The following is a 72089-nucleotide window of genomic DNA, read 5'->3' on the forward strand; positions in this document are numbered from 1 at the left end:
CGTTAAGCATCAGTCTTATCAGTTTTGGTTATCAGTTAGACAGTTAAACCTTTACATCACTAGTAGGGGGGGCATGTGGGGTAAAGTGCATCCCCAGATTGTCCTGCCAGGGGGAAGGGAGAGGGGCTCTGTCCTCCTGCTGCAGCTGTTCCCTGGCATGCTTGCCTCCTATTCCTGGCAGCTGGGCCTGGGCGGGGAGCAGAGGGGGTGGGACCAGGCGCTTCTCATGCCGGCTGCTCTGGGTCGCTGCTCCGTGCAGCACAGCAACTGCCTCCTCTTTTCCAAACCAAACATACCCAGTTCCTTCAGCCTTTGCTCATATGGCTTGCATTCCATCCCTTTTACTCGCCTCTGAATCTTTTCCATCTTTTCTGTACATAGATGACCAAAATTGGACACAGTACTCCAACTGAGGGCAAACCAGTGCCGAGTAGAGCAGTACTATTCCCTCCCATGACTTGCATCCTATGCCTCTGTTAATGCAACCTAAAACCGCATTTGCTTTTTTTGCAACAGCATCGCATTGCTGACTCATGTTGAGCTTGTGATCCACCACAACTCCCAGATCCTTCTCCAGTGCTGCTGCCAAGCAGTTTCCCCCCATTTTGTATTTGTGCGTTTGGTTTTTCTTCCCTAAGTGTAGCACCTTACATTTGTCTTTGTTAAATTTCATTTTGTTGTCTATAGCCCAGTTCTCCAATTTATCAAGATCCCATTGAATTTTAGCTCTATTTTCCAAAGGGTTGGCAACCCCCAACGCCCCAATCCAGCTTTGTGTCATCTGCAAGCTTGATCAGTACGCTCTCTATACCTACATCCAGGCCATTAATAAAGATGTTAAACAACACTGGACCCAGGACAGATCCCTGTGGAACCCCACTTGAGACCTCCCTCCAATCTGACATCATTCCATTAACGCTTACTCTTTGTTTGTGGTTGTTTAACCAATTATGTATCCACTTAACGGTAGTTCTGTCGAACCCACATTTCTCCAGCTTATTTATCAGAATGTCATGTGGGACTGTGTCAAAAGCCTTGCTGAAGTCTAAGAATATTAAATCTACCGCTTTCCCCGAATGCTACCTTTTTGATCTGGTAGCATTTCACACCCACTGCACTCATTTTGCATTGATGTAAAGGATGACACAGAGTGCAAGGCAAGAGAGATTTAGGCCCCAGTCTGCAAATAACCTTAACATATATTAAAATTGTTATTTAAGGAGGCACTGGCAAAATAGTGTAGTGTAAGTCATATTATATCTCCATTAACCTAAAAATAGCTCCACTCACCTAAACTCAGTTGTTGCTCCAGAGGTTTGTTTTGGACCCATTGTTATTTAGTTTGCATGTAACTGACTTGAGATGCCTTCATTTCCAGAAGTAACTCTTCTAGAACCTAGCCCATATTAGCAGAATGCTACAACGATTTGGAAAACAGGCCTGCAAACACAGCTGTAGCACAGTTACAAAATGGTTTTGTAAGCAAAACTGTCCCATCCAGTATTAAACTGTGCTGAGGTACTAACTTCCTGTGTGGTCAATGGTCTGCTCCACTGGACATTGATCCCCTTATTTTTGTTGCCTTTAGTGCTGCATATGATACTATCTGAAAGTATTTTTCTTGGCTGGCTAGCACATTTTTCCCCACTGTAATAAGAATGGGACTTTTCAGCTTGGAAAAGAGACGACTAAAGGGGGATATGATAGAGGTCTATAAAATCATGACTGGTGTGGAGAAAGTAAATAAGGAAGTATTATTTACTCCTTCTCATAACACAACAAGTAGGGTTCACCAAATGAAATTAATAGGTAGCAGGTTAAAACAAACAAAAGGAAATATTTCTTCACACAGTCGATCTGTGAAACTCTTTGCTAAAGACTATACCAAGGTTAAAAAAAGAACTAGATAAATTCATGGAGGATAGGTCCATCACTGGCTATTAGCCAGGATGAGCAGGGATGGTGTCCCTAGCCTGTTTGCCAGAAGCTGGGAATGGGCAACAGGGGATGGATAACTTGTATGATTACTTGTTCTGTTCATTCCCTCTGGGGCACCTGGCATTGACCACTGCTGGAAGACAGGATACTGAGGTGGATGGACCTTTGGTCTGACCCAGTATGGCCATTCTTACGTTCTTATCTCAGGTACCCTTTTCTCCACTTTTTGTTCCTACCTGTCCAAAATGTCTCTGCTATAACTAGCGCTAGTCACCTCCTCTTTATCCACAGGGTTCGGTAACTGGACTCTTCCTGTTTAACTCTACCTTTGTCCACCTCATTTTGAATTTAACCTTTGATAATGTCGTTGGAGACATTCACTGTAAACTCTTGACCATTCCTTTGGAACAGTCAAAGAATCTGCCCCCAAATGATCTTTCTAAGGTTCTTTTTTTGATGGCAGGTAGAAAGTAATATAACATAGGAAAGAAGAAGGTTACCCATTAAAATATTTGAAAGAAAAATACTGAAACCTAGCAAAGTCAGAGATGGGCTGTAAAAATTGGAACAACTTAGATATCTGGATAAAACCTATATGAGGAGCCCTAACCATGAGGGTCTTTTATAGCAATAACAACCTGTTCAATCAGCTGTACATTTAAATTGGAACCATCAGTAAAAATCTCTGGAATTTTTGATTCAGATTGCTCTTGGAACGTTATGTTCTGCACATTATGAACGCTTCCCACTTTCACCTAAAAAAGAAAGGCTAGACTCAGGATTTCTAGCTGTTGGCTGATTCTGAGAAACCCATGTTTTCTTCTCCTCCAGACTAAAATACTGTAATATGTTGCTTGTTAATCTGCCAAGCAGACTGATTACATCTTGCACAAAACTCTGCTGCCTGGATATCACAGAAAGAAGCATGAACATTTTATTGACAGGAATGTGTGGTTTCAGGAGTCTGACATTTCTGCACTGAGGGTGAAATTCACCCCAGTGCAGAGGACCAGCACAAGCCCCCCCGTGCACCCCTTAAATCCCTGTAACGATCTCAGCATTGGGCTTAAGTAATCCAAGTGAATATTTCATTATTGTTAACTGCCATTATAACCGGTCTGGTAAACGTCTGCTAGAAGGAACGGGAAACAGGCCCTAGAGGCCGCTGTGGTGGGTGCAAAGCACCGTACCGCGCTGCCAGCCCCGGCCCATACAGCGTGCGCGGCTGGCTGCAGCTTCAAGCAGCTCACCCCGCCTGCTGGCCCCCGCTCCAGCCCAGCCCACCTCGCCCCTTCCCCAAGCAGCCCCCTGGCCGCCTCGGCCATCCGACGCCTTCTGCCTTCCCGCGGATTGGAATCCTGCGGCACTTTTCATAGGTCAACGTTCCACAGGGTGATCTGCCCGCTGCCCATTGGCTCCCACAACGCCCGCGGCGCCTTGCGACCAATCAGAATCCTCCGTCGTGCTTACATGAGGGACGGGTTCGGTGCCGCGAAAGTTTGAAATTTCCGAGAGTAGGTCGGGCGGGCGGAGCCCAGCTGTCGGGCCGGGGAGCGCGGAGCAGCCGTTCGTCATGGCGCAGGGGGAGCCCGAGCCGCTGCTGGCGGTGCACGGGGAGGAGGAAGAGAAGGGGGGTGGGGAAGGGCCGCAGCTGGTCCCGGCGGCTGGCGGTGTCGGGCTGCAGGGGAACGTGCAGGGCCTGAAGCAAGGTACATTCCCCCTCCCCCGTTTATACTCCCCGGGAGCATATTTCCCCCTGGCTCCCCACACTCCCCCTCCTCTGTACTTCCCCCCGGAATGTGCACCCTGTGCTTTAATAATTCCTCGGTCCCCTCCCCCATACCTGCTCTTCCCCCCCCCCCCCCGGATCCGTGGAATTGTAGTTTCCTTGCATCCTGCCCCATGGCCCCTCCTAGTCTGCAATTTACTTTCTAGTCCTACGGTAGCAGCCTTCCACTGGCACCGGGCCCCTCGCTAACGTGCCCACTCCCCAGCAGCGCTGGGCCCCGAGTGTGTGAGGATGCACTGAATGCCCCCCTAGGCTCTGATTCCTTGAGACAGGGGTGAGGTTTCGCTCTTGCCTTTCTTTTCTGTCCCCACCCAGCTCTCCAGTTCGGTGACAAACGGTTGATGTCAGAGTGATAAATTGTAGGAAGATTGTTGACGTCTAAGGGACAGGATCAATGAGTGTATGCGGTGGTGGTGTAGCTTGTCGGGTCTAGGATATCAGAGGCAAGGTTGGTGAGGTATCTTTTACTGGACCAACTTCTGTTTGTGAGAGAGACAAGGTTTTGAGATTACACAAAAACAACGAGGAGTCCTGTAGCACTTTAAAGACTAACAGATTTATTTAGGCATAAGCTTTAGTGGGTAAAAAACCCACTTCTTCAGATGCAGATTACACAGAGCTCTTCCTCAGTATCAGTGGGTGTCTGCCTGAAACTATGCCCATCAAAACCTGGCGGGTGGTGGTAGGACCTTTGAGTTTTTGATCCTGGTGGGTAGGGAAAGGGGGGAATTTTCTTCTCCCACTTCCCCACCAAAGGCTGAAATGTTCCTTTCTGCTGTGTCCCTGGTATCTGTAGTTGCAGGTTGCTCATGGGCTGATTTAGCCAGGTATAGAAATGCTGCTCCTGGCTAGGAACGATGTGGTGTACAGTTGTGCAGTTTGGACCTGTCCTAGACTTTAAAGAGTAATTGTTTTACTGTTTATATGGCTCTGACATTAACGCATCATTGATGTGGGTGCAGTGCTGAGTGGGGGTAGCATTCTGGAAGGTCCTTAACAGGCTTGAGGCCACCAATGCAACTAGGAACCTTAAAGGGTATCTACACATGAAGTTGTTCCCCATTAAATCCACGTGTGTGGATAATCCACGTACAGAAGCTGTTTTTTTTTAAAGGTAAGTTTACAGAGGAAAGGGCAATGACATTTCTTCTGCTTTGTGATGTATAAAGGCCGGAAAGGTCTTTGTCAGTTTTTTGTGTTTTTTACATCAGAAGTTCAGATCTTCTCTACACTATAGAAATTTACTATGAATGTTTGGTCCCCATAGAACACTTGTAAAAGGTTTGTGTCCACACACAAGTGATCCAGCTGGGTTACATGTGTCTGCATCTAAAAGTTCTAATAGATTGGGGCCCCACTAAGCCAGGCACTGTACTAATACATGGGAAGCTGCAATACCTGCCCTCAAACTTACAGACAAAACAGGCCAGACAGAAAAAGAAGGGGAGGAGAAACACACACAGAGATGAAGTGATTGCCCAAGGTCACATCGCAGGTCAGCGGCCAAACTGGGGATGGAACCCTGGGCTCCTGACTCCCAGTCCAGTGCCTTATCCACTGTGCCTCATTGCTTATAGCAGAACGAGAACGTGTTCAGTCTGTGCTTGTGTGGATGGTACTAGCATGGTTCAGATAAGCCCAGTCCCACAGAGCACTGTAGCTTTTTCAAGTGTCAGAGAATCCGCTGTTTGTGGCAGGCTTGTGGGGACCTGTGGGCTCGCTGTCTAGAAGGCATTGCAGTTGAAATGGCTGAGCGGTGGAATTTGGACAAAACTGCACTGGCTCAGAAGTCCGCATCACTAGCATGGGCACACTGAACTATTTGTGCTTGAGTTGGTTGTTAGAAACTATTCTAGTCTCTAGTGTAGAAAGCCTGGGGTGACAGGTGAATTGGTGAAACTGACGTGCACTAGAGACTGAAAACTGAACTATTGAGGGGAATATATTTTTAGCTAGATTTGATTTTTTTGAATGTCTTGTTAAGGCTTATTCAGTGACTAATGAAGGCTTCAGGATGGGGTGGGCTCGACAGTCACATGTATTTAATTTAACATATCTGCCTTTCAGTTACAAAGTGGATTGCGCACCCTTTCAAGAGGTGGACCTTGCCCCAAGAGGTGGACTTTGCCCCAAGAGGTCATCCAGTCAAACCAGGCTTGCCAATCCTGATATTTCTAATGTAAAAAGTAGTTGGGGAAATCCATTCTATTAGCAAAAGCCTTTCAGACATTCTCTATACTACATTTAATGGAAAAAAAAGCATAATCTCAGTTATAAAAATCCTGTTTGGGCCTATATCCAACAGATAGGGAAACCCTGTTTTGGCAAGTGTGTGTATTCCTGAAAAATGGAAAAACTAATTTAGCTGTTTAACCACCACTCCAACGGTAAATTAACATATGGTCTAGAGAGGAGGCATGTGTGGATTTTGCACTTAGCCTGGGATAGGAATGAAAGAGTGAACAGTACTTGAGTTGAGGTTGTGACTTTTTTCCTTCAGAGTTGTTCCAAGAAGATGATGACTACAGCTGCAGTGACTATGGGAGTCGTGACAAATCAGGGACCATTTTAGGAAGGATTGTGCCAGACGGGAATGTGCTTTTCCCAGACACGTTCCAAACAAATCACCTTTTGTTTTATGAGCGATTTAAAGCCTATCAGGATTACATCTTGGGTGAGTGACATTTCTGCTTCCAAAATTCCCTCTTGTCATGATCTCTGTGGTGCTGCCTTTTCCTGGTGATTCAGTTTTAATCTGTATGTATTGGTCCTCCTTTTAAATTGCACCATCTTCCATCCATAGCATGGTAACTACAGAGGATCTAGACTAGTGGCACAGGTACAGGAGAGGTCAATTAATGATGGAGTTGAGACTCTATAAATATCTTTAACTTTTACATTAAAAATATCATGACATACTTTTAGCTGGAGGACTAGACCTTGTGGATTTTGACATCAGAAGAGACTGAAGTCTGAAGAATGGAAAGGGGGTGGGATTTTTGATAAGACTAGATAAAACAGTGCCCCCCCCCCGCTTATTTAACTCCAGTCACATAACTGAGATGAGAGACTTGGGTGGTCCGGTGGGCAGTTGCTCTTTTTGTGAAGTTTTTGGGGGGCCGAGAGTACGCTCTCCAGTCCTCTGGTCTGAGCTGTTTGGGGGTCGGGGCTGTCTTTCTGTTTGCTGTTTATTCAGCACCAAGCACCGCACGGTCCTGGTTTGTGATTAAGAATGCCAGGCACTACAACAATACAAATAATAAAAAGACTGAGCAGAACAAAGTTGAAGACAACTTCTGACATAATAAAGGAACCCTAAAACCCCATTATGTTCAGCTTCCCTTTAATTGCTCATGTGTGAACTTGATTCCTTTTGTCCTTTTATTGCATAAATACGTGTTGTAAGTGATTTTAATTTAATTTTAGCTGACTGCAAGGCCTCTGAGGTAAAAGAATTCACAGCTGAGTACTTAGAGAAGGTCCTTGAACCATCTGGATGGCAAGCAATCTGGCGCACTAATGTGTTTGAGGTGCTGGTCGAGGTAAATGTAATTCAGTTGCTAGACATTTGTCTCCAATTAACATCACTTTACTCCACTGTTAACAGGCAAATCACTTCTTTTTAATTAAAGCTGATCGAAAATAGCATATTTTTCACATCTAATTCTCAGTGTGGAGGATAGTACATTAGGCGAAAAGCTATTTAACTGCTTGCAGTGGCTTGAGTGGTGGTGTCTCTTGGACATGAAAATGCAGGAGCACAACTTGTGACATGTAGAAACTTATCATTGACAGTCACATGAAGTGCAGTTAATTGTTAGTCGTCATGATTGTAATGCATTTTGTGCAGATTGTAAGTTGTTTGGGGCCAGGACTGTCTTATTGTGTGTCCACTGTCTAGCACAATGGGGCCCTGATTGGGTCTGCTAGGCTGCTATACTACAAATAATAATTATCCACAGGACTGCCTCTCTTGCTCTATAGAGCTTCAGCTGTATGGGCTGCATTTTTATTTTACTGGCTGGGCCTTTGTGAAAACAATTTGCACTCTGGTTCTATGTCTCAGTTTTGCACCTAGTTCTATTGAACAAAAAACTGTTGAACCTATAAAAGCCTGAATTTAAATAGATTTCACCTCCTAGGCACTCTCTGCAGTTTCTAAGACAAGAAAAGATGGTGTCAACATGGAATTTTCCTTCTGTGTTCCCTTGGCCTTAGAAGTTGCTTATCTGTTTGAATGTTTCTTTTTATATTATACTAGTAAGGATGGTATTGACTTGAAATTTTTTTTCAAGTATTCTCTCATATAAACAAATCGTGGCATTGAGGTCTTTTGTAATGAGCTAGATCTGCTTCAATGATAGTATCAGTCCTTCAAGGATGTGACTTCAGGGCAGGGGTCGGCAACCTTCGGCACGCGACCCAATAGGGTAATCCGCTGGCGGGCCGTGAGACATTTTGTTTACGTTGACCATCTGCAGGCACGGCTGGCTGCAGCTCCCAGTGGCCACGGTTCACTGCTCCCGGCCAATAGGAGCTGCGGGAAGCGACAACCAGCACGTTCCTGCGGCCCGTGCCACTTCCCGCAGCTCCCATTGGCTGGGAGCAGCGAACCGCGGCTGCCGGGAGCTGTGGGGGGGGCCGTACCTGCGGATGGTCAATGTAAACAAAACATCTCGCGGCCCGCCAGCAAATTACCCTGCTGGGCTGTGTGCCAAAGGCTGCGGACCCCTGCTTTAGGGCCACGCAGACATTTGAACCACTGGAGGGATGCAGAGGTATGCAAAAGGGCTTGAGAGCACCAGCTGCTGTGTGCTGTCCATATGAGACTTTGTCATGATTTGTGTAGTTTAGGATTTGCTGATGTGGCACTTCACATTTTCTGGTCAGGAAATGGGTTTTTCTGGTGTTAGGGGCAGATGCCTAACAATGTGGTCCTCAGCTGGGTTTCTCCCAAGGTGCGTCAAGCAACTACCAGCCTTCCCAAATGACAATGTGGTCTTCTCTACACTGAGGTTAACTGGCAAAAATGTCCCACTGTTGCTAACCCCTTTGGAATACACTAGTGTTAAACAGTGTCTGGGTTACATGGAGGAGGGGGTTCGTGCAGAGAGGCAGGTAACTGAAGGACTGTAACTGGGTGACATGGAGCTGTAGTTTCTGCTCTAAGAATGGGGGCTCTTTTGGAGATCAGAGAAGGAAGCAAATCAAAAGATGTGGGACATCTAAGGGATGCTGCAGGGACAATGGGTGAAGTCCCAGAAGACTGGAGAAGGTCAAAATAGTACCTGTCTTCAAAAAAAGGGAAAAGGAGGACCTGGGGAATTGGAGACCAGTCACCCAACTTTGATGCCCAGAAAAATACTGAAACAAATTATTATACAATCAGTTTGTTCAAACTCAGGGGGATAAGAAATAGCCAACATGGTTTGGCGTGATTTGCTCTTGACAAATCCAATCTCATTTCCTTCTTTGATAGTGTCACTGGATAGGGTGGAAGGAGTAGATATGATGCATCTTGATTTTATTAAGGCCTTTGACACATTTCCACATGGCACTCGTACGCAAACTAGGGAAATTTGGTCTAGATGAAATTACTGCACAATGGTTAGAAAAACTGTACTCTAAGAATGTCTACACAGCAACTGGACACCTGCAGCTAGTCCATGCTAGCCGATTTGCGCTCACAGGGCTCAGACTATGGTGCTGTTTCACTGCTGTGTAGACTTCTGCTGTGAGATGGGAGGGTCCCAGAGTGCCTGAGCCCCGCAAGCCTGAGTTGCCTGGAATGGGTCAGCCGCAGGGGTCTACTTTCTGTGTAGACATATCCAAAGAGTTGTTATCATGGCTTGCTGTTAAACTAGGAGGACTTATCAAGGTTTGCAGGGATGTGTCTTGGGTCTGGTATTGTTCAATATTTTCAGTAATGACTTGAATGATGGAGTACAGATTACTCTTATAAAATTTGCAGATGAGACAATGTTGGGAGGGTTTGAAAGCATGTTGGAGTACAGGATTAGAATTCAGAATAATCTTGATACATTGGAGAATTGGTCTGAAATCAACCAGATGATTTTAATAAAGATAAGTGCAAAGTACTACACCAAAGAAGAAAAATCAAATGCACAACTACAAAGTGGGGAGAAAACTGGCTAGGCAGCAGTACTGCAGAAAAGTATCTGGAGGTTACAGTGGATCACAAGTTGAATGGGTCAACAGTAAGATGCTGTGGCAAAAAGGCAAGTGTCATTCTGTGGTATATTAATAAGTGTCATCTGTAAGACCTGATCTATGCTTAAAACTTACATCGACAGCTGTAGCGCTCAGGGCTGTGAAAAATCTGCACCCCCGAGTGCCATAGCTATACCGACCTAACCCCTGGTGTGGATGCAGTTAAGTTGATGGAAGAATGCTTCTGTCGACCTAGCTCTCCTTGCTCCGGAAGGTGGAGTTCCTACTATGACACAAACACTTCTTTCACTATAGTCTGTTTATACTACAAGGTGACAGTGGCAGAGCTATGATGCTGTAACTATGCTGCTATAACGCCTGCAGTGTTGAAATGACCTAAGACATCCTCTGTCCAGTTTTGGACACTACACTTTATTAAAGATGTGGACAAAACTGGAGAGTCCAGAGGAGAGGTTTGGAAAATGTGATCTGTGAGGAAAGAATGAAAGCACTGGACATGTTTAGTCTACAGAAGAGAGGGCTGAGCAGGGGGGCATAAGTCTGTAGAAAGTTGTTATAAAGAGGACAGTGATCATTTGTTCTGTGTCCACTGAGGATAGGACAGAAAGTAATCTGCTTGACTTGCAGAAGGGAGATTCAGGTTAGCTACTAGGAAAAACTTCCTAGCTATAAGAATAGTTAAGAACTGGAATGGGGAAATTGGAGGTTTTTAAGAACAGGTTAGAAAAACCTGTCAGACGTGGTCCTCATATTGTTTGTCCTGCTTCAGCACAGGGGCATGGACTTGGTGACCTCTCGAGGCCCCTTCCAGCCCAACCTGTCTGTGATTCTATGATGGAGGTGTAGGGGACTGTGAGCACAGAGAGGAATGGAAGCTGGGACAGAGGGAGGCAAGCCTAGAGCAGGATGTAGAAATTCAGCCTTGTTATCTGAATGTAAAACCTACACCAGTTTTCTATGTATTAAGGTTTTCATTAATAAAATCCTCCCTCTCTATTCCCCCTGTCTCGGCCAGGTATAATTCCTCATTGTGTGCACTTCTGCTGCTTATGGTCATGCTAAAGTCTGCAGGACTCATAACGCCTGTCAGCGCCACGTTGCCTTTGTGTGAACCTTCTACATGAATCTGATTTTCAACTTTTAACTCTCATTTAAAAAAGGGAAATGCTATTCCCATCCCATACTTGCAACGCCTGCAAGGAAACTGCAATCTTAAAATAAGTAGAAGCATGTAAACATGTTGGTGTTTGTCTTTCTAGAGAAGCAGAAGTTGTTTGTATTTTCCAGCAACATAGGCCTGCATTTGATCAGCTTTGCCCTCCCTAAATTAGAGGGAAAGGATTGACATGCTTTAGGATTCCCCATGCCACATTTGGTCCTCGTTGAAACACTTTCCAGCCAAAGGGCATGGCAGCCTACTGGGCTAAATATGGGATTAGTGCACAGGAATTCTTGCTATTCCTGGCTCTGCCACTGTGGGCTGCTGCAAGGCACTTGGGTCCTGATTTTTTTTCAGAGCCCCTCAGCTCCAAGTGAAGTCAATGGGAGCTGCCAGATACTTGGCATATCCAAAAATCGGGTCCTTAACCCTTGCCCTTGTAAAAAGAAGATAGTAACTTCCTGTCCTCCAAGGGACATTGAGGCTCAGTGTTTGTACAGTCCTTTGAAGATGGAAAGCGATGTATGTATATATATGTATTTGCTGAGCAATGAAGCTTGTTTTGGGGTTATAATTTCAAATATACATGCGCAGACATTTCTGGAATAAAATGCCATATGTAGTATTTAAAAAAACTTCATGCTTTAATAAAGTTGCTGATTGGCTTCTATAATAAGAGTGAGTGTGTGTGTGTTTTGGCTTTTCTGGTTGTATGTTCTGTTCTGTCTAAAGCCACCCTAACAGCTGTGTTATTCATATCAGGTTGTGGATGTGGAGTACTCCGCTCTGAAAGCAGTGGTTCGGCTCAGTGAGCCTTTCTTGTGTGACTCCCATGTTAGCACCTTTACCTTGGAGTGCATGCAAGAGCTCTTGGAGCTGAAGAAGCATCAGTTACCAGTGCAGGAGCTGTGGGTTGTGTTTGATGAATCAGGAGAGTTTGACCAGACAGCCCTGGCCATAGAGCATGTCAGGTAGGAAAATGTTCATAAATGGCTAATTGTCTCCTGAACTATTATTTCTTTAATTTTAAAAGAGTCAGATAGTTTAGGCATCACATCTGAGCTACAATAAATAATGTGCATGGGTTTCATACATGCACCTACAGTAAAAGATGTTGTTAGTGTCCATTCAGAAAGAGCTTTTGGTATACTCCCATCTTTGTGAATTCTTGAGACCATTCCTGGGGCTATGTTGACCCGGGTTTTAAAAGTAAACCTGATGGAACAAAGCATCCTGTTAAGATCAGCATTCTTGGTTTTAATTACCTTTATATATTGATCGTTACAGCGTGTAATAAGAGAGTCAGCGGGAGTTCAGTGTAGCCTTCTAGTTATTTCTATTCCTACTGAGGCTAGCCCAAGAACTAACCTGAAGGACCAGAAGAAAAACACCAGTGTTGCTATGTCACAAGGAATCAAACGTGCATGCTGGGTTTCATTGTAGCTCGTTACCAAATAATTTTCTACTAAGTTTAAAAGATGTAACTGGCTCTGTTCCTTGCTTTTACTAGACCTTCTCACCTCCTCCCTTCACTGCACTTTTTCTGCCTTTCCCCTATAATTCACTGTGGTGTATCTTTCCCTGCAATGTTTTCAGTTTTTCTTTTCTCTCCCGGATTTCTCTCTCTCCCTACCGTGTGCACACTACATCTCCCTTATTTGCTGTTTCTCCAATGCGTCCCTGATCTACATTCCCTACTTATTTTCTAGCTCTTCCTTTAAGATCTTTTTTCCTTTCTTTTTTCTTTCGCCCCCCAATACGCGCGCACACACACTTCATAGGGTTTAGAGAAATTGATTAGTAACAGCCACAAGGACTGAACTTGAAGACTAAAACGAAGGTGAGGGGCCCCACTCTCCAGGACAGTGTCCCAGTGAGAAGGCAAGACCCTGGATGCTGCTCCTGGATCCTGCTTTTGTAATGGCTAATAGATGTTTGATCAACTCAAAGCCCAGAAGGAGCATTTGAAGGGTGAGGATGCTAAACTTAATGTGGAAGGTGAGAGGAGGCAGTGGAAGAATTTGAATTGGAGTGACACATAGCAAAATTTTCAAAAATGCCTAAGTCAATAGCAATATAAATCCCATTTTCAAAAAGGTGCTTAGCATAACTTTAGTCAAAATGAATGGGACTTATGCTCTTAAGTCATTCTGGGCATTTTTGAAAACTTTACCCATAGGGTTTACAGCAGACAAGGAATATCAAGAAATTCTGTGTACTGAATAGCTTGGAGGAGGGTGATATGGGAATTAGAGAGGTGTAATATTTTGAGATGTCTTCCTCAATTTATTGCATTTTTATTTTCAGTCCTAACTTTTGTTAAAGTGACTGGGCTCATCGATGGACAGCGCACTCTTAACTACTTGCTTTATTTCAAAAGGTTTTTCTACCAGCACATCTGGAGGAGTTGGGATGAAGAGGATGAGGATGACTTCGATTATTTTGTCAGATGTGTTGAACCTCGACTGAGACTGTAAGTGACTTTCTCTAACATTTAGTTTAAAGAAGGCTGAAAGGGAAAGCTTTGGAGTAGTGACTGACAAAACAAAATTCATGCAAAACTCTTTGCAAAGCAAGGCTGTTGCAGCTTCAGATTACTATCAGTTGCTAGAAATCTTTTATTTGGAAAGAGATCTAGGGGAAACCTACAACTTCATTGCCGGTTATTTTCTTCTTAGCCTTTTTTTTTTTGGCACAACCCTCTTCCTTCCATTAGATGGCGTTCCAAAACCAGGTGTAGCCTCTTTCAAACATAAGACTAGTCTGACTTCAAGTCTGAAGTGTAATCCTAATTAAGATGTGTGTGATGCTCAGAGACCTCTCGGTGTGGAATAAGAACCCAAATGGAACAGAATATAGAGGAAAACTTATAAGAAAAACCTAGTGATGCTGAAGGAGGCATGTGTATTCTTTCCCCAGTAGGATTACGTTGTATTAAGTTTTTCTGAATGTGGTTTTTTAATACCATCCAGCCATATGGAACTTCAACAGCACACAAGGGCACGTTCTGGAAATATACTAGAAACTCATTTTTAAATACCTGAAATGAATCACTGGAAAGTAGCTTTACCAATTCTCTAGGGCTTTTTCCTCATATTTGACGATATGTCAGTCCATTATTTTCATGCCTGTTTTCCTCAATCCATTCTTTTCTGCATATAATTATTTAGAATAGGAATTCAGGAATGCATATTGCATGCCAATCTGGTTTTGTTATGAAGATGACTCTGAAGTGGTGAGTCTTTGAAATGGAGTTCATTATGACAGTTCAGTTTCATGTTATACCTGGGCCATGTTGAGCTCATACAAAACTGGGAGGAAATGTTTTGAGGTCTGGAAATGTTACATGGAAGTACTTCTTATGTGTTTCTGCTTCTATATTGCCAGCAGATGGGGAGGCAGAAGGAAGGAGTTGCTTTTTTTCCTTGGAGGAAAAATACTTTGCATCTAATGAAACAGGAATCTAATCCCATTCAATCAGACTTTTTTTAAAGGTAGCTAATGGGCTGAAATGGGAGTAGAAGCATTTTTAGAGAGGAACCAAAAGGGAACCGTAATGCTTCAGCTTTGTATTGCAATGAAGAGTAAATATTTTCCTTTCTCATTCCCAACACTATGCTTGAAGCAAGCCTGTACTCTAAGCCACATTGAAGTTAATATGCTCTTCTGCTCTGATATAAGCACTGGTGTGTCAACTGATAAATAGCGGTAACATAGCCTTCTATCCATGCAGACAATCAATGTTTTACATTCTTATTCAGAAGGTCTCCTGTGAGTTTAAATTAAAGCAGACAGTCCTCGCACTGCAAACTTTATCAATGATTTTATTTACTTTATAAATATAAGTTCTGGTCTTGTGAAACAGCTAAATAATTCTATGTAAAGTATTTTATTGAAGGTTGGTAAACGTTTAGTTTTACAGCAAAACCTCAGTTACAAACACCTCAGGATTTGAGGTTGTTCGTAACTCTGAAATGTTCATAACAGTGTTAAGTTCTTTCAAAAGTTTACAGCTGAACATTGACTTAATACAGCTTTGAAACTTTACTATGCAGAAGAAAAATGCTGCTTTTAACCATCTTAATTTAAATGAAACAAGCACAGAAACAGTTTCCTTACCTCGTCAAATCTTTTTTAACTTTCCCTTTATTTTTTTAGTAGTTTACGTTTAACACAGTATTGTACTGTATTTTCCTTTTTTTGGTCTCTGCTGCCTGATTGCATACTTCTGGGTCCCAATGAGGTGTGTGGTTGATTGGTCAGTTCGTAAATTTGGTGTTTGTAGGTTCTACTGTAGGTTCTCCAGAGTGCTCAGTCTTAAAATTGAGCGTTCACATTTTAGGGTTAACTTATGTACAGTTTCCATTGTTTTCTTCAAGTATTGTACCTCTCTATTACATTAAAAAATCAGCTACCTTTAGTTCCTCACCTACTCTGAAGTATATTCATGCGTTGTCGCCAGGCATGCTGCATCTTATAACACTATCACCGCACAGTTGTTTTAGCTAGGAGGTTTTTGTACCACTTCACTGTCTGTCTGTTACAGTCACGTGGATATTTGTTCTGCCTCCAGCTTTTTGTTCTTTATGGCACGTTTTTGAGTGCCCTCTAGTGAACATCTGAGTGATTGAAACTTGGCAATTGTCTTGGCCCTTAGTTTCCTTGGATGTTTTCTTCTTTCCAGTAAGACCCCTCAGTGACTGCGCATGGAGTTATTACACGGGGTTGACTTGCTTCCCCTCCAATTGTACTGAAGACGACGAAGGATTCTTCTTTTTGCTTTCAAGTATCTTTTCATTGTTTGATCTTTTTCTGGAGTGATCACTGTAGCACCACTGCTTTGGAATTTTCAGCAAGCCATATTCTATCTGGAAGATGTGACTCTGTCTGACTTCAGCAGAGCCACTTCGCAGGAGTATTTCCGTCTCTTGTGTGAGAGACCCCTTGATGGTACATTTGATCTTATAGTACATCTGCTCTTTCACTGCTATCATCCAGTTCTAATTGTTCTCTCTCGCTTTCTCTGAGTTGTGTTTTTTTTCTCTTGCTCAACAAACTTCTGCTTTTGCTATTTCAAAGCCCATATTTGAAAGGGCACCATCTAGTCAGTGTTTAAGTAGTGACTTAAAAATAGTTCTTGGTAATGTACGTGCCTCTGAAGCCTCCTGGTAATTCTTGTGGTTTTTAAAAGTATATCTTTTTGTATTTTTAAAAAAAATATTTCTCTCCCTTTTTCTGCGTGTACTCTTTCAACTCTAATAATCGTGGGTGTGCATTGTAACAACGGGGGTTGACATATTTAGACAAATGTGTGGTTTTTTTTGTCAGCCATGCCCCTTTGAAGTGGGGTGTCATAGATGCAGGGAGCTCAGCCCTTCTGACTCAAAGCCCACTTAAGTCAGTGGAAAGATTCCCATGGATTAAAATGGACTTTGGATCAGGTTCTCTCTGCTTCAGGAAAGTGAGGAACACTAACTCTTCTACACTTTGAATTGTAGGCATTATGACATACTTGAGGATCGTGTCCCTTCTGGACTCATTGCTGATTATCGCAATCTGCTGTCTCAATGTGAGGTGCTCTACAGGAAGTTCTTAAACCTGAGGAGTGGCATATCAAGCAGTGACTCTGACTCCGAGGCAGAAAATGTCTCCATGGTGGAAGGCTTAAAGCTGTATGATGAGATAGAGCATCTGAAGCAAAAGCTAAAGCTCATTGAGAATCCTCTCTTGAGGTACTACTGTGTGTGTGTGTGTGAGAGGGAGAGCATTTCCTAGCTGGTTTCTTCTTTCTATTAGGACAGATCTGATGGTTTATTGCTCATGTTTCAGATATGTATTTGGTTACCAGAAGCACGCTGGTCTCCAAGCCAAAGGCTCCCGTCCAACGGGTACGAAGATCACTCATGTTGTATCTTCTACTATGATGGCAAGTCTGTTGCAGTCTCTGCTCAGGGAGAAGCTTTGTTCTGAGACCTGTGATGAAGAACTAGAAATACAGGTAAAATAGTAGCTGTTTTCATTCTCTGTCCTCCATTTTCTATCTTCCCCAATAGATTAATTTCTTCTTTCACAATATTCACTTCTGTACATACAGAGCCTACCATGAGGGAACCTTAATCCCAACTGTAATATAAATAGCGAGTAATAAGAATGGAAGAAACAGTGAATTTATCTAACTTGTATCTGGTAAATACTCCTTTACAAGCACTTTCCTCTGTGTGAGAAATAGGGGAAACTACCCTGCATTCCTGTAACAATTTCATAATGAAGTATTCTGAGTAAGGCATGATATTTACTTTGAGTTTTAACGTACCTGAGTGCACGCTTTTTAAAGGTATTTCTTTTAAATTTTGAGCAGGTCTGATTCTACTGATAAATAGTCAGTGAGAGGGCAGGAGTTGAGTGTGCAGGGCGAGCAGTTGGAAGAGGATCTTAATACTTGTAAATTGAGCATGCTTAATCTGGAAGTCACTGAGGCAATAAATGTGGAACTCCATTATGCCATTTTCAGTCACAGTTCAGAGTAGAATCCTGTTGTCATGCTTGTGATAGGTGCCAGCCTGCCCACTTAGGAGACTGACTAACCCAAAATGTCTGCCAGGCAGATCCCACACTGCAACAGCAGTGTCCATTAATTCTTTTTTTGGAGAGATCAGCTCCAAGAGTGAGAAGATTGTTCAGTGTCTAGACTAGCTCCCACCTAGTCCCCTTGGCTGTTACTGCCTCTGCCTCATATTTCCTTTGTGACCTAGGGCAGTGGCTCTCAGCCTTTCCAGACAACACTACCCCTTTCAAGAGTCTGATTTGTCTTGTGTACCCCCAAGTTTCACTTCACTTAAAAACTGCTTACTTTTGTAATTTTATCTGATTTTGTAAGCATAGTAGCACACTATCACTGAAAAATTGCTTACTTCCTCATTTTTACCATATAATTCTAAAATAAATGAATTGAAATATAACTAGTGTGTGTGTGTGTGTGTATGTATGTACGTATATGTGTGTATATATAGCAGTATCAACAAGTCATTGTATGAAATTTTAGTTTGTACTGACTTTGCTAGGGCTTTTTATGTAGCCTGTTGTAAAAGTAGGCAAATATCTAGATGAATTGATGTACCTCCTGGAAGACCTCTGAGTATCCCTAGGTGTACACCTCCCTCTGCTTGAGAAACCACTGACCTAGGGTAAATCACTTAGGGCAGAACTTCCAACACTGCATTTACAGGCAAATTGCGGTTTGCATTTAGGCTCTTTAAAACATGGCACTAATCTTTACCTGCTTCAGTTTCCCATTTGTACATGGAATTATGCTTCTTTCAGGCATGTCTTAAGGCTGATTCGCTGTTCTTAAAAGTACATGGAGATCCTTGCATGCAAAGCACGATATGAACACAAAGTATTAATTGTATTCTATAGATGCCACTAAAATGGGTTTCCTTTAAGCAGAAACGGTAGCATTTTGACTAAGTAGCAACATTCAAATTAAAAGGGAATTCTGCTGGCATAAACTCAAGCCATTCTCTTACATTTTCTGAAGCTGATTGTTTATCTCTCCTTTACAGTTCCACAGTGATCCACTGACAGCTGTCAGTGCCTGCTATGAAGGAGACACTGTCATCATCTGTCCTGGCCGTTACGTTGTAGATGGCATGTTCTGCATTGCTGACTCAATTGAACTAGAAGGTACATAAGAGCAGTTAGATGGGGTCAGACCAGTGGTCCATCTCGCCCAATACCCAATCTTCTGACAATGGTCCGTGCCTGGTGCTTCAAAGGGAATGAACAGAGTAGGACAACTTTGAGTGAGTCCAGTCCTAGCTTCTGGCAGTTGGAGGTTTAGGGTAGAACACTTGTGCAGAACTAGTTCTTTAATCCCACTCCTGTTCCGCACCACAATACCCACTCCCACCCATTCCCACATTGTTTCTTGCACAATACCACCTCCCACCCACAAACACTTGGGTCCTGCAGGGGAGACAGATTCCCCCCAGACTATTTAAAAAAAAAAAAAAATAGGGCTGGTTAATAAAGCATACCTTAAACCACGTAAAAAAATACATTCTCCTGTTATAATAGACATTAAATCTCGCTATCCCTCGCTTAAATTGAAGTATTTAAACTTTTATTTAAAAAAAGTGTTTTCCTACAAAGTACAGCAGTCTGTTTTTTTTGCCCATCCAATTCCACCCGCAACATAGTGCATTTTACCTGGTCCCGCTATTATGGCAGTGGGTCCTGCAAGACCCCAGTCCCGCTGCAGGGCTCTAGTTTAGGGACACCTGGATCATGGCAATGCATCCCTGAACATCTTGGCTAATAGCAATTGGTGGATGTCCTCCATAAACATATCTAATTCAGTAACACTTTTGGCCTTCTCAACAACCCATAGCAACGAGTTCCACATGTTGATCACGCATTGTGCGAAGTAGTATTTTCTTTCAGGGGGGATTGATTTAAATCAGCGATTTAAATCAAAGTGGAAAGCCTCGATTTAAATAATTGATTTTAATCAACTTTTCCATTTGTACTTCAGTTACTTTCTAAAGACAGGTGTATTCTTATTGGTTAATATAAACATTGATTTACAGCTAATTAGAGCCTTTACACTAGATTTGGTACATCTTTGCTACCTAGGGTGGTACACTATAACTATTTACATTGATTTGAACAATGGTATAGCTTAATATTTTCAGATTCTTAGTAATTGTACATTTTTACTAGGTTGAATGGTGAATGATATTGCTTATTTATTAGATAATTAACTTTTTGTTCATGATTTGTGTCAACTGCAATAGGATGGTAACTGGAATTAAACTAAACACACAAAATAGCATATAACATTTATTTTTTATTAAGCAAAACAAGCCCTTAATGTAGTACATGATGTATTGTCATATTTATAAAGCTTGACCTCAGAAGTTAGATGTTTGCCCTCTATTCTCTCTGTATTTAGAAAAGCAGCCTTTAACTCAGTTTTTTATTAGAGGCTCATATATTCATCTCATTTATTTTTTATTTAAATGTTTCAAGAAATTATAATTTTTATTAACGTATTGTGTAGTAAATTCAAATTTCCTTTTAAACGGCTATTTTTTTAAAGAAAAAACTTATAATGTAAATAAAATCAAATTTAAATAAAAAAAATCTGATATTTTAGATTTAAAAAGAAAGTATTGATTTATATCCACCTGCTTTTGTTTGTTTTAAACCTGCTGCCTGTTAACTTCATAGGGTGACACTAGTTCTTGTGTTATGTGAAGGGGTAAATAACCATTCCCTATTCGCTTTCTCTATATCATTCATGATTTTATAGACTTCTAAGTCCCCTCCCTCCCCCCTTTGTTGTGTCTCATCTGAGCTGAAGAATCCTTATTTTTTAATCTCTTCTCATATGAAAGCTGTTCCATACCTTTAATCATTTTTGTTGCTCTTCTCTGCATCTTTTCCAATTCTAATATATATTTGAGATTGGGGTGACCAGAATTGCACACAGTATTCAAGGTGTGGGCATACCACAGATGTTTATGATATTTTCTGTTTTATCTCTTCCTTTCCTAATAGTTCCTAATGTTCTGTTAGCTTTGTTGACTGCTGCCACATATTGAGCAAATGGTTTCAAAGAACTTTCTGCAGTGTCTCCAAGATCTTTTCTTGAATGGTAACAGCTAATTCAGACACTATCATTTTGTGTGTAGAGCTGTGATTATTTTTTCCAATGTGCATTAATTTGCACTTATCAAAATTGAATTTCAACTGCCATTTTGTTGCCCTGTCACCCAGTTTAGTGAGATCCCTTTGTAACTCTTTGCTGTCTGCTTGGGACTTAACTGTCTTGAGTAACTTGGCATCCTCTGCAAAATTTTGTTACCTTGCTATTTTTGTCACCTTGAGGGACCCTGCTATTTACCTCTCTCTCCATTGTGAAAACTGATAATTTATTCCTATCCTTTGTTCCCTATCTTGTAACCAGTTACTGATCCATGAGAAGACCTTCCCTCTTATCCCATGACTCCTTACTTTGCTCAGGAGCCTTTGGTGAGGGACCTTGTCAAAGGCTTTCTGAAAGTCCAAGTACACTAGATCACCCTTGTTCACATGCTTCTTGACACCTTCAAAAAATTCTAGTAGATTGGCAAGGCATGATTTCCCATGTTGACTCTTCCCCAACATCTATCGTGTTTTTTGTCTGTTCTGTTAACTATAGTTTCAGACAATTTGCCTGGTACTGAAGTTAGGCTCGCTGTCCTGTAATCGCCAGGATTGCTTCTGCAGCCTTTTTTAAAAATTGGAATTACATCAGCTACCGTTCTCGTACAGAGGCTGATTTAAGCGATGGGTTACATACCACAGTTAGTTGTTCTGCAGTTTCATATTTGAGTTCCTTCAGAACTCTTAGGTGAACACCATCTGGTCCTGGTGACTTCATGCTGTTGAATCCATCAATTTGTTCCAAACCCTCCTCTACACCTCAGTCTGGGATGGTTCCTCAGATTTGTCACATAAAAAGAATAGCTTGCATGTGGGGATCTCCCCCACATCTGTTGTGCAGTGAAGACTGATGCAAATAATTCATTTAGTTTCTCTGCAACGGCCTTGTCTTCCATGAATGCTTTTTTAGTACCTTGATTGTTCAGTGGCTCCACTGTTTGGTAGACTTATTGCTTCAGATGTACTTAATTTTTTTTGCTGTTGTTTTTATCTTTAGTTGCTGTTCAGATGCTTTATTGGCCTACCATAAACATTTACAGTTGCCAGAGTTTATGCTCCTTTCTATTTTTCTTGCTAGGATTTGACTTCCAATTTTTAAAGAATGCCTTTTTGCTTCTAACTACCTCTTTTACTCTGCTGTTTAGCCATTATGGCATTTATTGCATTCTATTACTTTTTTTTCCCCTTAAATTTGAGGTATACATTTAGTTTGGGCCTCTCTAAACTAGACTATTTAAAATAGACTCTGCATTTTGCAGGCATTTCACCTTTGTGATTTTTCCTTTTAATTTCTGTTTAACTAGCTTCTTTTTTGTGCAGTTCCCCTTTTCAAAGTTAAATGCTAAGGCGGTAGGTTTCTTCAGTATTCCACCCTCCCCCACCCCAGCCCAAGGTGTTAAATTAAACTCTATTTTAGTTGCTGTTGCCAAGTAGTTCAGCTATATTCACCTCTTGGATCAGATCCTGTGCTCCACTTAGGACTAGATCAAGAATTGTCCTTCCCTTGTGGGTATCAGTACAAGCTGCTCCAAGAAGCAATCATTTATGGTGTCTATCTTTGCATCCCTTCCTGAGGTGATATGTATCCAGTCAATATGAGGATAGCTGAAGTCCCCATTATTGTGTTTTCTGCCTTTGTAGCCTCTCTAATCTCGCTGAGTATTTCACAATCACAGTAATCATCCTCGTCAGGGGGTTGATAATATATTTCCACTTCTGTGCTGCTATTGTGCAAGCATGGAATTTCTATCCATAGAGATTCTCTGGTACAATTTGATTCAGTTAAGATTTAAGATAAGGTAGAAGGTTCTTGTAAGCGTGGAAGAGCCTGAAACTAATGTTAACTGGTCCATTTTCTTAAAGTAAACTGAAGTGTGCAAAGGGACTTAACTTCAGGAGGGATCTGTTGCCTGGGAGTTTAACTTTTCTTTTTTCTTAAGTGCCTTGACATTCCTTCAGAGGCCCTGCTGCTAGAGCCAGGAGTCGGTTTCAAACATACTGAGTGGTATGTATGCTGTCTCTGCCCATGGAGGATGTGTGTGCTACAGCAGCAAATGGGCCACGACAGGACTTCGGAAGAATACATTTATCCCCAATTTAGTGTGTTCTCATGCTATTTATTTGGATGAAATCATTCAGTAACTGACAATGTTTAGCTAGCGGACAGACTCTGGCAGGAGTATATAAGGAAGGATTGACTTAATTTAATGAGCACAAAGGTCACTTGAGGTAATGTCTGTATTTAAGCTGCAGAGCATTGGCTCTCAAATATAAAGAGTATACAGTAGACCTATGCCTTTGGTTTTTTGTTTTCTGTACAGTAGAACCTCACTTAATTACACTGACCAGGAAGACTCACTGAGCATTAGTTGAATTTTGTGAATCATCAAGGAAGCTAGTTTTCCTTCTTCATTGCCAGGAGGAAGCACTGCAAAATGTACTTGGTTCATGTGATTTAACATAGTATGATCCTATATATTCTGCATTTTATATTTATAGCTTTTGTCAATAAGTGGAAATTCGGTCTAGTGGACTAGGCTGGTGGCTACGAAGACCTGAATTCTATTCTTGTCTCTGCCAGTTGTGTGCCCTTTGGCAAACCATTTCACTTCTGTGCTTCATTTTCCCCGTCTATAAAATAGGGGTTATTAGTCTACTTGAGAAGGGTATTCTTCTGAAGATTGTTTGTACAGCACAGGTTGTGTGTAACCTTACTGAAGTAAGGGACAAGTCAAGGCCTAATAGCTTGTTGCTTTCAAATATTTGTTGGGAAGTGTAGTGCACAAATTAGCAGTGTGAATGGTGATGCTATACCATATAGAGAAGGAGGTCACTGGCTATAGGTTCAGATCTCTGTGTTTATTTTGCAGAACCAAATAGGCAATGTATACACGTTTATGGTATCTTGTCAACAAATCTTTCTGTGCTTTTGAGAATGGCTTTAAAATTAAATGCTCCTGCCTTGTCTAGGATATACTGCATCCTTGTATCTCTCCTAGTAATGCCTGAGCTATAGGTATTTACACCTGTTAACAGTTTACCAAATAACTGTAGGAATACAGTTTTATAGAATAACCTATGCATCATTGTGGGCTGCTCAGAACCTGCTTAAGCTGCATTGTTTATCTTGTCAAACCTTGTTAATAGAAAAAAATCTGGGAGTTTAATTTCCTGCTGTTCCCTACTATATTTTCTTGCCTTTTTGTTTTATGACTATAATTTTCTTTCTCTCTTGTATATGTTTGATTTATATCGATATACGTGCCCATATGCAATACATCTGCAGGATTAAGGGCTTCCATAAATTGCTTGATTTATCAGTGAGGATAGTATTCTGAAATTCTGGTGGGTGGTATTTATGACAGATGTTGTTGTCCTGTCTTTGAGAAAATGGTCATACAAGGGGTGAAGCAGCCGGACTATTAGAGTCATAGACTAGAAATAGCCATTCTGCTTTATGGAACAAAGCATATAAGTAAGTTTATTTTAATAGGGACTACTCCCTTAATGAGCAAGTGTCAGGATGACTAATCTCTGTATATGGGCTTGTATTGGGGGAAAGTTTAGCAGAAGGTGTTGCTGAAAATATCCTAAACAGGAGCATCAAGTAAAATCTCACTGGCTCTAATCTGTGCAGTTAATACTGTTTTGGTGCTTTCTTGGCACGAGGGGCTGGGAAAATTTGTCGAAGGAATAACATGACTCAATTGTATTGGTGCCTTCCTTTATTTATTCGAAGACACAATAAGTGTGAAGTAAATAAAAACTTTTAAGAATGTATAGTTATCAGTAAAGTAAGCACTAGGGAATTGAGTTTAGACTAAATTTAGAAGAAACCCTAGCACTTGTGATTAAGTTCGCAGTTCGAGCACCCAGATAAGTTTGCCTTTGCAATGATAGTCTCAGGGGAAAAACCAAACCAAGACAACTTTACCCTTCCATAATCTTCATTCCATCAGAGATATTAAATATTTAATTCTTCATTGTACAGTGGTTGAATAACTCCAGCTGTTGTACAATCAAACACAGTCCATAGGCAGACATACTTTACAGAATCCTGACTAAACAAACAGCATACTGAATGCCATCAGAAGAGTAGCAGAATAGGAAGCGGCCAATTAGCTCCATTAGGAGCTCTCTAATGACCTGCAAATCAAAAAGCAATCCTACAAACAGTGGAAACATGGATAAATTGCCAAGGAGGAGTACAAAAGAATAGCACAAGCCTGTGGGGACAAATCAGAACGGCTGAGGCACAAAATGAGCTACAGCTAGCAAGGCAAATAAAAGGCAATAAGAAAAGAGGTTCTATAAATAGATTAGGAATGAGAAGATGAAGGAAAGCGTTAGGTCCCCTACTTAACAAGGAAGGAGAGCAAATAATTGGCATTGAGACAGCTGAGGTGTTTCATGCCTATTTTACTTCAGACTTCACTGAAAAGGTTAAAGGTGATAAATTAATATTAACAACAAGGGGGAAGGAGGGAAATAGGGGAAGAGCCGGTTAATTCATATTTAGATAAATTCAATGTATAAGTTGGCATGGCCTGATGAAATTCATCATAGGGTGCTTAAGGAATTAGCTGAAGCTAAGGTGCCACAAGTACTCCTTTTCTTTTTGCAATTATCTTCGATAATTCATGGAGGATGGGTGAGGTTCCAGAGGACTGGAGAAGAGCAAATATTTAAAAAGAGGAATGAAGACCCAGGGTATTATAGACCAGTCACTCGAACTTGGGAAAGATACTGGGATAAAATATTAGACAATCAGTTTATGAGCACCTAGGAGTAGCCAGCATGAATTGTCAAGAAAAAATCAGGCCAAGCCACCCTAATTTCCTTCTTTGACAGGATTACTGGCCTCCTGGATAGGGTGGAAGCTGTAGATATCTTAGATTATATCTTAATTTTAGTAAGGCATTTGACAATCCAACCTTTGATTCTCATAAGCATACTAGGGAAATGTGGTCTAGATGAAATTACTATAAGGTGGTGCAAAATTGGTTGAAAGACAGCATTCAAAGAGTAGTTATCAATGGTTTGCTATCAAACTGTGTAGGTGTATCTAGTGGGGCCCAGCAGGGGTCTGTCCTGGTGCTGATGCTAGTCAATATTTTAATTAAGGACTTGGATAATGGAGTGGAGAGTCGGCTTTGCGGAAGACACCAAACTGGGAGGGGTTGGAAGCACTTTGCATGGCAGAATTAGACCTCAAAATGACCTTGACAAATTGGAAAACTGGTCTGAATTCAACAAGATGAAATTCAGTAAAAACAAGTGCAAAGTACTTCACTTAGGAATGAAAAATCAAATGTACAACTACAAATGAGAACTAACTGGCTAGGTGGTAGTACTGCTGAGAAGGACCTGGGAGTTAGAAGGGATCACTAATTGAACAGGAGTTAGCAATGTGGTGATGCTGTGAAAAAGGCTAATATTTTTAGGTGCATTAAGAGGAGTACCATAAGTAAGACATGGTAGGTGATTGTCCCATTCTACTTGGCACTGTTGAGGCCCGAGTTGGAGTTTTGTGTGCCACCCTCTGGAAAAGCTGTGGGAGAGACCAGGGGAGAATAACAAAACTGAGAAAAGGTTTAGAAAACCTGACTTATGAGGAAAGGTTAAAAACCTGGGCATATTTAAACTTGAGAAAAGAAGATGGGGGGTGGGGATAACTAATGGAAAAGGTATGGCGGTCAGTTGAAGATAGGACAAGAAGTAATTGCTTTAATCTGCAACATAGGGGATTTAGTTTAGATATTAGGAAAAACTTTCTAACTATAAGGATAGTTAAATTCTGGAATAGGCTTCCAAGGGATGTTGTATAATCCCTGTTATTGGTGGTGGTTAAGAAAATATTGGACAAACATGTCATGGATGGTTCTGCCTCTGCACAAGGGGTGATACTTGATGACTTCTCGAGGTCCTTCTAGCCCTACAGTTCTATGATTTCCTATTCCTCATTAAGGCGACACATGCTGCCAGTTATCCAAGTATCTGTAAATACCGATATACATGAAAAGGGCAAAGGTTAGTGTAGTGACAAAATATATTTGGGTGGCGACACATGTACAAGTGTATCCCAGCTTAGTGTTTTCTCCAAATTTCAGACTACTACTTCTACAGAGTGCAGATGTCTTAAAGTCCTACAGGGAAAGGTGATCAATGGAACATGGTGGGGATGGCAGATAGGTGATCGATTGTACAGTGGGTTTTCCAAGCTTAAAATGTCCACAGCTGACATGGGAATTTCTTAAAACCCTTAAGGAGAAAGTCCTTTCAACTTAACAATATGTTGGAACTTCCTTTTTTTTTTAAAGTTAGAAATAATTATGCGCTCCCTAGATCCCATGGAGAGAGGAGACCCTTGAGACTCTCTGTACAAATGTCATGGAGTAGGAGGAATGGGGAAAGGTTTCCCTCTTCAGTCCCCACCTTCTACCCAAGCCTTTTCTTGCTGTTAGACATGCTGTTTTAGGGGCAGGCCCTGACTGGTCATTAGAGATCTCTAGGCCACTTCTAGGCATGTTAACCATGATATCCTTGCATTTGGGTAATAATTCTCCTTTCAGTTTCTGTAGTGTTGTATGTTTCAGCTGGATACAGTATTCATTTCCTGTCCCAAATTGTGTATTCTTGCCATGCACTGTGAATCAGCTGGCATCTCAGAAGGGTCTGTACATCAGTGGTGGGGAAAGTGATTCTATATTTCTCATCTACCCTCTGAGGTGCTGAGACCTAATTAGTTTATATCTGACTTGTTTAAAATTTAGTGCAAACTCTTTCACTATGCTTTATATTTTTACTATACAAGTAATAAAGGCTTTACATGCTGATACATCAGTGGATGGTTTAGTGAATCAGTATTGTCATCTGCTTTAAAGTTTGTGGTTTTAGTTGAATTCTCCTGGAAACTGCAGCAGTCAAGGGTTTTGACCCACCTCATTTAAATTCCAAAGTCAGTAGTGCAATGGATAAAATTTGTTGTTTTTGTGTAGCCCTCCGCCTCAAAACCTTTGCAGTGCGGCAGTAGTGGTTTGAGTGAAGCAGCCATTTGGGAGACCAACCTTCTGATGTAGCAGGGAGTACTGTGGTGGTCTGAGTGATGTGTGGAAAACATAAACCTGCTCGTATGACAGAACTCAAGTTACAGTCCTTTAACTCTAATTTTGATATCTTGTGATGTGCACTGAGCATCTGTGTCCACCCGTGAATCACAGTAACACTAAGATTTTTTTCCCTTCCTTTCAGGGTATGGCCTGCCAGATGATGTTGTGATAGAAAAGAGGGGCAAAGGAGACCACTTTTTTGACTGTACAGGGGCGAATATAAGAATCTCCAGTTTGAAGCTGGTTCAGCATGATGCAGTAGAGGGGATCTTAAGTAAGAAAGCGTTTGTCCATTTTTATGCTTTCGTAATTATTGGTAGAATTAAAGCTTTGCTAATCTGTAAATTTGCATTCAATATTACACTCTTACCAACCGGCAAAAGTACACAGAAAAGGGGTCCTATTGGTATAAACATCAGACCTTCAAGATTTCTTTACCTAGATTATTAAGAACTTGGAATTTAATAACTCCCAGTCTTTGAACTATCTGACTGCCATCTTAAATTGTCAAGCTTTATTCTCATTCTTAAAAAACAGTAATCTAGTCAAACTGTCCTTCCCCAGCCCTGAGCAAACACTGCCGAGCAGAAAGAAGGTTACAGTGCAGGAGGTGTGGGCTCTGGGGTGGGGCCGGGGATGATAGGTTTAGGGTGCAGGCTGCCCTGGGGCTGTGGTGGGGAGAGAGGACCCCCCTCAGCCCTCTCTCACCTCAGGAGCTCGGGGCCAGAGGAGAGGCGCTTCTCGCTGGAAGCTCCGGCAGGCCTGGGCCTGGGCCGGGCCAAGGGCGGGGCTCCTCTGCCCAGCATCACCAGTGGGGCGGGGCCGTGGGAGGGGCTCCTCTCCCCTGGCCGTGTGCTGCAAGTCCAGGGCAGGTCTGGCGGGGAGGGGTGCGGCCTAGCAGTTTAAAGGAAATTTAGTTGCAAAGTCTACCTGCCTCTAAAAATTGCTACATAGCCTACTCCAGTTTGGCTGGTGAATGAAACCTGCTCACCTTACTGGCAGAGAGAACTGCCTTGGAAATACCTGACTATTGCTGAACCAACCTTTCCTCTCCTTAGTCACCACCAACCCCTCCGCTTGCTGACAGCACATTCGAACTGAGGCTCAGCCATAAGCCTGCTCAGCAGGATACTTCTTTTGTCCCTTTCCTCAAACAATATTTATGTAGCTATCCAGTAGGCCCATTCCCCACTCTTCGTGCTGGCAGCTCAGTTCTGTAGCTCTAAGCAGCCTCTTTCCCTTTTGTTCCCTACCTCTGACTGGCAGCTTTGTGCTATTGTGCCTCATGTCACTTGACCTCTCCTGTTGTCCTTGTCCAGCAATCGAGAACCTGATCCCGTTGCTTCCCCAGAAAGCACTGCTGCCTGCCCTGGTCTCAGGTTAATAAGATTTTTCTCATGCTGTAAACCCTTCAGTTGAGAATCTGCATCTTGTAAGCAAAACCATGCTACTTTACAGGCTGTTATTTTCATCGTTTCTTGGAATAGAGTATCACTCAGACTATTCTTTTGATCATCTAAGGAAAAATTAGTTCCATCTGAAGATAAACTTATTGGGTCCTGCCCATCTGCCTTTGGAGAAGATGCTAATTAACACTTCACTAAATACACGTGGATTGAAATAAATATCACTTTAAAGTGCTTAGCACCTTCATGTAGGTATTTCATATTTTATCAACTTAGGAAAAACATCTTCACAAAGAAAGGGACTCAAGGTTGATATGGAGAGGTTACTGCTGTCATTTTAAAAAAAAAACCCACAAAAAAAACCCAAAACTCTAATGTTCCTTTGCAACAAAGGGCCTGGATTATATTAGAAAACTTGCACTGGTGTAACTATTTGTTTTTAGTTATACCTATGCAAACCACTATTGTAGGCAAATTTAAATTGATTTTAGCTTAATTCAGAAATTTATGAAATTAAGAAACTGGTATAAGCACAATTTGGATTAGTTCAAGTGAATCTACATTAGGTTTTTGCATCAGTGTTACTGAACTGATTTAGTTATAAAAATAAGTATAATCCAGATAACATCCACCGGGTTACATGTACACTGGCATGTGAGAACATCCGTGTGTGTAATTGCTTTGGTCTCAGATATATGATGATGATTATTTGTATTGCAAAAGATCTTCTAGTTATCCTGTTTTGCTGTGTTACATGCATCCCTGATTTTCTTTGTGGGATTAAGCCAAATCAATGCATTACTCTGAATTATTTTCTCTTGTAAAAACCATGCAATTAATGAGAGAGAGTCAGCAAAGCTAGACAGTTGTCCTCTTTTCTAAGTTAGCATTGAACAAAATCAGTTTAGGGTATGGCACAGTTCTCCGCAGGCCCATGCTGCAAATGTATGAAAGTGTTTGTTGACTAAACTCTGCTTGGGTGGCAGCAGGTGAACACTTTAAGAGGTGGTAACACATGAAGAAATAAGAGAGGGGCCAGTCCTCCTTTGTTGCAGAGCTGGATATTAAAGCCGCCACAGGATGGGAAGAAATAACTTTCTGTATTTTCATCACAATTTTTCCAACAGGTGTCTAGTTCCGTCAGCTGTGGGCAGTAATATTGGGAGCTCCTCCTTTGGACTGAGAATGTGCCCAAGCCAAATTTATAAATCACTATCAGATACCTGTTGCCAAGTATTGGCCCATTTATAAATATTCACAGTGACCATCCCATTATCATTATCACACATACTTGGAGTTATCTGGCAACAGTTATGCAGACAGTGAACTCTTTGGCTCTAAGCCCCCTGTAGACCAAAACACTTATGACTTTATTGCATTGTTACCTTTAAATTTAGGTTGGTTAGGTCTAATTCTATTTAAATTTGCTTTAATCTTCTGAAAGTCGAAACCTGAAAATTATCCACTAAGGTGTAAAGGCAGAACTTTACCATATTTTTGCTTGTTTGATCATTTGGGTCATGTAGCAGGTCTAGGGCTATGTTTGCGCATGTACCAGGGTGGCCAAACTTACTGACCCTCTGAGCCACATACGACAATCTTCAGAAGTTCAAGAGCCAGGGCACACCTGCCAGGGCTTGGGGCTTCAGTTCCGCTCCTGTTGAAGCCCCGAGACCCCTCTCCCCCGCCCCCACTGAGCAGAACCCCCTACCCCATCACTCTGCTGCAAGGCAGAAGTCCTGAGCTCTCTCCCCCACCCCCCAGTCTGGTAGGTGGAGAATGGGGGGAGGGGGGCTCCGCGAGCCACACTTTAACAATAAGAGAGTCACACGTGGCTCACGAGCCACGGTTTGGCCATCGCCAGCATATACTTGGCCACTTTCTTATTTCAGACTTTCTGAAGTATGTCAGGAGGACAGTTGATCTTGCAGGCTAGGTATACATCAAACATGCTTGTGGTCCCAATCACAGTACTATGTGTGCCAGACAGACTGTTATTATCCAGTGTCAGACTCAAGAGTGTTAACTTTAAAGGTAATTTGCACATTTCTGATCCTGCTGCACACATTTCTGATCCTGCTGCAGCTCTGTGTGGGGTTGGTCCTGGTCCTCATGTCCCCTGACTGAGCAGCCTGATAACTACTCAGACTTAGTTGGGCTGCATTGGCCGTGGGGCAAGGGCTGAAAACACAACTGAGAATCTGCATTGTCCTAGCTGTGCCCCATTTGCTTTGGCTGTACGCCTTTCCACAGTGGAAACAAGCAGCAGGGGCTGTGGGTGTGTGTATGTATATGTGTGTGTGTGTGTATATATGTATGTATGTATATGTATATGTATATGTATATGTATGTATATGTATATATAGCAAAAGAGCCTTTTCATTGAATACAGTATCTGCCACTGGAGGATCATTAATACATTGCCTTTATCCTCCCTGGTTTTGGACTCAGATTATGCTGCTGATGTGCTGGAAAGTAGCTGCACCGCAACAGTGTGTCTTTGAATGTGTATGGAAATCGTTTCCACTTAACTTTCATTGGTTTGTTACCCAGAAAATAAATACTTTTGAGAGCATACTCATTAAAAAGCCTGAATGGTAGTGTCCAGCTTGGGCTCCACTGAAATCAGACTGAAAAAATGTTTCCTTAACAGATATTATTCTAATATGTTCTCATTACAGTATCTGTCTGGCCTGATGAACAGAAAATTCCTCTTGTTATAGATCATCCATTATACTGTCTCTTTTAGAATGATCTCTAATGTCGACACTGGATGTCTTTGATTGCAGGTGTTCACCATGGGAAAACCACACTGGAGAACTGTGTGCTACAGTGTGAAACTACAGGGGTTACTGTGCGGACATCAGCAGAGCTATTAATGAAGAACTCTGATCTGTATGGTGCCAAGGTGTGAACTAACTTTTAAATATTTTTTTGAAACAAAAATCCATCTTGAATAAAATGAAGCTCCCTGCGGGCAAATAGGGAATCATAATCAGGAAAATGGATGAGTTCCTTGATCCTTTAAAAAACCACCGGTATTTTCCATTAGATGGCTAAATATAATTGGTGTTTAAGAAATCAGTCAGAAAATTCTCTTAACCTCTGATGTAGTATGTTTCTACGAGGGGAGACTCATATTGACTTGCATGTGAGACTGAAAATCAAACCATAACCAAGAGTCAGTTATGAAATAACCCCAGGTGCATTCTTGGAGCTGATTCATGGGATAAGGCTGTTCTTAAAATGAGCCTGTTTTGTGCACCTTAAATGGTCTTGTCTCTCATTAAACTGATATTCTTTCTCCAGCTGAACTGCCTGTTTTTGAACATGTTACCTATTGATTCTTACAAGGAGATGATCAAAATCTAACACTTCATTACATCACAAAAAAATCACTGGATTTCCTAGGACTGGTGTGGTGTATTCAAGAGAAAATACATCTCTGTGCATGTGTCATGCAATCTCATCCCAACAGAACTGTTGTGGTGTGGTAGCAGCATTGCCAGTGGGGATTGAACCATGAGCATCTCCTACCTGACTTAGTTTACTAAGCCAAGAACAGGAAGAAATAGAAGACTCTTATCATGTAGCCACTGGGTAGAGACAAAGATCCATTTTGGGGTAATGGGTTACACTGGGAACTTGCTGACTCATTTGTGATATGTCTCTTTAATTTACAGGGTGCTGGTGTGGAAATATACCCAGGTAGCACATGTACCCTGCTGGGCAATGGCGTACACCACTGCAAGGAGGGAATCCTCATAAAAGTGAGTTCCAGATGGAACGTGCTCTGATCAGTTATCAAGATCATACCTATTCAGATTGGTACCTACCAGTAACTATTCTAGTTAGTTATCTCATGATGTCACTACTTTTTTTATTTTAACTTATTTGAAAGACAAGGTATGATAACATTGAAAGCAGTGGATTTAAATTTTTGTCTATTATAGCAAAATAGTCCTACTTCATGGCTGCAACAAGGAAAATGGTGACTATATTTATGTCCCTTAAATATACAAATAGATGAAGTTATTTTGTATTATCTTCATTTTTAGAGAAGACATTCTAGCTAGGTTGAAATTCCCTTTCTGAGAATTGGTTATGTAAATCTTTTTTTCCATTTGTCTTCCGCTATAGGATTTCTTAGATGAGCATTATGACATTCCCAAGATCACCATGGTGAACAATGTGATCCATAATAATGACGGGTATGGAGTCGTCCTGGTTAAATCTACCGTTTCCTCTGATGTAAAAGACATTGCTATCAAAAATTCAGAAGGTATTTTTTTAACTCTAGTGACTTAATAGGAGTCTAAATGTAGTGGTGAATCTATGGTTTCTGTAAAATATTTAGAAAATGCACATCATATAACTTGGCAGAAAGAAAGTCTTAAACTTTCTAATAAGGAGAAAAAAATATAAATCTAGGTCTGACTTCCCTATAATTATCAGAGGACTGAGATTTCCCAGATCACAGCTGCTGCGAAGGAATGTTTAGGAGTAGCTGCAGGTTGCATGTGTGTAATTACTTGTACTTCAATTTCACTTTTTTATCCAATAATATCAAAGCATTTGTAAAAACTTATTCTGCGCACTGGAAGCCAGTATCGGGCAGCTGGCATGATGGTCTTTCAGAACATCCTGACTACTTAGCCATTTAAAATATGACACTTTCTGCAATAAAAGGAGTTTTAATCTCTGTTCCATGCTAGTTGTCCTTGAGGCTTTCCATTTGTCTCCCCTCTGACCCAGCCACTCGTTTAGTGTGTCTGAGTCCATCTTAAATGGAGTGTAGCTATTCAGTGAGGAAAAGGAGCTTTCCAGTTGATTCTTGCCTACTGGACCTGTCTGCTCCACTATGCAGATCCTACAGGACTGGAACTAATTACTTGGTCACACACACAAAATGGCATGTTGTCAGGGAGAAAGTGGGCATATTCCTCCCACGACCCTTTGCTACCCATATTAATTTTCTGCTCTCCTGTTCCACCATGCAGCAGAAATGAGACTTGTTGGATCTAGCTTATTCCTCCCAGTGTAGTTGTTCCCCACCATAAATATCACTTGACAACTGTACTTTCCATGTCTTATTTCCAAAAAAGATACTAAGCTCTCAGTTGCAATATCTTATCCCCACTCAGCTGTCTCTCTCTCAAATACTTGACTGTCTCTGAGTAATTTATTTAAGTCTCCAGATTCTTTCTTAAGCATCACACTCGTATACTTGGAATATATGGGGCTATCATTAAAATTGCATCCCAAAGGGGTGGTAGGAGGAAACTGATGAATTTTTTCTCTGAACTTTTCATAAAATATTCATTGCCACTTTGCTGTTTCCAGTGGCAATCACCTTGAAAACTTCTTCTTGCATTTTAACTCTTCATGCTGGATTGTCATTGGATATCTCAGTTGCCACCTGACTTTGTTCTTTGTGCTATATGTACTGTACCTTTGTGTTTGCATTGGAAGAATTAGCTCCTATTGACAAGAGCTGATGTAGCTGAACTATGTAATACTTGAAAGTTATTGCAATATGGGGAATATTTTCATTGTTTAATAAGACTTAAAGAAAACCCCTAAATTTCAAAGTATTCCGAATCTGACACTTTAATTAGTTCAGCTCCTCCAGGCATCTGCACAGTCTGTAATAACCTCATCACTGTTTTCGGATTTAGGAAATATACAGACTATCCAGTCAAACGGTGGGACAGACAATGTAGAAGATTTGGGACATGAAGAGCTACATGAATGTGCAACAGGTGAATTGGAGCTTCATGAGAGAGCTGAGATTTCTGAACAAACTGCAGGCAATTATGAAATTGCAAATGAACTTGTTGCTACCTCTGTAAAGAAGAGCCAGATGCACAAGAAAAGGCTGAGTGAACTGGGAATCACAGAGGCTGATGACAACTTAATGTCTCAGGAAATGTTTGTTTCTATCGTGGGCAATCAGTTCAAACGAAATGGGAAAGGAAGTTTTGGCACGTTCCTCTTTTGACTGTCCTGACTTGAAATGCCATTAGGGTAGGCGATTTGCACAAGTTGTTATGTTCACTGCTACTTTCAGAGAAGTTTATCTGACTCATCTGCCTTCCATTATGTTGCTAGAATGTGATGAAATTCAAGAATATTTATTCTTTTTAACAGTGTGCATGTTGCACATGTGAGGTTGCTTCCTTGCAGCAAATGTAGAAAACAGAACTCCAACGTGGAAACCTTTATGGACAGTGCTGATCCACAAGCTTTTCCTTTACCAGCCATGTACTTCACTTTTATTATAGTATTTATTTAGCTACTAAATATAAAACACTTTTTAAAAAGACCTAGGCACCAGAGGGGAGGGTGGACAACAGCTGCAACCATATAGCTCCCTCCATGCTATTTCTTAACTGTGCCTGAAGTGGTTCTGACTTCCATGTAATACTGGCATAGTACTTCATTTGTATGTTAATAAAGGCTTTTTTATAATTAGGGTATTACTCAATCACTTATTTATTGTTAAGAAATTGGGGGTTACCAGTATTATAGTTGCCGGATTTATTAGGAAATCTATTGAACATCTGAAAAGATGGTATTGCTCAAAGCAATGTGTGTGTGCACGTAACTTGTACTGCCTAGTGCTAAAAATATCAGTGTACCCTTTTCTTTAGCCATAGTAGTGTTTTGAATTGCAACAATTTCCAAATGAAAAGGAATTAAAGTAACATGTTCGTATTTGTCATATTTTTAGATGTTAACACAATGCTTTTTAAGTAATAAAACATGTTACTTGTGACATCAGACCATACTCTTAGAAGGAATGGAATATTATCAGAAATGTAGTTCTCAACTGGAATTTTTTTCTCCAGCCCATGGGAATTTTTATCAATAAAACAAAGGCAAAGCGTATCAGATCTAATCCCACCAGGCATTCACCTCTGTGCTCCACAAGGTGAATGGAAGACAAAGGGTCAGCTCCCAAGTTCTTACTTGGTCCTAACTTGAAGAAAAACTTGCACTGACTGCGTGAGTGAGACTTTAGTCCCATAACTGCTAGAGCATCTTTCTGGTGTAATAGCTTATTAACTTTCTTCATCCTGTTGTCCTTTAAGATCTACAGATTTGCTTTTTTTGTAATTTAGAATGTGTGTAAGGGAATACTAGCAGGGAGAGTGAGGACCTGAAAGTCCTGTAAGGTGTAAAATAACACAGCTTGCTGATAAAGGGATGATAAAGTATTTTCAATGTTACGCTGCAGAAAACTTCAGAAGATAGCTTAACACAATGTAAAACAATAAATGAAATGCATAGCTTGTTGAAAAATTGATGTGGGTTTGACTATTTAACACTCTTCACTCCAACCTCAGTCAAGTGGTGATTAAATATCTTAATTCTGCTTAATGCTTACTGCTTATTGCTGTTCCCTGCTTTCCTATCCCACCTTTTGCATGCTTTTCCACTTAAGACACACAAATGAATATTTAATTTCCATTGATTGTTAGAGAATTAAATGCCACACAGATCCCAATTTCACTCCAGTTATCTTAATTCATTAAGCACAGAACCTTGCATTTCTGCTAGTCAACAAATATATGGAAATTTTGTCATGGCCTAAGATTATATATCTGGTTTGATTATATATAGGGTACATATATCTGGTATATTTTAACTCTGGGACTCAGTAGTCTATCTCTAAATAATGCATGTCACACAGACCATTTTACTCTTCATGGAGGTTTATGCACATATCAGGTTCTATGTCTAATTTCTAATCTGTATTCCTAATTAAAAATTGGCACAAAAAGGTTGTAGATCTGTGGTTTTTTCCCCCCCTCATCTGTCTTCAAATTTGCTGGTTTAGAGGTGGTATTTCTCTCCTACGGTTCACTTTAAAGCTATTTAATGTCTGACATCTTGCCTCTTTTTTTTTTACTTTTTTAAATGGGTATGGAGGTAAACTACTAAAACCATATTCTCTTAACATGCTTGCTTTACTACTCAGTTGCTTTTTGGATGCCAGAGACCAGAGTTGATCCAATGGAGGTCCATATGTGTAGTGAGAGAAAATGGGAAAGCGTAGTATTGCCATTTGAGTCAGAAGACTTTTGTCCTTTTTGCCTGTTACAGAAACTAAAGTGTAAAATGGTGGGTTGCTATTTAGCATCTGTGTAGCTCAAAGCACTAAATAGTCCATGGATACAGACTGTCTGACCTATAGAACCTGGTTTGCTCATCAGAGTTCAGTCGTCTCTATCAGTCCATACATGTGTCTGCCCAAGAAACATGAAAGCCTCTTCATTTTACCTTTGGTAGCCCTCCATTCACAGATTGCTTTCTGTGAGGTAGGTATGCTTAAACAGGAGGAAGTGAGAACTTTTCACTGGGGCCAGAACAATTGCTTGTGTATGTGTTGACTAACCAAGCTGTGCAGTTTGCCACTGGCTTCTAAATTCGTCTCTCTAAATGAGGTCCCTATAAGATGGAGAAGGAGAGAGTGAGACATATGTGGTATAGGAACATATTCTCACAGCTTTATAGTGTCTTATCTTTTTGCATCCCAGTTTAGAATCTGCCTCCCCAGTACTCTTGCTGACACCGCTGAACAGCAGTGTGATGGCATCTTGCTGCCAAAAAAGTAAATCTTTGGAGGGCTGCTCTCCCTTGTTTGATCCAGGCACAAGATGTTTTCTGGTGGATTTTTAAAAGCTCAGTCTTAGCCTCACTCAACTCCCATTAATTTCAAAGGGAGCAGAGTTAGGTGAACCCAGCACCCTTGAAAACTTTACTCTAGTAAAGAGGTAGCAACATTTAACGTAAACCTAGGAACCTCCAGCCTTTGGCTTGTTGACTGTAGTTGATGTGGCCATCCCCCCAGTGTGTATGCCTTTCCTCCTTCCTTGATTTTACCTCTTCTTACACAAGGATCATTTAGTTGTGTGCTTAGGGTGGGGTACAGGATTGGCTTTAGCCATTTTGCCAGCCAGGCCAGAAAACATTTTCAGTAACCCTTGCTCTGCCCTGCCCCCCTATTCACTGCAATCCTTTAAAGGGGTTGAGCAAGAGCAGGTGCACAATACTACCTCAACAGGCTTTTGTGGACCATATTTAAACATAAATCCTGTTAGGCCTTGGCCTTTGTAGACAGGGACTGATGGTGCAATAAACAGTCTCCAAGCTTTGCCGAGTCAAAGTGGTTTTGTATGGGGGTATTTGGCATGGTTAGGCAGTATGTACACAAACTAGACACTAGCACCCTTAACAAGCACTGTTCTCGGGAGTTTCCCTGGCCAGCGTAGCAATCACTTCCCTGGAGCCCCTAATGTTTCTTAGGCAAGGTTCTGTACATACATTTGGTAGGAGATAGTCACTGCCCTGATGAATTTAAAATCTAAAGACCCATAGACTGGGAGAATTGAAGTATCCTGTACACCTGGGAAACCAAGGCAGAGACGGATTAAGTAACTGTCTGAGGTTGCTTGTCAAAGTTCTTGTTAGTCAGGAGTTGAGCCCAGATCTCCTGATTGTGTTTCAGTTCCCCACCTGTAAAGGGAGATAATGCATTTCCTTTCCTCAGAGGGGTGGTGAGGATAAATACATTTAAAGAGTGTGAGACTCCAATAGTATGGTATAGGGGGCCATATGAGATAGTATCCTACTGCCCATCTAAAGGGCTAAGCTGGTCCTATAAAGGAAACTATGGAGGACATGTCCGTAAGCCACTTCCTTCTACTAAACCTGGATTTGATTTCAATGAGCAGCTTGCAGATGAATGAAAATGGTGTGAGTAGATTCAATTTTTAAAGGAGAAAATGAGAGTACAGAGTGGCAAGAAACTTGAATACATACAAAATTCCCGCTCAGCCACTGTAGAAAAACAAGATGCAGCTCAAAACCTCTGCAACTTAGTCTAGGACAAAACGTATTTACATTTAAGGAGAATCTTTATGTACTCAGCCCTTGAGAAACTATTAGTCGTGCAGCTCAGTACTCAGATGAACTTTTATTAGAGTATAAAGAATGTGTGGAATTTCAGAACTATTTTTAAAAATGAATCCAATCAGACTAATAAATTATAACAGTGCGAATTGGAATCCTACCTCACTTTTTCATGGTACACACAAAACACTGCAGGTGTAAGTAAATGATTCTGTTAAGTCAAATGTACTTAATAAAATACTGTTAGCTGGCCTTTAATTCACAGTCTGCTTTGTAGGTGATATTTTGTCTGCAAAAATTTCTTGGCACCAACCTGCTTAACTTTATCACCCAGGACTATTGTAGGGCTCCACATATATGTAAACTACAGTCTCAGTAAATCTGTGGGTCTGTTTTGGGTCTAGTATCCTTGTGGGATACTCAGTTATTTGCAGGCTTGGGAAATAGATTTTAATCACATTAACTATTTATGAAATAAGGTTTTAATTTTTGCAGCACTAACTATCTCATTATTTTTGTGTCAACGCTGCTAAAATATAATTTTATTCTGATTTCCATAGGTAACATTGAAATTAATGAAAGGAATTACTCCTGGTTTTGTGCTTATATCTTAATACGATTGTCAGTGAAACAAATCCTGTTTTGAGATGCAAAAGGTAAATGAGCATTTTGGCTTTTCATCATAGCATCTGTATTAAATGTGCAGCATACATTTCATTTAGCTCTTCCCCACGAATGGGCTAACAAAGGTTAACAAAGAATTGCCTCCTCAATCTATGTGCTCAGGCTAATGTGTGTTTCAAAAGAGTGTCCTTCTAACTCCAATTGTCACTTCTTCTTTTGGATACCTGCTTTGTTTAAAATGGACACTGTAATTCCATATTACAGAGCAGGATTTTCCTAGTTTAGAACATTGGGTCAGTTTCTGTAACTCTTTCAATGGATGTAAAATGTATGTGTCCAAACCTGTGACAGTATTTTGCTGGGGATAATTCTGCTCCACCATACTTTAAGCCAAGAAAGAAAAGATTGTGCTCTAGTTCGTGCTGTACCCCTAAAAGGCACCAGGGAGAGGGAGCTGATATGAATTGATGTGATATCAGATTCCAAACCAGGTAATTAACCATTACAAGGAATTTAAAGAGGAATGGAGTCATGTGGGAGAGGCCAGGGACCTACACTAGCCAAAGACCCAGCAAGCTCTCCTTAACTGTATTTTTAAGACCTATGATTACTGGATGCTCACTTGCCCAGAAAATGAAACACAAGCTCTTTTTAAAAGAATTTTATCCTCTGCCTCCCAATTTAGAAGTTATCACCTAAAGCCACAGTTGTGCTTTGAAGGGACAAATCCTTCAAAAAGGAGGAGCCTCTTTTGGGCTGGTGGTTTGCTGAGACCACTGCCTTTCCTGCTATCCCATAGCATCTGCTTGTTTCTTCATGCTTCCCCATCTTTCTACATTCACCTGTTATCTTATACTTAGTTCTTTGGGGGCAGGGATTGCCTTTTTTTGCTTGAGCTGTGTACAATGCCTAGTACAATGGGGGTTTTGGGCACTACCACAACATAAATAACAATCAAACCTCTTAGCTGACTGGAACCAAGCAGTGTTACTGACTGTTCTCTTTAACTCTGTGTCCCTCACCTCAGATTGGGGGCATACAAAACCAGTCAGGAGTCTAAATATTTATATTAGAGTAGCATCTATCAGGGCCCTGCTGGGCTATGCACTCCAGACACCAGAGGTAGCCTCAGTGCCCGACTAAAGAGCTTGTAATCTAAGGCACCAGTCTTGCAAGCTACTCCGTGTGGACCTTGCACCAGCTGAAGTCAATTGCACTGACCTGATACATGTAGAAGTCAGTGGGGCTCCATACAGGTGCAAAGGTGGGCTCCAAGCTGCTTGTGGAATTGAGGCCTCAGGGAGGATTTTCGCAGTGGTTATTTGATATGCACAGTGTCTCTTCATTGAATAGAGATAATACAGTCATGCTGGGATTTCCATGGGGGGATAAATGTAGCCAGCACATCCACCTTTCCTCATGCTCAATCGTCCTGAGCCATAGCCATTACTGCATGATGAATTATATTAATTTCTTCCTCGTGACAGCAGTTGGATCTATATTCTTGTTTTCTGTAAGTCCTTTCTTCCCAAACGATCCCTCGCCAGTACAGCCACTCATAACTAACCATTGATATTTACGTGTCTTCATCTAGGTCAATAAAAATGACATATAAAATATCTTCTGTTTGGAACAACCCTAGCTGTGCGCCTAAGGCTTATGAACAGCCTTTTGAGTCAAATCAATAGTGCTGGAGCTTCTGTTTTAAAACTCAGTAAATGATTAACAAGGTCAGTTAAAAGAGATCAATAACTGGGTATATATCACTTCACAGTTTAGGCAATTAAAAAAATTCACTTAGCTTTTCCTTGTAACAACAACAACAAAAAACAAACAAACAAACAAAAAAAAAAACAGATGGCAAGCAAAGAGAAATTGATCTAGGTTTTGTTATAACCAATAGCTCAACACCCACCTCCTTTCTTCATAAAACATTCATTGGCTGTCTGGAAGGCCAAAGTGAGAGGGGAGAGCTGATATTGTCTAAATGAGTGTTCTATAACAGCAAAAATCCTATTATTTTAGGAGAAAATGGGCCAGATTCTAGAGCTTTGCCAGCTTATACCATCTGAGGATCAGGTCCAAAATGTCTCTTAAATAGTAAAAAAGTATTGTCTAGGAATAGAGCAGCTTCACTGGGTTTTGTCCCAGGCTTTACCCTGGTGTTGCTGTGTGACCTTGAGGACAACGCTCATCTACTTCAGAGGGGTGTCAGTAATAAGAGCTAGATATTATTATTCCTGTGTTGCATGAGCATTTAGGAGTGGAGGCTGTTGGCAAAGAAATCCACAGCATACTCAGGAAAATGTTCTCTTACCTGTTGCTTTTCGTTTTCATTTAGCAGCAGCGGCAGCACTTCCATAGCTACTTTCATCTGCGGATGTCAGACAGCGGTGTTAATTTGCACTTTCATATATTACCTTTCATCCCAGGATCTCAAAGTACAATTATAGATGTCTCAGAGATAGATGAGAATTAACTCCATTTCACAAATGGGAATTAGGGCGTGGATCAGTTACATGACTTGCCCAAGGTGAAAGAGCAAAACCATAGTGCAGCCTGGGATAAAACCAAGGAATGCTGGCTGTCTCCTGCTCTAAATTACCAGACAATATTTTCTCCCTTTCAAGAGATAATTTGGATCTGATCAGATTGCATCAGATATGGCATTCAAAGCCCCAAATTGTAAATAATGATTTTCCACAAAAGGAATAAAGGCATCGCCTCAAAGATTTTGTGGAGGTTGCACATCTTCTTTCTCACTTTTTTAAATCTTATCTGCTTTCCCATCACAACGGCAGAAATGTGTTAACAGGGAGGCTATTCTGTTCAGGCTCTCATTCCTCCCCAACAATACAACAGGCTTATTGTTGTCAGACCTCCAGCTTGACCTGAAGGAAGAAGTAATGGAAAATCTTGCAAGATCTCTCTGCCCCTGTTTTCTAGACTCCAAGAGCTTTTGCACAAAGGTCACTGATTACTACTATTGCTAATAAACTGAATGCCACCTCTAGTGATAAAGATTCAGCAGATCAAATAACGCCCCGGATGAGAACCGTGCAACTCCACTGGTGATGGATTGCACTTCTTATGACACTGGTGTCAACAACCACTGCTGCCAGAGTCCGAACAGGTGTAATTGTTTGGCTCTGGAATTGGAGCTTAGTGGCCGCTTCGGCTGATTCACCAGAAGGAATAGAAACCCACTCGCTCTGTTAACGGTCGGGCTAACAGGAGTAAAAAGTAGTAAACTTTTATTTTTGTCACTGAAGTAAAGAGACATAGAATCACAGGGTTAGACAGGACCACAAGGGTCCTCTAGTCTAACCCCCACCAAGACGCAGGATTTGTTGTGTCTAAACCATCTAAAATGGCTATCCACCCTCCTTTTGAAAACCTCCAGAGAAGGAGCTTCCACAACCTCCCTAGGCAGTCTGTTCCATTGTCCTACTGTTCTTACAGTTAGGAAGTTTTTCCTGAGACCTAATCTAAACCTGCTCTGCTGTAGTTTGAACCCATTGCCTCCAGTCCTGCTCTCTGGGGCAAGAGAGAACAACTTTTCTCCATCTTTTTATGTCAGGCTTTAAAGTATTTGAAGACCCTATCATATCCCTCCTTAATCTCTTCTTTTCCAAACTAAACATGCCCAGTTCCTTCAGCCTTTGCTCATAAGGCTTGCATTCATTCCTTTGACAGGGCTGAGTTCACCCAAGGAAAGCATCCCTATTCAGGACAGCACTTAAGAGCTTTGCTAAATCGTAGCCCCGATGAGTAAGCAGGTTACATAGTTTTCAGAGTAGAAATGTGCTTTAAATTTGACATTTCCCACTTCATCTCCAACTCACTAGCACCTACTCAACTAGAGCATGTTTAAAGCCCAGACTTTGCTCCCCATTTACTCACATTTAATAATACCTCACTTGGTGAGCAGTCCTACTGAAGCCAGTGGGGATGTCTGTGGAGTAAGATACGATTCACGACCAATGAGAAGGGAAGAGTCAATCCCTACATCATTAGTCTGTGTCCATTATAGAAGCGTTTGTCATTTGTTACATTCCAGACTAGTCAGCCTGTTGTTGCTGGCACATTTCCAGTTCCATGTTCCCTGGAGGTAATCAAGCTGTTCCATCCCACACTGAGAATTCTAATTAAAACCAGCTCTTGCATGCAGTGCTACATGTTTTGACTTGTGATTTTTTGGTCAGTTAGGACTTATAAAGCCACCCACTGTATAGTACATTTTATAATACTGCTTGGACTGCCAGAGTACTCTGACTACAACTGAACTGGGGGAGTTTTGGACTCAGTGTGGGTGCTTGGGGTGGAGGAGAGAAATTAACGTTTTTTTTTTTTAAATGCTAAAGAATCCTTGAGTCTTCCTATTTTTCCTCTTCACAGTAAGATTTTTGTCAGGTTTGTCTCTTTGTTACAGTTGATAAGTTTTCCTGCGGATAATGTGGTGTTAAATTACAAGCACATAATTTCATATAATAATAAACTAAAATTGTAAAATCAAAGACAGGCAGTTGTCCAGTTACATTTAGGAGAAAAGGTTAAAAGTTTAATAACTAAGTTGGTCTTAAAAGGCAGTGTCTTTGGAACTTGTCAGGGGTGGGGGGAGGTGCAGAGAAGGTGAGGGGGAAGGCAAAACAAATAAAATCTTAGTTTCTAAACTTAAGACCAACAAAATACTGTTATTTTAGGGCTGATCTCCCTCTTTTTTATCAATGAATAAAATGCCTTCCTATGACTTTGGCTTGAAATGAACAGTTGGTATTGTTATACGTAGGAACCCCATATTATCTATCAGCCTGCTCAGCAGTGGTAGTGCTCTTCAGTTAGCATGGCCAAGATTTTCAAAAGTGACTAGTGATGCTACTCATGCCGAACACAAGATACTTTAAAAGTGGCCTTATATTCAGAAAGTGTTGCACACAAGCACTTTGACGTTCAGGCCACTTTAAAGTGATTCAATTTAGACATCCAGAAATGGAAACACCCCACCTCAGTGGTCACTTTTGAAGATCCTGGCTTTATCATGTGTTTGTCACACAACTTTTCACTTGTGTCCAATTCTCAAAAGGGTGCACCATGGACTTCAGTTGGCATTGCAGATGCTCTGCACTTTTGAAAGTCAGGTCCATAGTCCCTTGTCATCATGGGGTTTCTCAACATCCATTTCTATGCTGTTCAGAGCTTTGCCTTTTTTTGTTACTTAAATGGAAACTTTCTGACACCTCAGAGATCTGATTTTTTTCAGATGTCGGGCACTCCCCAATCCCATAGGAGTCAGAGAGAGTTAAAGGTGCTCAGCACCTTTGAAAATCAACCCATAAGTGAACAACCTATCTAAAACAATCCAAAAGCAGGCTAAAAGTTGTTTTTAATATGACCTAATTTCTGTTTGGTTCTAATTATACATTGACTGAATTAAGTAGACATCCCTGTGATGGTTCTTTGGGTAGACGTTATAACTATCCTGAAGGAAGGAAAAGGCCTGGGTAGAGACCATCAAATTGTGGAAGTCAACGAATGGCTATGCAGGTGGTGTCGGAGAGAAGGCTTTGGATTTTTGACTATGGGATGGTGTTCCAAGAAGGAGGAGTGCTAGGCAGAGATGGGCTCCACCTAACGAAGAGAGGGAAGAGCATCTTCGCAAGCAGGCTGGCTAACCTAGTGAGGAGGGCTTTAAATTAGGTTCACCTGGGGAAGGAGACCAAAGCCCTGAGGTAAGTGGGTAAGTGGGATGCTGGGAGGAAGCACGAGCAGGAGTGCGCAAGAGGGGAGGGCTCCTGCCTCATACTGAGAAAGAGGGACGATCAGCGAGTTATCTCAAGTGCCTATACACAAATGCAAGAAGCCTGGGAAACAACAGGGAGAACTGGATGTCCTGGCACAGTCAAGGAATTATAATGTGATTGGAATAACAGAGACTTGGTGGGATAACTTACATGACTGGAGTACTGTCATGGATAGATATAAACTGTTCAGGAAGGACAGGAAGGGCAGAAAAGGTGGGGGAGTTGCATTGTATGTAAGGGAGCAGTATGACTGCACAGAGCACAAGTATGAAACTGCAGAAAAACCTGAGAGTTTAGATTAAGTTTAGAAGCGTGAGCACCAAGGGTGATGTCTTGGTGGGAGTCTGCTATAGACCACCGGACCAGGAGGATGAGGTGGACGAGGCTTTCTTCCGGCAACTCACAGAAGTTACTAGATCACAGGCCCTGGTTCTCATGGGAGACTTCAATCACCCAGATATCTGCTGGGAGAGCAATACAGCAGTGCACAGAGAATCCAGGAAGTTTTTGGAAAGTGTAGGGGACAATTTCCTGGTGCAAGTGCTGGAGGAACCAACTCGGGGCAGAGCTCTTCTTGACCTGCTGCTTACAAACCGGGAAGAATTAGTAGGGGAAGCAAAAGTGGATGGGAACCTGGGAGGCAGTGACCATGAGATGGTCGAGTTCAGGATCCTGACACAGGGAAGAAAGGAGAGCAGCAGAATACGGACCCTGGACTTCAGAAAAGCAGACTTTGACTCCCTCAGGGAACTGATGGGCAGGATCCCCTGGGAGAATAACATGAAGGGGAACGGAGTCCAGGAGAGCTGGCTGTATTTTAAAGAATCCTTATTGAGGTTACAGGGACAAACTATCCCGATGTGTAGAAAGAATAGTAAATATGGCAGGTGACCAGCTTGGCTTAACAGTGAAATCCTTGCTGATCTTAAACACAAAAAAGAAGCTTACAAGAAGTGGAAGGTTGGACAAATGACCAGGGAGGAGTATAAAAATATTGCTCGGGTATGCAGGAGTGAAATCAGGAAGGCCAAATCACACCTGGAGTTGCAGCTAGCAAGAGATGTTAAGAGTAACAAGAAGGGTTTCTTCAGGTATGTTAGCAACAAGAAGAAAGTCCAGGAAAGTGTGGGCCCCTTACTGAATGAGGGAGGCAACCTAGTGACAGAGGATGTGGAAAAAGCTAATGTACTCAAATCTTTTTTTGCCTCTGTCTTCACGAACAAGGTCAGGTCCCAGACTACTGCACTGGGCAACACAGCATGGGGAGGAGGTGACCAGCCCTCTGTGGAGAAAGAAGTGGTTTGGGACTATTTAGAAAAGCTGGACGAGTACAAGTCCATGGGGCCAGATGCGCTGCATCCGAGAGTGCTAAAGGAGTTGGTGGATGTGATTGCAGAGCCATTGGCTATTATCTTTGAAAACTCACGGCGATCTGGGGAAGTCCCAGATGACTGGAAAAAAGCTAATGTAGTGCCCATCTTTAAAAAAGGGGGAGGATCCTGGGAACTACAGGCAAGTCAGCCTCACCTCAGTCCCTGGAAAAATCATGGAGCAGGTCCTCAAGGAATCAATTCTGAAGCACTTAGATGAGAGAAAAGTGATCAGGAACAGTCAGCATGGATTCACCAAGGACAAGTCATGCCTGACTAATCTAATTGCCTTCTATGGTGGATAACTGGCTCTGTGGATGAGGGGAAAGCGGTGGACGTGTTGTTCCTTGACTTTAGCAAAGCTTTTGACACGGTCTCCCAAAGTATTCTTGCCAGCAAGTTAAAGAAGTATGGGCTAGATGAATGGACTATAAGGTGGATAGAAAGTTGGCTAGATTGTCGGGCTCAACGGGTAGTGATCAATGGCTCCATGTCTAGTTGGCAGCTGGTATCAAGTGGAGTGCCCCAAGGGTCGGTCCTCGGGCCGGTTTTGTTCAGTATCTTCATAAATGATCTGGAGGATGGTGTGGATTGCACCCTCAGCAAGTTTGCAGATGACACTAAACTGGGAGGAGAGGTAGATACGCTGGAGGGTAGAGATAGGATACAGAGGGCCCTAGACAAATTGGAGGATTGGGCCAAAAGAAATCTGATGAGGTTCAACAAGGACAAGTGCAGAGTCCTGCACTTAGGACGGAAGAATCCAATGCACCGCTACAGACTAGAGACCGAATGGCTTGGCAGCAGTTCTGTAGAAAAGGACCTAGGGGTTACAGTGGACGAGAAGCTGGATATGAGTCAACAGTGTTCCCTTGTTGCCAAGAAGGCCAATGGCATTTTGGGCTGTATAAGTAGGGGCATTGCCAGCAGATCGAGGGACGTGATTGTTCCCCTCTATTCGACATTGGTGAGGCCTCATCTGGAGTACTGTGTCCAGTTTTGGGCTCCACACTACAAGAAGGATGTGGAAAAACTGGAAAGAGTCTAGCGGAGGGCAACAAAAATGATGAGGGGACTGGAACACATGACTTATGAGGAGAGGCTGAGGGAACTGGGATTTAGTCTGCAGAAGAGAAGAATGAGGGGGGATTTGATAGCTGCTTTCAACTACCTGAAAGGGGGTTCCAAAGAGGATGGATCTAGACTGTTCTCAGTGGTAGCCAATGACAGAACAAGGAGTAATGGTCTCAAGTTGCAGTGGGGGAGGTTTAGGTTGGATATTAGGAAAAACTTTTTCACTAGGAGGGTGGTGAAACACTGGAATGCATTACCTAGGGAGGTGGTGGAATCTCCTTCCTTAGAAGTTTTTAAGGTCAGGCTTAACAAAGCCCTGGCTGGGATGATTTAGTTGGGGATTGGTCCTGCTTTGAGCAGGGGGTTGCACTAGTTGACCTCCTGAGGTCCCTTCCAACCTGATATTCTATGATTCTATGAATGTTTCTGTCATGTTATTTGCAGAATTATGACTAATCTAAGACTGTTTACTAATGCTAAAGGAAGGAACTGCACAGGAATTGCCATAGTGGATTAGACTCTTGATATCTAGTTCCAGGTCCTGTCACTGAAAATGCAAACTAGATTTTCTGATGGTAACTAAGCTGAACTGGACTAACTGCTTGGTCACAGAAACATAGTACCACAAGAATACAAGCTGATCCAGGACCTAATTAGAGGAGGAATCCACACTTTTCATGATGCCCTTTGTTTTATTTCTTCCCTTCCCTTCCCTTTATGTCCTTTACTGTGTGAAATTAAATAATGTGTTGTCTCTGTACCTTATCAAAAATGTTAATTTAGTATTACACTGCAGTGGGTTTGCCAGAAGTAGCATGTTATGTGTCAGAAAACATTTTTTCCAGTGCAAAGGAGTTCTGCCAGATAGCTGTTTTTGTTTAGTTTTGTTTTGTTTTGATTTTTTAATGGAACATATCAGCTCCTATTCTGCTCGGAACTAATTAGTGTGGGTTTTGTTTATTGTGAATACAAAGTTTGTTTGTAATATGCAGGAAGCTGAGGGTTAAAACATAGCAATTGAACTAAAATGGACAGATTTTCATTTTTTATAAATGAAGTCTGGGTTTTTTACTTTTCTGTGGTGTGATTTCAGGGAATGGTTTGCAGATATTAGCTAAATTGAAAGCACCATTTTCAAATCTTTCTGGGAATTAGAAATTGTGAAAATTGATAGGTTATTTCAAAACCCAATAAAAACATCTTTTAATCAACAATACACTTAATACACATTATGTAAAAAGAAATAAAATTGATATCTCAGCTAAAAAGCCAATATTATTCAATGCATTTCAGCAATGCTGCTTTCTGATTCACTAGTTATAAACTCCATTGCTTATGAAAAGGGGAGGAACCCATCAGGTGTTAGTTGTGTGGAGCCCTCCTTCCAGTCCACATACCAACACTGTGAAAGGATGAGACCTCTGCCCCCACGATCCTGGTTACTGGCAAGAAATCCCAACGCTACTTCCTGCTGCTAGCTCTTCTCTGACTGAAGGATGAGGTAGTGAGCAAAATTAGGCCCTGGAAAATACTAAAAAAATATTTAGTTTCGATTACTTTTGTGCGCTGTGTAGCTGGGAGTTGCACTTGAACCAATGCCCCTCTGACTTCAGCTTTCCCTTTTTATTAAAAATCCTTCCCAGGGAGGATAACTGTTTTCCCCATTTCTGATATTGTAATAAAAGGCTAAAGTTTCAGCTGGAGCTGCAGATAAAATGTGATTTAAAGATGTGTTTGTACGAACCCAATTCATGACAAAGAATTACATTAAATTGTCTGAGTGAACAATTTCATTTTAGATGCTACCTAGCTATCTGACTTAAAGTTTTACTTTTTTTATTAAAAATAAAAGTGAGCTATAGAAAGTTTGTAATTCTTATGGTTTAGAGTTTTTTAATAAGTGTCAGAGCTAATATATGACATAAATTAACCACTGCACCAACCCTTGAGTGAACAAAGTCCAGGGGGAATGGAGAAAAGAAATGTAATTAAAATTAATATACATGTCTCTAGATTGATATATATCACTTCAGCTCATCTCCTAACATCATAATCTGAGTAGATGTTTTATATTACAGGCACTTAGGCTAGAGAGCTCACACATAATTAGAAATACATATTTAGGGCTTGAGAGGTGAGGGTGCTGAGTGCTTTGCATTGAATCCTGATGCCTTTTGATATGGGTTGATGGAATATGGGTGATGCTGATACCTGTGGGGTATCTCAGTGCACAGTGATGGATGATTAACTTTCTGAAAGATTGCTCCATAACTGAGAGTACAGATTTCTTCACTTTAGGCTCAGATAAAGAAGTAGATTTGTTAATGTATGGCGTGATTTGATCATCCAAGCTAATTAGCTGTTTGCTATCTAGCACAGGGGTTCTCTCCTCCCATTCGAGATCAGACAGATCCTACCGTCTCCTTCATAATCGCATAGATACAGCCCTATGGCTCACATAGTTTGAACACTTTGTTGATGTTATTTTATATCTTCAGCTTCTTAGCAGCTAAAAGTAAGGAAAACTATCAGCATGTGAATAACCACCTGGCTGCAGACCACTATCATGTGTGTCATGGTCCAGGGACTACAGTTTGTGAGCCATTAATTCAGCATGATACCTTCATGTAATTCTAGGTGAACAACTGGAAGGTCTAACCAGCTGTTGCTGGCCTTAATTTGCCAACAGAAAATTAAAACTGGAAAGGAATGAATAGAACTGAGGTGTCAGATTGAGACTTCTCAGTGTTTTTCAGATCTTCTCTTCAAAAGAGTATTTTACAATATGCTCTTTTATGCAAACACTGCTCCACATTTTGGTGTGCTTGTTAGATACCATTAGGCATCTTTGTCACAAGTATTTATCACTAGCACATTCTCTAGTCCTGCAGTTGTTTTTAAATAAATACTAGTCTCTAATGTGCACGCATGTTGGGTGCAGCTCATTTTCTGCAAGTTTCGGAGAGAGTTATTAGTGCTTTAAGGCTTATTTATGGCTGGCAGGAAAGATGGACTCAGGGAAGATTCATTACTGTGCTAACTTGCACAGCTTCCTTCTTCAGTTTTATTTTCTGGGACAGAGGTAAGACCATGTCTTCATCAACATGGCCTATGTTAATAGATTAATAGTGGTCTCAAAAGGTGATAAACTCTCTTCACATTGCTCTGTGAAAACTGCATATTTCCAGTACTTGTAGCCATTTGTCTGAATCTACTATCTACTAACTTAATGCCCTTCTCCACAGGCTGAAATACATCCCTTCACAGCCCCATGATGCTTTGTACCTGGTTTGAATAGTTTAATTTTACTTGTCATTTCAAAGCTGGTTCTTTTCAATTGATGTTAGTATCTGTTACGTAACTGTAAACAATTACTTTTATTTTCATTGGTAACTGGAAGCAGGACATGTTAATCATGGGATGTATATTTGAAAATGAAACAAGCTACTTTAAGAGGAAGCTTTTACTGTACTGTTGTTTCTGGATTTGTGTGAAGGACCACAGGGCTGGAATTTTCCCCCCTTTCCATATGATTAATATTTGAGATCAGCTTGAGTGCTAAAGCTTGAGGTCATTTGGACTTGGTTGTTCTGTGCCAGGCCCATCTTGAGATGATCCCAAGCACGAAATTTTGATTTGATCATCCTCTGAGTTCAAGAGGGTTCAGATCTACTTTCAGCTTGGGCCTATCTCTAGTTAATTTGTCCTCTTGTATGTTTACCCAGCAGTGCATATTCTACTGTAGGCAGAGATAGAGGGGACATAATACATCTTTATGGTTCACCTGAATTCATGGCATGCTTATGGGCAGAGGAAGATAACATGAAAACGTGGGAGGCTTACCTAAAGGTATGACGGTGACATATGACTTGCTTTTTTTTAAAGATCTCTGAGGGGCTATAGCAGTGTCTGTGTAAATCTTTCCGATTACTCCTTTAAAGCTGTTCCATGGTTCTGATGTTGGTTTACAAACTTGTGTTCATGCATCATTGGGTTTCATGATTTCCTGACAGCTGCAGCTTTTTTACTGTATTCAGAGTTACTGAAATTGAGAAGTCAGTGCTTCATGCTAACACCTAAACAATACAGGAAAATTAAAGGGAAGGAAACCTAGCCTTACATTCTGACCTGAAAAATCAGAACACAATGATAGAAAAACAGTGAGGTTGTACAGTGACATGAAAGAAGCCTCCTACGTATCTCATACATAAATATGACAACTGTGTTGATATTTACATTTAAAGGGGAAGGCCTATGTGGAAAGAGTTGGAAAAAAAAAACTTGGTATTTTCATCCCCAAATACAAATTCAGAGAATATGAATAGAAGTGGGACTGTCTTCTGAATTGAGACACATTTGATAAAATCTGTTATGAATGAAATGGAAAGAATCTGCAATCTTTAGATGAAGTTAAATAGGGGGGTGATAAATCCACTTTTTTTTTTTGGAAGCAGCAGATATCAAATACTATCTTTCCCCTTTGTGTCTCCCTCTCCCCTGTACCTCCATGGGATATTGGATACAGATCTCAACAGCTAGTGACATCATAATATTATGTTAACTAACATTCCTTCATGCTAACATCATACAGTGAGCACAGGGTTGGCTTCCTGCAATAAATAGGGAAATGAGAGAAAGATACTTGACACCTCTGTCCTTTTTCTTATTACTTGGCACAGTCTCCACCAAAGAGGTGAAATACTTTTTGCGGATATTAAGTGCATGTCTGTGCATACAGCACTGCAGCCAGCTAGTTCTATCGATACAGCTGTGCTGCTGCAGCATGTCTGGTGAAGACGCTCTATTTCGATTGGAGACAGCCCTCCCTTCAGCCTAAAAAAACCACCTCCACAAGCAGCATAAGCTCTATCGGTGGGAGAAGCTCTCCTGCCGACACAGTGCTGTGCACACAAAAGCTTATGTTGGTGTAACTATGCTGCTCAAGGGGTGTAATATTCAAACCCTGGAGTGATGTAAGATTTGCCAGCATAGGCATTAGTGTAGACATAGCCTTTGTCTGTATTTGGTGTATTATCTCACACACAACTCCCATCGCCTTGATCTGAGTTAGAGTTGTGTAACTCAATGGGAGTTCAGCATGCAAAAGGTTGACAACAGTGAATAGCCAGGGCACTTGATGGATTTATCCAGCCCCAACGACAGGTTCTGATTGTGCAGAATGCACACTTTTGTAACCCTCATGATTGCAAAGAAAACCTTTCAGACGTACCCTGATCTAGTTCGGTCTTAGCACTCAGAACGTTTCTGGTTATGAGCTACTCTCCTGCATTTATCTCAATGGGGTGTTAATGTTTAAGCTTAATGTTGCCATGTTAGGGGGCAGTTTATTATACTGTTGGCTGTATGTTCTTTGACAGGATCAGAGAGTGGTGAGACTGGACAGACTGACAGTCTGAATAGTTTGCAATCAGACTCTCCAGCAGAACCCTTCATAGTTTGGAATGGCTACAATGTTTTACATTTTATATCAGCACCTAACAGTTAGAGGCAGTTTATATAAGGTTTGACTCTGAACTGAGGAGAGTGGTTGTATCCCATGTTAATGCACTGCTGTGAGAAGCCAGAAAATATCCCAGCTGCTTTCTGTGCAAAAGTGACACCACTTATTTAAGCCACTAACCACATGTGCATGAATATGTGATTATTACAGAATGTCCAGCTCATAGAGATGCTTACAATGAAATCTATCTCCTGGCAGATAATTAAGTGAAATAACTGCACTGTTGCAGATGTTTGGAGATGATGGTGGATGTGTGCATGACCTAGTATCCTCTCTCTGCAGGTACAACTGGATTCTACTAAAAATAGCTGACTGATTTCTCTGATATCTACCACTTTACCTGCCTTACGCTGGCTCTTGTGTCATTGTTCCTTATTTGAACAAAACCAAAACCTTCCGTTTGAAAACCAAAAAGGATTTATTTCAAAACAACAGCTGTTTTAGGACTCAACTGCTCAGGTTTTTGATTTTTTTTTTAATCTCTCTCTCAACCAGAGAGCTCTGAACCTAAAAAGCTTTCAGACAAACACATCATCAAAACCTTTACCTGTCTGCGGAACATTAGCACTTTGATGAAACAGCATGTTTGGTTGAAAATACTCCAACCAGCCTTAATTCTAAGTACAGTACTAAGTTATGCTGCCTCCTCCTCTTTTTTCTGCTGTCCTTTTGTGCTTCTTTCTGCACTCTTCTCTAGTTCTGTCCCTTCCCTTTGCTTTACTACTCTGCCTTCTGTGCAGTTTCTTTGCATTTCTCTCTTGGCTCTTCTGTCAATTCTTGCCAACTGCTCAACAGTCATAACTGCAAGGGGACAAATATTTAATTGAAAATCTGGTGGAAGCAGCTGGGGTGTGTGTGTGTGTGTGTGTGTGTGTGTGAGAGAGAGAGAGAGAGAGAGAGAGAGAGATGTGTAGTGGTTTTGCAGTTAATTCCATTAACCAGACTGGTGCACTGAATGGAATGACCATGGACCATTTCCCTTTCAGATGGCATTGTGGGTATGGAAAAGATTCTGACTCCAAATGTTTGCCTCTTCTGCCATCCCAGACTGCCTTTCACTGCTTCCATAAGGTCACATAACACTATATGAAATGTGTGTGCGTAAACAAGCATGGCAGAAAATAACATTTTTGCAGCATATAAAATACCTCTTTAGTTTAATTCTCCTGTCTCTCTTACTCTCTCCCTCCCTCTTAAATAACTGTGGTTCCTGCTTCACAACAGTCCTGTGAGGAAGGGAAGTGCTGTTACCCCCATTTTACAGACTGGCTGTCCATATCTTAGTCGATCTGGGCCTTAGAAAACTGAGGCATTGAGATGTTCACCATTGAAACACTTAACTTTTAGTTGCCTTGAAAATCACTGGGTTCCACAAAGCCTGGGTTAGGTACATAGGCTCCCTATTCGTTGCACAGGGGAAGAGATGGACTTGGGAATGAGATCCATAAAAGTCAGTTCTTTAGGCAGGGAGCTGCCGAAGCTACGCAGTGGGATTTGTCAAGGGATTTGTCATAAGCTCACCACTCTTTGAGTTTGGTGCCTTAGTCCAGGATTGGTGAAGGTGCCTATCTCTGACTGTAATCCACCGCTGGTAACCCCTCTCCTGAGGTCAGGTGACCTAGGCGCCTGTGATGAGGCATATGCTCCACACTAGCCCACAAGGGGTTAATAGAAGCTTAGGGAGGCTGGGCGGGAGACAGACAATTAGAAAGGGTCTGCGAGGAGCAGCCAGTCAGGCCCGGGCAGGCCCATATAAGAAGAGCTGCAGGGCAGAGCAGGGTTAGTAGCTGCCTAGAGCTAGAGGAAGGAAGATCAGGCTCCTAGCAGGAGCAGGGAGCATCAGCTTCTTGGACAGAGCATTGCTGCTAGCAGTGGGGGGAGCTAAAAACGACTCCTGGGCGGCTGCAGGGCTTTGCAGGCTGAGGCCCTGAGGCAAGGGCGAAGAGGCCCAGAACAACGAACAGAGGAGTTGGAGGGGACGCATCAAGTGGCGGCCATCTTATAGAGTCCTTGGGACCTGGAATAGTGGGTGGGCCTTGGTCCCCTCCCTGTCACCACTGAGGAAGTGGCCAGACAATTGGCTACAGTTGCCACTGAGGGAAGTGGCTGGACAGCGGATTGCAGTTTGCCCTGGTTCAAGTCACCCATTTGCCTGATGAGGAGAGAGGATTTGAACAGTGGTGTCCCACCTCTCAGGCGAATGCCCTGACCATTGGACTACAGTGTTGTTCTCACCCTTTCCAGGGCCCAATTACTATGTAATTATTTAATAGAAAATGGGAGGACCAAGACCGACTGAGAGAGCCCCACAACAGACTAGTGCACTCACCGATGATAACGCAGAAAGTATCTGGGGAAACAGAAAAGAATTTGGGTCTCTCAAATCTTAGGCTAATAGTCTAACCACAGGACCATCCTCTTCTCTACTCTTTGTTCATTAGAATTTATTTGCATTAATTATTATGGATGAGATTTTTTTTTTACCTAAGAGATCCCTTTAAACTAGAGCATTTCTTGTTAATGTAATCAGTGACAATATTTCAGAAAGGCCTTGAACAAGCTCCTGCCTCACCTCTCTGCTCTCATCTCCTTTGGCACCTCTTTGCCCTGCTTTCTCCACCAGGCACCTTGATTAAGTGCCATATCTGTGGCTTTCCCACACAGTCCTCATGCTTGGAGCATCCTTCCTCGATCAGTCGGCCATTGCCTCTATTCTTTCGCCCTTCAGCTACCTCTTTAAAATGCACCTCTTTCTTTCACTGATGCATAGTGGTGTCACATCATGCAGGGGAAATCTATTTATTTTTCTGTATTGGAGATTAAATCAACCAGTATTGCTATTGTACCTTTGAACCTGGAGACATTTGTGGGCCTGGCAGCATTCTTATTGGGTGAAATTTTATGGTTTCTATTATGCAGAAAGTCAAACTAAAGGATCATAATGGTCCCTTCTGGCTATAATATCTATGTAATGTTACCTACCTCATTTGCCCACTTCCAGTAGGTCTAAAAATTTAGATGAGTAGCCAAGGAAAAATTCTGTAGGAAACCCTTTTCTTCAGTCCTCTTTCCCTTAGCTCAGATGCCATTCCTCCTGTTGTTTTATCACTCTATAGTCCAGGGGAGGCATATGCACACAACAAAATGCAGAGTTTGAGTTTAAATAGGAATAAGAAAACTGAAAAATACAGTTCCAAGACAGACATCAACACCAATAATCAGGGCATGAAGTAAACTTGTTTTTAAAAAACATTCTTAAGGGTGTAATATAAGAAAAATTATATTTAGAGAAGGAACGGTCAATGTGCCTAAGCATCAACCAATCTGCATAATGTGTCTTTCCCATTCATACAAGCAGGCTGCTAATGCTTTGGGAAAACACCCAAAGGTGATTCCTGCCGGTTTATTGAATAATGACCCATGAAAATTTTAGCTGTGAACATGATCAGTTCTTCCATGGGTAAAGGAAGCCATTCAGCAGGCTCATGCTTATTTCTGCACATAAGCACACACTTTGTCTGCCGGATTGTATGCCTACATTTTTCATTTTGAATCAGATGTGGAGTCAGGGTTAAGGGACTTGTGGCACAAACTTTTAATGTCCCTACGAGCATTTTTTCTAGGAATTAGCCAGTTGGTTAGAAAGAAAATTTGATTTGGGGTGTATTTAACATAGTTTACCAGGAGAACAAGTGATCTGCACAATTAAGTCCATAACTACAATTTGAAGGAGAAGTGGAAGAACGTTTTTCACTCTATAGTGATTGTATAAAAGCTATGTAAAGTATGGGATAACTGGTCAAGATCTCCTTCATAATTTTCAAATCTCCTAGGAGGATTTAGTTTGCATGGATCCAGTTGCAGTCTAACCAAGCATCCTTAAGAACAGTCAAATCAGTTAATAACATTTCCCTGTGGTTGGCTTAGGCAGAATGTCAAAGACATTAGCGATCGCACTGACCCACATTAAAAATGGTATGTTCAAAACCTGGGGGATTTGTTCCAATTTGGGATTATTTCAATGGAGGAGAGTGTCATATTTGTATTAGGACTGGTTTACTTTGCTGCAATGACACAGGAGGCATGGTAGTCAGCATTAAGGGGTAGTAAGCATTAAGAATTGGGCCCTGAATTACCAGTAGGTAGGGAGTGGGTCAGTCTGTTCTCAGTTTTCTGTGCTGGTATTAAGCAGTCCAGATAATGGAAGAACATTTACTGTAGATTAGTTTGTCAGTTTCTTTTCAGTAAACACAAATGCAGCATTTCATTTTTAGACCTGCTTTGAAGTATATAAATAAAGAGAGAGAGAACATAAGAACGGCCATACTGGACCAGACCAAAGGTCCATCTAGCCCAGTCCATCCTGTCTTCTGACAGTGGCCAATGCCAGGTGCCCCAGAGGGAATGAACAGAACAGGTAGTCATCAAGTGATCCATTCCCTGTTGCCCATTCCCAGCTTCTGGCAAACAGAGGCTAGGGACACCATCCCTGTCCATCCTGTCTGATAGTCATTGCTGGACCTGTCCTCCATGAATTTATCTAGAGTTCTTTTTTGAACCCTGTTATAGTCTTGGCCTTCACAACATCTTCTGGCAAGGAGTTCTACAGGTTGACTGTGCGTTGTGTGAAGAAATACTTCCTTTTGTTTGTTTTAAACCTTCTGCCTATTAATTTCATTTGGTGACCCCTAGTTCTTGTGTTATGAGACGGAGTAAATAACACTTCATTATTTACTTTCTCCACACCAGTCATGATTTTATAGACCTCTATCATACCCCTCTTTGTCATCTCTTTTCAAAGCTGGAAAAGTCCCAGTCTAATTAATCTCTTCTCATGTGGCAGACGCTGCATACCCCAATCATTTTTGTGGCCCTTTTCTGAACCTTGTCCAATTCCAATATATCTTTTTTGAGATGGGGCGACCACAGTATTCAAGATGTGGGCATACCATGAATTTATATAGAGGCAATATGATATTTTCTGTCTTATTATCTATTCCTTTCTTAATGACTGCTGCTGCACCTCAACTGGATGCTTTCAGAGAACTATCCACAATGACTCCAAGATTTCTTTCTTGAGTAGTATCAGCTAATTTAGAACCCATCATTTTATATTTATAGTTGGGAAGGTTTTCCAGTGTGCATTACTTTGCATTTATCAACATTGAATTTCATCTGCCATTTTGTTGCCCAGTCACCCAGTTTTGAGAGATCCTTTTGTAGCTTTTCGCAGTCTGCCTGGGACTTAACTATCTTGAGTAGTTTTGTACCATCTGCAAATTTTGCCACCTCACTGTTTATCCCTTTTTCCAGATCATTTATGAATATGTTGAATAGGACTGGTCCCACTGGTGACCCCTGGGGGACACCACTAAAACTGACCGTTTATTCCTACCCTTTGTTTTCTATCTTTTAACCAGTTCCAATCCATGAGAGGACCTTCCCTCTTATCCCATGACAGCTTACTTTGCTTAATAGCCTTTGGTGAGGGACCTTGTCAAAGGCTTTCTGAAAATCTAAATACACTATATCCACTGGATCCCCCTTGTCCACATGCTTGTTGACCTCCCGCCCCCCGCAAAGAATTCTAGTAGATTGGTGAGGCATGATTTTCCTTTACAAAAAACAGAGAGAGAACTTTTTGCCTTATAATAAATATAATAAATAAATGACCTGCTGCATCCATTCATTTTTTACCTGCATTCCTGTTCATTTTTCTGTTCTGTTAAGTACTTTCTCTATATCATCTTAATTCAAGTTTTAAACTATTGAAACAGTGTAACTCACATTGTAGTACCTATTACCATCTCAAACATATAGCATCCTTCATCTGTCAAGCACTTTATTCACATTCATAGGCTGTTTTCTTGGAAAACTGCATTTTTGTTCTCTGCAGGGTATTTTAGAAGGACACAGTGCTTTTAAATTCATCCTTACATTTGTGTATATTGGATATAAAGAAACAATTCAATAATTGACTCATGCAGTATTAATCCTAGATTATTTTAATTAGAATACTTAAATTCAGAGGGAGTAGTTAAACAAGCTAGATTTCAATTGTGATTTCGGTATTTCTACTTGCATGTTGTCATTCCTGGATTTAATTTCTTGAGTTAATTTTTGTTCTGCTGCTTTGATTATATACAAGGGTTTACAAATGCTGTTAGCTAACAGTAGCTAAGTGATGCAGTAAATGAAACTGTTTTGACTTTTTTTACATTGTGCTTTCTTCTAAGTCAATAAGAGACTTGGCAAAAAAAAAATTGCATGGTTGAGTATTGATTTTTTTCCCCATTAGGTATATAAAGTACCTGTATTTTAATGATAAATCAATTTAAACATTTTAATGCAAGTGTTTTGGATGGCTGCTACAGTTTGAGGATTTTGCTTTCCTGTTCCCAAATCAAGTACATTTACTTATTTCTGTGACTGATTCCTTTTGACTTAGAGTACAATTTTCAAATGTGTCTAAGGCCCAGATCTGCAAGGGGACAGTGGTGCCTAGAAGATCACAGGAACAACACCCTGATTCACAAAGCCTAACTCATGTTCGGCAACTAGGTTCCTCATACAATGAATGGGATGAGAGAGGCATCTTAGAATACAATCCATAAAGCCAACGTGCTAGGTAGGGAGCTGCCTGAGTTAGCCAACGGGAGATGCTGGTGAGAGGAGTATGTCCTCAGCCTTGCCGCCTCACACAGTTGGGCACCTATCTCTGCTGGCAATCCATGAACTGGGGGGAAGATAAAGGCTCCTTTGCCTAACTCAAGTGTGGGGCCTGATCTACAATCTACAGCCTGTAGATCTACCAAAACAGCTTGTAGTGGGGGAGGTGAGCATCCCTTACATTATATTAGCCCAGTGGTTAGAGTACCCCATCTCTGCCTGCTGAAGGAAAGAGATTTTAACAGGGATGGTCCGCCTCTCTTGTGAATACCTTTACCACTACATGGGATATTCTGCTTTGGGACTCCTTCAATCTCTGACTGAAAATATTTCTATTAGATTAAAGATTAACTGGCCCAGAGAGAGTCTCTGTAGTCCAGTATGCTAATTTGAGAGATGAGAATCCCTTCTTCAAATCTCTTCTCAGGTAAAACATGGATTTGAACTACGGTCTCCTATATCCTTGGGGAGTACCTTAATCACTGGGCTAAGAGGACCACCACCACCATGCTACAGCTCATAGGGGAGACCCCCTTCCCCAGCTGCCTTGTGTAGAACTTGGCAGTTTCTGATCATGCCTATCGGATTGGGCTCTGCATGTGAGTTAGGCAGAAGAGTACCTAGTGTCCCCTGGTTCGTGGAGTGGCCTGGAACTTAGGCACCCAGATGTCCAGAGTGAGGCTGCAGTGTGTACAGTCCCAGGCAGAAACATAGACACTCAGGGAGCTTCTACTACAAAAACGGAGGCACTACATTTAGGCATTTACAGCGTGAGGTGGCAGTTGAGCAAGGATTTTAATTGGAGTGATGCCTAAAAACAGGACTTAGGCATTTGAACATTGGGGTCAGGCACCTTTGTGAAGCTGGGTATAAGTGACTTTGGAGCACAAGTCTCACTGAAAATCAACTGGATTGGGATCTTAACTCACCAAAGTGCACTTGACACTTCCACCTGTGGTGTGAATACAACAAATGGATAATGGCAGAAATACAGTAAGTTTAGAAATAGATCTAAGCACACTGACTGTAAAACAGTGATATTGCACAAACTCTGCATTGGCTGTCAGCACCTAGAAATAGAAAAATATGGTCATACAGCAGCATAAAAGGGAAAAAAAGCACAAGACAAGAAATTCAAAGTTACAAACTGAGAATTATTGAAGAGGAAGACTGGAAAAACAAATGTCAAAAATAAAAAGTGGAGATGATTCTTTATGTCCAAGGGGAAGAGGAAAAAGTTTTGCTTTGAAGATGAAGGTAAAGAATGAAGAAGAATACTTGGTTCTAACAAGTTAGAGGAGAGGATGATACTGCCTCTTGAATGAAGAAGCCTGATTTTATCAGGGAAAAAGGAACAAAGTAATTCAATTCTTAAGTTCTAAGACGTTGAAGAATACTGCCAAAGCATTAATGAGAAACAAGACCCCACAGTAGTTTTCTCTAGATTAGTTGAAAGATGCTTAAAGCTCTAGATACACAGACGCTCAAGGAAATCAGACTTCTCAACAGGAAAGGAGACCAAACACATTTGAAGAAGTCTAAGCCAATCAGCCATTTGTCACATGTTTAAAAGTTATTCATCAAAGTCTATATAAAAGAACAAACTACATTCCTTAGTTCCAAAGCGATTACTAAGGAAAGACAAGCTGTAAGGATGAGTGTTATAGATCATGTGTGCAGTATGCTTACAAATATCAGAGTTATTTACTAACACGGCTGTTCCTCTGAAACCTGTCATTACTGACAGTTGTAATAGGTTATGAGCAGCTATTATTTCTCAGATATCATACCAAACCCTTTTCTTAGATGCTGTCATAGAACATGGTTAAAGAGAAACTGACCAGGGATTTTCCATAATTTCTCCTTGTTTTTATGTATAAATAAGGCTAGAAAAGATTGGAGAAAATGCTCATGACACTTCTTGCTGGTTTGTTTTGTGCAGTTTTCATGCCCTCAGAATTTCAGGATTCCATTTCCCCCCCGCCAGCCCCCCGCAGACAGGTTAAATCTACTTCTAGCTCAGGTTCTCAAAGTACCATGGCAACCATCTGAGGAATTTTTATGTAAGATATTGAGTGACACTGACAGAGCAATAGAAATAGTCTCACACGTGAGCTGAGGCAGAGAGAAAGGGAAGGGGGGGGGGGGAGCCAGGAACCTGGCAAAGGGATCTCTACTAGGTTCTGTGCGCCAAAATCTTTCATCCTGTGGCCCCCGCCAGGTCAGTGTGCTAATTTGAGGAACAGAAACATTTGAAGGCACCAAGTATAAGCTCTTTTCATGGTGGCACAGATGAGTGATCTTCCCTCGCTTTGGGGCTATTTTCATTTAGCATGATCATGACCAAGCAATGAAGGCCTATCTCACCACTGCACAGATAAAGGCCACCATCTTGTAGCTGGTGGTGCCAATAGTGGAAAGAACATGCAAAATGCAATGATCACCTCTGAGAAAGTGAGTCAAAATGGCTTTTGCTAACTTATCATACCTGACAGGGTAAGCCAAGCCAATCAGGGAATCAGAACAAACACTCTATGAATTGCACACCAATTACAAACTCACCCATTTTAAAATTTGCTGCAAAATGTTCAATCATCCTAACATTAACAAAATTACTGTGTGGAATGTCATAATTGTTCCAATTTTACAGGGGTTTAGGATACACACAAAATAAACATTTTTAAATGGAAAAAAAGTTTTGCTATCCATTTTTCACCCACTTCTAGTAAATAATCCATTAGAAATGCACTAATTTGAAATCTGTTTCCTAACGTTTCCTTTTTTTCCTCCCCTGCCTTGCACTTGCATAGTTGTTTATTACTGTATTCTAAGGCTGCATGAGTTTAAAGGTGCAGGCTCATTTTTATTTATTTTTTAAGAGAAAAAAATTAATTTAGTACATTTTGTTTAGGAAAAGAAACCCACAAAGAATTTTGAAAACATCAAAATGTAAGTCAGATTTTGACTGCGTCCTTTTATGTCAATAAACATAGGGAATACTTTAATCAGAATGGGGACTCATCAATCAAATAACTATCAGAGTTGGAGATAAAATATCCCACAAGTAATTTAATACAGATCTAGATGAAAAAAATGTAATAGTATTTTTGGAGGCACAAATGTAATACAATATAACAGAAATAATTTTCTGGCCATGTTCTGCTTATTAGTGAATTAGATTAGCTAAAGGAATTGTGGATTTCCTTATTGACATTCAGAAAAATAGATTTTAATAGAGAAAACTAATTACAGTGAAGCATATCACTTCACTAAAGAGACAACCCAAAGAGTTAGACCAGAACTGCAAACAGCTGGGAAACATTTTAATCAACAGAAAGCAGCCCGCATAGCCTCCTTAAAGAAGGAGATATTTAATCAATGCATGTTGCTTTTGTTTATCAGTGCAAATGAGCTATGATTTGGCTAATGAGATGGAGAACATCTTCAGAGTAGACTAGTGGACTATGAAGCAACTGTGATGACTAAGACAGCATGAAAAGTTCTTGAACTAGGCAGTAATCTAAATTTAAAAATGCAATTAATTAAATAGAGTGATGAAATCATTAACAGTAGGTGGGCCACTTGGCTGGAAAAAGTGATGGCAAGTGGAAAAAATAAGTGACAAAGCAGATGCGGAGGCAAATCAAGAGGGGAAAAAATTATACTATCAGGTATATGAAGAATTAAAATGAAGGCCTTAACTTGTTCAAAGGAGAAACATTTGTGGGGGGTCTGGCCTAACTTTATACAAGAACTGTTTCTGCGATGCAGTGTTCTGTGGCTCCTTATGAACTAAAAACATAACTTAACTAGCTTAAAAGGGATGATCTTCTCTCTCCATAAATATTATTCTCTAGTACTTTAGTCTCAAGTGGGGAAAAAATACCTATATATCCCTTCAGACAGATCCTGTTTGTTTATTTAACCCTTTCCCAACTCTCCATTATTTTTCCCCAGTGAGGCTGCACTTTTTGAATGGCATTCTGAGATTATTTTCCTGTTACAGGAGGATAGATTGGGAAGCCTCTTCCTAGTGATTTAGCTATATGGGCCTTTTTGCACTCCTTGAATTAATGCGGTGCCTGATTTGCATTTCACTGTGTTACTGTGTGGGATATAGAGCTAGTTAGAGATGGGAAAGTTTTTCATGAACATTTTTATGAAAAACAAGCTATAAATACCTTAACTTTATTAAATTTAAATGAGAAGGGAAAAGGTAATTTAAGTCCATGGACAGAGAGACCCTATCTGGTATCTGATTGGGTGTAAAATTTCTCTATTTTGTAAAAAGTGTGATTTTGTAAGAATTGTAGGAGTGAGAGATCTGACTTTGAAATGGAGAGCTATCAGATCATAAATAAGTTTTTCAGTAAATATTTACATTATGAAGTTTTGGAAAACCACTTGTGTCTAAAACCTTGTCTTTATGTTTGAAAATATATTCAAGTCATTCAAGGTTTAAACAACTTTCTTGGTGTGTAATGTATTAAGATAGGTTTCTCATTTTGGTAAAATTCAGTTGCACATTGTATTGCACTCTAAATATATGTGTAGAACAGAGAGTGGCCCAGGCCAAAATCCTGGATCAGAACTCTGGGTCTATGCTTTGAATTAATACTTGCAGATCCAACCTGCAAATGTAGTCAGCTGAATCTGAATATCCTGAAATTCTGGGTAAATTCAGATTTCCTCTGCCAAAATTGAGAAGTGATTCAGATCCAGAAAGTTTGGTTCTTCTCATTAGAGAGCTAAGAAGTTTAGATCTGGAGTTTTGGTGCTGACCTTTCTCTAGCTTTGCTTGGAAAGATGATGAGCTATTTATCAGTATATTGAGTTTGTTGTTACCGCCTCAAAAGTTGCTCTTATTAAAGGGTCTAAAAAATATCTGAAAAAGATCTGTCAGTGTTACAAGTTCTGATAAATGAAGGGGGTAGCTTCCTTTTATGAAAACCCAGCAAGCCAATTAGCTATAAAATTCCTGTTAGTAGCTGTTTTCTAGTTGCTTTACCTGTAAAGGGTTAAAATGTCCATAAGTAAAATGAAGGTAGTGGGCACCTAACCAAAAGAGCCAATGGGAAGGCTAGAACTTTTCAAAATTGGGGAAAAAACTTCCCCTTTGTCTGTCTGTGTTGTTCTCCTGGAGAGAGGGACAGAGCTGGAGATATGCTGTAAAAGCTTGGGCCAGGTATGAAAATCATCAGATCATGCTTAAAAACTACTCATTTGAAACCCCAGAGATGTAAGTAGATCAGGAAATGTCTAGGAAGATGCGATTAAGTTTATCTCTTTATGGCTTGTGGACTTCTCTGTGCTAACCCAGGTGCTTTTGTTTTGCTTGCAACCTTTAAGCTGGACCTCAGGAAGCTATTGTGTTGCTTAATCCTTGTAATTGTTTTTTTAAAACCTTGCAAAAAGCCTAAGTTCCAGATGTATTTTCTTTCTTTTTGTTTTTTATAAAATTTACCTTTTTAAAGAACAGGATTGGATTTTTGTGTCCATAAGAGGTTTGTGCATATGTTGTTTAATTAGCTGGTGGCAACAACTGAGTTCCTTTGTTTTCTTTCTCAGCTCTTCCCCAAAGGGGGTGTGAAAGGGCTTGAGGGTACCCCAGAGGAAGAAATTCCCAAGTGCACCTTCCTGGATTCTCAAAGGGGTTTCTGCACTTAGGTGGTGGCAGCATCTACCCATCCAAGGTCAGAAAAGCTGTAACGTGGGACTTTAATACAAACCTGGAGGGGCCAGTATTAATTTTTAGAATCCTTGCAGGCCCCCACCTTCTGCACTCGAAGTGTGGGGAATCAGCCTTGACACAAGTAGACAAGGCTATACTCGTCTACACTAGCGAGCTTCCAGCGGCACAGCTGTACCGATGCAGCTGTGCCACTGTAAGATCTCTCATGTACCTGCTGTGTGGGTGGGAGAAGCTCTCCTGCCAACACAGCGTTGTGCAGACTACCACTTATGCTGGTGGAATATTCACATACCTGAGCGACAAGTTTTACTGACAAGTGGTAGTGTAGACGGGGCCTAATTTACATCAGTTGTATCTTTTGCCCTGAGGATAGGTAAATAGCCATCGTTTTGCCATTTTATGTCCTTTTAGGTTTAGGGAGAGGGCTCCACAGCATTTAGAATTTATAGATATCTTTCATCAGGAAAAAACATCGTCTAGATTTTAGAAAAAACGGATAGGAAACTTTAGGGGCCAGATCCTGTAAAGTACTGAACACGGACCCAGCACTCTCACTCTACTGACTGTGAGTGTTGGTACTGAGGCCATCTCAGGGTTTAGCCTCAGAGTGAAGGAAACAATCCTGTAGCAGTGGAGACTTGATGTTCATTTAACAGTATTTACTTGCTCTAAATTCTAGGATTAAATGAACATGTTCAGTACTATAAAAGACTTAGTGTATAGGATAAACAAGCAGCTGGGGTTTTTCTGAGTGAATTTAAAACAGGCTCTGGTGCTGGACTGACATCCCTGAAGAGCGAAACCCTCTGTTGATTCACTTCACAGAACAGACACAGCAGAGGGTGATGACAAGGCATCACCTTTAACAATTCATGGTGTAAATTCAGTGTCCTGCCTTAGGCATTCAAGAGCCATGTATAATTACATTCGCTCTGCCAGTGTGGTGAGTAAAACATGTCTCTCCTGCGATTCAGGCTTTTTTTATTTAGTGAAGATGAGATCTATCTATGTATAAAACGTGATTGCACAAATACTTCATGTAGCCTGCTCTTGAACCGTCAGCAGTAGCCCTTAAAGCAGCTGGGTACTATAGCAACAGTCAAAAGAGGCTGTTTTAAATTTGTTAGTCCACAGTGGGAGAATCTTCATATTTCTTTGCATTTTGTCTGATGTGGGAAACATGCTGGTGTACTATTTCAACACATAAACAAATCAAATCTCCTATAAATCAGGTTACTGGGAAATAGTGCATGTTCCACTCAGTTGCAAATCATGAACCTGAACAATTTCTTTGCTTCCTTGGAACAGGCATTAGGTTTGTGTAAGTTGTCTGTCATTTTGTGGAGATAGTGTTGTGACTGGTTTGGTCACAGAGACCCCCTTTGGAATGTCACCTGATGTGCTGGAAATACCTCTGAGCCCATTTTCCCTGCCAGCTTGGAACTTCCAGAACCCTGTCTTGTTGAGCCAGACTTGCTAGCCACCTGTAAACACAGACCCAGGTCTGGTCCACACCCCCAAAGCTGCAGACTTTAACCAAAAACTGCTCAGCAGGTCACCTATCTCCACCACACAGACACCCAGTTCCCAATGGAATCCAAACCCCAAATAAATCCATTTTAGTCTGTATAAAGCTTATACAGCGTAAACTTATGAACTGTCTGCCCTCCATAACACTGATAGACAAATGCACAGCTGTTTGCTCCCCCAGGTATTAATCACTTACTCTGGATTCATTAATAAACAAAGATGATTTTATTAAGTATAAAAAGTAGGATTTAAGTTGTTCCAGGTAATAACAGACAGAGCAAAGTAAGTCACCAAACAAAATAAAGCAAAAACACACAAGTCTAAGCCTAATACATTAAGAAACTGATTACAGATAATATCTCACCGTCAGAGCTGTTCCAATAAGCTTCTTTCACAGACTAGACTCCTTCCTAGTCTGGGCCCAATCCTTTCCCCTGGTACAGTCCTTGTTAGTTCCAGCAGACATCTTAGGTGTTAACTAGGGATTTTCACATGACTGGAAGCCCCCTTTGTTCTGTTCCACCCCCTTTTATAGCTTTGGCGCAAGGCGGGAATCTTTTGTCTCTCTTGATCCCCACCCCCATTCTAAATGGAAAAGTACCAGATTTAAGATGGATTCCAGTATCGGGTTAGCTTGTACGCTATAATCAAGTCACCTCTCAATCTTCTCATTGATAAACTACACCAATTGAGCCCTTTAAATCTCTCTCTGTGGCTATATTTACACTGCACTTAGGAAGGTGCTTCCCCAGCTCAGGAGACAGACACACATCCACTGGCTCTGCTTGAGGTAACAAGCTAAAAATAGCCAGGGGTAGCTTGGGTGACAACTCCGGCTAGCCACCCAAGTAAGTATACAGAGGGTTTGTATTTGGGCAGCTAGCCCAATCTGCTGCCTGTGCTACCCGTCGCTACATTGCTATTTTTAGTGTGCCAACTCAAGCAGAGCTAGTGCATGTCTGTCTCCCCGTAGACAGTAGACACCTAGCTCCCAGGAGACATATCCGGTAAGGCATTTTCTCCAGTTGTTCAAAATTTTTGTGGCTCTTTTCTGTGCTTTCTTCAATTTTTCACCATTGCCAGAACTGCACGCTGTAGTCCAGTATTGGCCTCATGAATATCATAGACAGACGGAAAATCATTTTGTCTGAAAATTCATCCTGGAGTCTGTTACTCATTGTTCAGTATTTGATCTCAGAAGCAGAATTTCATACACAGGAACTCTACTGATGTCTAATAGTACAAATACAGCTACTGATTCTACAAACAGCCACGGACATGCATAACTTCACTCAAATGAATAGTTCTGTGTAAGCCAATGGGACCACTCATGTGCATAGGGTTGCATTTATGCTGAAGGATGTGCAGGATTAGGACCACTTGGATTTAGTGGGGGCATTGATGCCAACTTGGCACAGAATTTTCGTTTTTCCTGGGATTGTTTTTTTGCTTTTCTGGGTCTGATAAAGTAATATCAACCATTTGTTGTTATTTGCATTGGAGCTCTTAAACTATAAATAGGAGTGGAAATATCTCTTGCAAATGTCTCAGTTTTGATTTCTGATGTGCAGAAAAGATCATTTAAATTATCTGAATGGCTGAACAAAAAAGTGCAAGACTGAAATTCATGATTATTGGATGGCTTGACTCTGAGCAGTGGTCTGCTCCAATTAACCAGTCAGTCTGTGGACTCTCTTTAAGAGGAATTGTGGGGGAAATAATAATCAATAACTTGCTTCATATATCCTTGTTTAACAAATATGTTTAAAATATACATTATTCATTACCGGCTAATGAGTTACACTATGTGAATGTGGTAGAGAAATTATGCATTCAGCAATCCCAAATGGGGAATTATCTGGTGCAGTACGTTAAAGCTTTTTCATCAAGGTTTGATTTCAGATATGGCTTAGGCCATTGATGATCGCAGTATATCCATCAGCCACCATTTAATCATGGGGCATGGCACAACTATAGTGGAATGATACTGAGTTCAATAATTTCTAAGGTCTGGATCCTGCAGGCTGTTCCACACATGTGTAGCCTTATGCCCATACAGAGCTCCATTGGAGTTGAGGGGGTTTGGGGATTCACCTGCCTGGAGTTCTTTGTAGGATTTGGGCTTAAATCAATGGTAGCACTTTCTTTCTTCCTCCTTCGTCTACTTGACAATCTTGTAAGAGGTCAGATTCACCAGTGCTGGCACAGAAAGATGTAACTGACATCCTTCCCTGCAAAGCACATCCCTGTGCCTCAGGGATGATCCAACAGAGGGCAAGTGCTGTTTTCCACTGTGGAGAGGAGCAGCTTTAGTTTGCAATCAGGACTCTTCCAGTGTCATCCTGAGGAAAACAGCTGAGATGATATGCTGGATTAGCACATCCCCTGGCTTTGTCTTTGCCTGGTTATACTTGGGCTGTGCTGGCTACTAGAAGGCCTCCTAAACAGAGAAGGTGGTAGTGGTCCTCTTTTGCCACCTCTCCTGATGGACTTTCTCTCCAAGGTGCCTGGATTTCTCCTGGAAAAGTTGGTTAAACCTGTCCCTGGGTCTTTAGCCTTCACTCGGAGTGCACATGGACATCTGTATATAGAACATGAAAATCGCACTGGAACTTTCCCTTTCTCCCTGGTCATGTTGTTAATAAGCTCTCACAGATCAATGCCAAAAGCTTTTCTTTCCCTTGTCACTTTCTTCAGCAGTCTCATTTGAGCCTGATGCCATGTCAGCTTTTAATAGCTCTAATTGTCTAACTGTGGTATGAGGTGTGGGATAAACAAAGCCTTTCTAACACTTCACTCGCTATGCCATCAATCCCCAGGAAAATGTCTCTCTGTCTCAGGGATGTCCTTCAGCTTCTTTCATGAATGTTAAGGCCTATAATTTATTTAGGCCTTCAGCAATGTCAACCTCATCTGTCACTATTAGTACATTCATGTCCCTTAATGACCCAGTTGACTTTTTCTCTGTCTGTTTGCTTTTTTTCTTGAGTACCTCATGTGCTTCCTATGTGTATCTTTAGTCTTGGCAGAATTTTTTTTTAAATAAATGTGACAGTTAATATCGACTTAAATTTTGAACTTTCACCCAATTTTAGTGTTTTTTAATACATTTTCAGTTTCCCAGCATGATGTCGGTGATCCCTGCATGCACAAGGCCTGGGAAGGCTGCAGTCCTGGCAGGGCAGAGCACAGCAGAGCACAGCAGAGACCCCTAGCCAGGGAGGGGGATGAGCTCCCATCTGTCAGGGAAGCTATCTTACTGCTGAACAACTCCTGCTCAGGGTCGCCCCCTTATGCTCCCAGCTGGTGAGTGGGTGAATGGAGCTGAGGCAGAGGAGTGTCAGAGAGCTCCTTGCATAGCCGGGGGTCTGGAAACTGGATCCCTGCAGGCACAAGGGGCAGGGGAGGCTGCGCTCGTCTACTGCTATCCATGGATTTTTTGTTGTTGATTTCTATGCATCAGGTGAAATCAACATTTACTGCTGACTGACAATTTAAATTGAATCCTGCCAAGCCTATTTATCTTTATTCACTTTGAAACATATTTTCTATTTTAACTTTTTTTATGAATGTTCCTCTATTCCTCGGATGGCCAACTAGCGTTGATCAATATTAGCATTAACTAACTTTATTATCTTTACTATACTTCAGTGCCTAAAGAGTAAGATTGCTGGAATCAAGCTATGCCACTGGACCTAGGAAATTTTTTTTCTTCTTGAGCTATTCCCATATAACCATAGCTGTTTTTTTAAAACATTCACTAAATATTTACTTTGCAGAGTTGCCTATGTAAAATAACTATTATTTGCATCTTAAAAAGAACAAAGCTAAGATTGGTGCTCTGTTTGGCTAGGTGCTGTAAAGGTAAAAAGACAATTGGTGTCCCAAAGAGCTTACAGCTGGAGCTGGTCAGGAACTGAAATGTTTTTTCTTGGGAAAGGATCAGTTTCAGTGAGCTTCTTGACTTGAAAAAAGTCTGAAAGTTTTTGAAATTGTCAAAATGTTTCATTTTGATACTTTGAAAGCAAAAATAAATTCAGTTTTCTGGTGTGAAACAACTTTTCACTTTGAAATGTAAGTTAGTTATAATTATTTATTATTAATTATTATTATTAATAAATAATTAATAATAATGCAGGTCAGAATCAAAACAAAATGTTTTGTTTAACCTAAACCAGAATATTTTTGGGGGGATTTTCAGGCTGTGAAAGCTTTTGACTTTTCCTCCTGATTTGAGATGGGAAAACTTTTGAAATACAAAGAAACCATTTCCTGTGCAGGTCTACTTACAAGCTAAATAGAAAAGACAAAGGATGAAGTATTATTCCCATTTTACATATGGGGAACTGAGGTACAGAAAGATCTACTGACCTAATGGAGGACACAGAGGGTGCATTTATATTGCAAAACCCCCTCACAGCAGAGTGTCTCAAAGCCTGGGCCAACTGACTCAGACTTGCAAGGCTAAAAATAGCAGTGCAGATGTTCCGACTTCAGCTGGAGTCTGGGCTTTGAGACCTGGGGAGGGGGTGGGTCTCCGAGCCCAAGCTCCAGCCCAAGCTCAAATGCCTATGCTGCTATTTTGACTC

At 41.2% G+C, this 72089-nt stretch overlaps 1 protein-coding gene across 1 annotated transcript; it reads left to right on the forward strand.

Annotated features, from left to right (window-relative positions):
• The first annotated feature begins 3511 nt into the window (after window positions 1-3511).
• Window positions 3512-37054, forward strand: SHCBP1 (SHC binding and spindle associated 1). The gene is made up of 13 exons (XM_073307761.1): window positions 3512-3647; window positions 6228-6401; window positions 7154-7269; window positions 11841-12049; window positions 13459-13551; window positions 16577-16810; window positions 16908-17076; window positions 18641-18761; window positions 28038-28169; window positions 32091-32209; window positions 32985-33071; window positions 33442-33583; window positions 34980-37054. The coding sequence occupies exons 1-13, from the start codon at window positions 3512-3514 to the stop codon at window positions 35300-35302; spliced, it is 2055 nt and encodes a 684-aa protein (XP_073163862.1). The 3' UTR covers window positions 35303-37054.
• Window positions 37055-72089: the final 35035 nt, after the last annotated feature.

The sequence above is a fragment of the Lepidochelys kempii genome, chromosome 12, assembly GCF_965140265.1.
Source record: "Lepidochelys kempii isolate rLepKem1 chromosome 12, rLepKem1.hap2, whole genome shotgun sequence".
NCBI lineage: Eukaryota > Metazoa > Chordata > Testudines > Cheloniidae > Lepidochelys > Lepidochelys kempii.

Bases quoted from the DNA above. Each gene is read 5' to 3' on its own strand.
- SHCBP1 (XM_073307761.1), top strand. From the start codon at position 3,512: ATGGCGCAGGGGGAGCCCGAGCCGCTGCTGGCGGTGCACGGGGAGGAG. The intron at 32,210-32,984 runs GTGTGAACTAAC...TTTAATTTACAG, and splicing joins CTGATCTGTATGGTGCCAAG to GGTGCTGGTGTGGAAATATA. The intron at 33,584-34,979 runs GTATTTTTTTAA...TTTCGGATTTAG, and splicing joins TGCTATCAAAAATTCAGAAG to GAAATATACAGACTATCCAG.